This window comes from Numenius arquata, chromosome 11 (assembly GCF_964106895.1).
Source record: "Numenius arquata chromosome 11, bNumArq3.hap1.1, whole genome shotgun sequence".
In the NCBI taxonomy this organism is placed as follows: Eukaryota; Metazoa; Chordata; class Aves; order Charadriiformes; family Scolopacidae; genus Numenius; species Numenius arquata.
Genome location: NC_133586.1, coordinates 11,985,047 through 12,057,135, shown reverse-complemented (window position 1 = coordinate 12,057,135; position 72,089 = coordinate 11,985,047). Strand labels below are relative to the sequence as shown.

Below are 72,089 nucleotides of genomic sequence, written 5' to 3'. Positions count from 1 at the left end.
TGCCTACATCCACCTTCTCACACACATTGCAATTTTGCCCAGTACTGTGATGCGATATGATACAACTGAAACAGCAACCAAATCCAGCTGGGTACCTAACGTCCACATTTCAATATTCGTCCTTTTACTAGATGGAATTGGAAAGATTCTCACCCCACCCCACCCTCCCTCTTTTGCCCCATCTGCTCCATAAGAGAGGAAGGACACCCACAAGAGAACTTTTTCTCACATCCAGCTACACTCTGCTGGTTTCCTCAGCTCCCCTGGTTTCCTTGCTGTAGCTGGGATCTGCTGTACCCTCAGCTTTCTCCAGAGCAGTCAGTAATGCAGAAGACCCCTTCTTATCAGCATGGGACCCCCAGCTTCTAAATTAAATACATAAAAATCATCAGCTGCTCAAAGCTTTATCAGGACTAGGATCATTAATTACTTCATTCTGCACTGAAACCACTGAGCTTTTAAACACATGACATTTTTTAAAAGCTACAGAGAAATGACAGTAAGAGTTATGCATACAAACATCCATCAAGGCAACAAAGTGTACTGTAAAACATTACATTTTTGGAGAATTTTAAAAGTGGTTTGCACATTGGCACTGAGCCAATTAACATTTTGGGGAGCAACTACAGAGAAGCTCTCGAATCCACCTTGGATGAAGAATTACTTGGAAAAGTGTGTTTGGTCCACACCAATGAGAGGATCAGTCCTCAGATACTCTATCTGAATGGTATCAGGTATGCCCTACAGGACAGCTCCATGTTTACTTTTACAGATGCAGGCTTTCTTCATCTGGGGAAGGTTTCTGGACAAGCTCAAGGAATTAATTAATCTGATTAATTTTTTTAAAGCACTTGTTCAAGTACCTCTCACATGGGAATAAACGTGCTTTTTCACCTTGTGCAATTTGGGAAAATGTTTAAGCTAACCAAAAATAGCCACTCATCTTTGAAAAAAAAGCCTCCACGTGGGGCTTAGAGGACAAGTAGTAAAAAAAACTTTCCCCTGCAGACAAGGCCACAGCTATTTCCTCAGCTAAGAGCTCGGAATTTGGCCCTTGAACTTAACCGCTGCCCATGTTTGTTTAGGCACAAGCAGTCTCTCATGGCCTCAGTTTGCCCCCACTGACGATGACAAACCCCACCTTCACTAAAGAGGAAGCGGGGTTGGATTTATGGGCAACATTAAAGGCCACCAAGAAATTCAGAAGTCTCTCATTAGATTGCCTGAGAGTCTCAAGTCACAAACCAGTCCTGCGTACCAAGAGCTGTAATGCATTCTGCCTTGCCAGTTGGCCTGAAATATAAACAGGGAAGACGGTTTTGTAAGGGAAGTTAAACACATTTCTCTTCAGAATATTTCTGTTGATTCTTGCACTATTTTCCTTTTAAAACTGAAAAGATTCTCAGACTAGACTAGGCTGTTCAACTCTGAAAGACCAAATGAGCATCCTTACAGCAGTTAAACGTTGTTACATATGAAAGGCATATACATCATCTTTGAGAGAATATTCAGTCTTTTTTCTTCTTCTAATATCACATAGTAATAGCAAGCAAAACCTTTTTGTTTACTTTTTCTGTATTACTGTTGATGTGAATTGCTGGCCCATAACCATACCATTAATTGCAATTAGTATGATTTAATCACACCACCCGCAGCAAACCCCCTGTTTTCCTCACAGGATCACTAGAAATTAAATGCCATCCCAAGGAGAGCAAAACATCAAGATAAATTCCATAATTGCTTCAAAACATGAGCAGGTCTTTAAAGTAGAAGCTTTCTAAGCACCAAGAGGAACGTCACTACATCTTCAATTTACATTGATAACCAATGCTCTTTAAGGAATACCTGCAAAACATGGTTATTCTAATTCATACCTTTCTTCTGCCCAGTACAAACTATTTTTTGCTGTACCAAAGGGAAGATTATTATAACAAATTAAATTTTAACTAATTTAATGAAAAGATGCAAATATTTTTGCTTTTATTATGGGGATGTACACAGGGGCTTAAATGAGTCCTTCAAATGGGAAAGTCAGTTAAAATACTTCAAACAAATAAAACATCTCTCATTGAGCTCTGAGGGAATTTTCATAACCACTTAAAAAGATGACCACAAGTTACAGTAGCTTTTAGATAAAAATCGCACTGCAAGCGAAAGTTAATAAAAAAAATAGATACTATTTAATAAATTTGTATATAGTACACTATGAACAATTATGAAAGTGTTATTCCAAAGGTAAACAAAAGTCTGCATTAATATTTCAAGTAACTTTATGGAATTTCTTCATGTAACACTCAAATTGTGCAAAATGGATCGTGAAATGGACACAGTAGAATAGGTTTGCCCCAGTCCTCACACTTTTATTTAACTGTCAAGTCACCTTTTTTCCTTCAAACAAGGAATCGCAGGTATTGGTTCAAGTTAGAAAGTGGACTGCCAAACCCACTATCTTGCTGAAGAGACTGAGGATCCCACACCATTTTTTTCCAAGCATTTGTTGCAGCATTTTCCTACTTTTGAATCTGGTGATACATTGAGTTGTGTGACAGGAGAATTTGATTTCTCAGAGTTGAGGAATGAAGTATGCTCTGGGTTTGTTATCAGGTGGCCTCTACTGTAAACTTTAGTGCTGCTTTTTGTGCTGAGAATCTTGCCATTGTCATTAGGAAAATCTCTCCAAGAAGTAACATTTTCATTTGCAGGCGAAAATGACCTGATGTGAGGAACCTCTTCACAGGATGCAGTCTGTGCTTGGACATTAGTACTGGGTTTTTGTTCAGGATAAAAGACAGGCATATTGCTATGATCCAGATGCAGGCTTCCATTCACAGAACTCCATTCACTGCAGCTTCCGTCATCCCTTTCTGGAGTTTCTTGACAATCAAATTCCTGAGTTCTTTTGGATCTACTTTTCCATTTTCCACGTGACTGGACACGTTTATCCTCTTTCAAGACCATTCTTTCATTCTTGCTCTTAAGTATATGATGAGTTGGCCCAGAGATAATATGGCCATTTGTAAAATTGGGTGTATGCATATTTTCTAATGTTACTTGACAAGTAGATGGAGGAGCATTATGATGTCCTATATTACTACCAGCACACAGGAGTCCTTTGTCTACATTTACAGTGGGGCCATATTTTTCTCTTCTTCCATCTTCATTTGGATAAAACTCTGGCAGAGCATCTCTTGAAGCACCATCCAGATTTTTAGAATTGTTCCCGTTCTGAATATTTGAAGTCACTGTTTCATAAAGCGTATGTCGAGTTTCAGTCCGCACCGCATCAAACTGCTGTCTCAAGTCATGTGGTACACGTTTCTGAACAACTTTACCATTGGCTTTTTCGGTAATGCTTTCGCCACATAATTTGCTTTCCATATGGTTTGACCTAGTCTGAAGCATATGATCTCTTTTTGAGTACTCAACTCCAGGTGGTAGATCAGAATTTAATAGCAGAGCTAGGAGAGGAAGAAAATACATTAATTGAAGGAAATGTTAATGCTGGAAGAAAAACTATATTCTCCTGCTTGTTTGTTTTTTAACTAAAGAATTGCAGGCATTGTCAAAATATGCAGCTTACATTTACATTTCCATTAGCAAGCTTATAAATAAATAGTGCTTCACTTTCCATCTGCATTTTCATTACTACATGCATTAAATCAATATGATCAAGAAGAAAACAATTATAGAGTCCAACATACCTGAGCGGGTAGACTTGCTTTGGGGAATGTGTCGAAGAGGTGTTTCAAGTCCTTTAGCCATTGTAGCAAGCTTACTGGCAGCATACATTATTTTCTTTTCAGCTCTGCCAAGAATTGCAGAACATGAAAAAAAAAAATTTCAAGTTTAAGGGTAATTAATTCCTTTTCAATTCTGCACCTTACTTCAAGGTAATGTTAGCAAGAGTCAAAGAATACTGAGAAGACAGCACGGCAGGCTGCTGAGCAGTCACCTCATGCCAACCTGAGCAGACTAGCAGGACTTTAGGTCAGACACTGTTTCCTCCGAGGTGGGCAAACACCAGACCAACATGTACACACCTCTTTCAAAAGTAATTTCCAAACATACTTGAACTTACCCTTCATGTTTCCCATTATCAGTAAGTAGTTGTTGAAGGCATGTCAAATAGTATTTGCGCATTTTCCGTGCTGTCTCTTGGCGCTCTCTTAAAACCTCTGCTTTAATCATTTCAGCAGCTCGCTCCTTACTTTCACGGATATAACAAAGCATATCACCTACGAACAGGCTTCATTAGTACCAGTTTTCAACCAGAGGGGGAAAAAAACCACCATCACAAACTGGTATCATCTAGCAGTCCCGGAGCAAGTCAGCGAGTTTACCTGGATTTACCTGCCAACATTCCACCCAAATCCTGGTGCCAAGCATTGCCTACTGGATAAATGCCACTGAAGACCAGAGCAGGTCAATATGAAGCATGAAAGAGGAATTCAGTTGTCCAGTTCTGCATCTTCAGCAGCATTAGAAAACACTAGGTGCAGAGATTTGGGAGGAATGTTGGCTGGTAAAATGCAGGTCTAGGAATTCTTTGATGGCAGTACAGCTGGCATTTGGGGATCTGTTGCACCCAAATAAGACATGGTGCAACACTTAACCCTCTTTCCTCAGCCAGAAGGTTGCTTTTACCACTTTAAAAGACGTAATACAGTGCAACAAAGCAAGGATGGCATAACAAGGCTTCACCCGTCACAGTTTATCTTGTCCAAGATTATGGTGACAATTCCATTTCTCACATTCACTCTAGTAAGACGGAAAAGTGTACTGCTCATGCAATTTGGCTGTCAGATTTCTGTGCAAGTTGGCTGAAGGAGGAGGAAGCAACAAAGTAAATTATTTTGCCCTCCCCACTTTTTAGCTAAGGCTTTAGTACTTACACTTAATCTTGCTCACAGCTTTAATGTACTGAGCACGCATTTCTTCCAGCCCTTTCACAGAGTCACAGGATGTACAAGGTTTTGAGACGCCTCCCTTTGACAGTGACCTGAAATGCACATAATTCACACTGCACAAGAAAAGCAGCTTATATCTTACAAAAATAATTAGATTGTTTAGATGTTTTTAAATACCTTGGTGGTGTTCCTAGGTCTTTCAGTTTACTCTTCATCTCAGAGTTTTCTGCAATGAGAGCTTCTAGAACCTTCTCGTTTTCTATTTAAAAAACCAAACAAACCATAATTCGCTGCACTTCTCTAAATTCAAGTTAAGTTGCACAGAAGTTACTAGACAAACTGCTGTCTCTAGTATAAGAGCTCAATGCCACAAAGCATAATCAATAGACATACAGCTACATTTGTTGCAGTAACAAGCACACAGGAATCAATCACAACACACTTCAGCAAAGCCCAAATATAAAAGTAAACTCATACAGTAATTAAATAAGCTTAAAGCCTTCATATGTCATTCCTAACACTATGCTGGAGGCAAAACTTCAGATATATCAAGTGTACATGTAGAGAAAGGACAGGGGGAAAAAAAAATAACGAGGGTTGTTTTGACAAACATCGGGAAAGAATCATTAGTTTGTAGGTTAGTAATTGTGCCTTCTGTGAGGTGGAGAGATAAAGGATAGAACTTGGTTGGGTTTGGTTCGGTTTTGTTGTGGGTTTGTTTTGGTTTTTAATAACCAGAAGCCAGTATTACAGAGAAAGACTGGACTTCCATGCTGATCTCTGCTCAATGCTTCTAAGAAGGATACAAAAATTGCAATAAGCCACCACAGAGAATGAGAAGACAGTGGAGCTGAAAAAGCCCAAAGTGTAGGTCTTCAAGCTGATACTGAAGACTGTTGATTGTGGCATACAGACAGGCCACCTGCGGGTCACCTCCTCAATGTTAAAGAGCCTTAAAACCTATTTATTAGTTATCTAATCTAAGCAAATTATTATTTTAAAAAATGGGCAAGCAAGAGTATCTAGTCACTTGGTACAACCTACTACCTCACATTTGCTCTCTCCAAGCTGACCATTTACCAAGCCCGCCTACAGTGGTCACAGTGACCTTTCACTGAGGCATGCTCAAACAATTCTACAGAGTTACTGATCCTGAGGATGCAGTTTGAGACCTCTCCTGAACCAGGACGTTCAGGAAGTCCAATTCCTGCCATGCTCTAAGGAGAGCCTAAAAAAAAAAAAAATACCCTGAACACTACTGTGTACAGCTTCAACTGATTAAAACACTGCAGGGAGAATAATCCTTTTATTCAATCAGCAACATGCTTTCCTTCAGAGAAAACATAATTCTCTTTGTTCTGCTCCTTAAAACAAAGGCCTCTACTGACTTCAATACAGCTGACTGAGGGGATAGAGTTCCTCAGATACCAGCTCAATGGGAACTATGCTCCGTATGGTACAGTATGCTCAAGATGGAAAGAAAAAGCTCTTGAGCACAGGAATGAAGCAGAACAGGCATTCCTCCAACAAATTCTCTCAGAAATAAACCTAGACTAAAGGAATTCTTGTTGCTATCAGAGATAGAAGAATCAATAAGACTTTCTCTGAGGGGAAAGCTTACATAAAGGCCTCCCCATAAAGGGAGACCCAATAGGAGCAGTTACAGGTACGGCAAAGGGGTTTGATATGCCAAAAACACTTAACGCTCAATAGCCCAGATTTTACTGTGGCCAGAGACTTCTACCAAGTTAAACAAAGCAATAAAGGATGGAGTCTACTATCCTGAAAGGATGACAGATGTACATGATGCATTTATTGGGGATGCTGTTGCAGGCATCGATATCAAGTCAGATAGATAATTGACTAAATCGATGGCCAAGTCTCAGTGAAGTTTTACCACAAGGCACTATCAGTCTGTTCACAGAAGGTGATACGGATATTGAGAATGCCAAAAATAAGATGTCAGACAGCATAGAGAAGATAGTTACAACAAAACAACACTACCCCACAGCTAGTGGGCTTTGTATTAAACAGGAGTACTGGATACCACCACTAATTAATCAGAAGCAGTCTCCCAAAATAGAGGAATCTCAAGTAAGTTGCTTTGCACCATCTTTTTCCATCACAAGTAGCTTTACAAGAGTCTTATTTCCATACTGCAGGTAGAAGCTTTCCTTTCAGTGACTTTTCCAAAAACAGTGGATATTTCATGTCTATCATTGGTAGAGACAGCCATCATATAGGAAAAATATTTAAAGAACTGGAGACCTCTTCTCAGTCATCTATTCTGCATTTGTCATTTCAAAGTGACAAAAGAAAAAGAAAATCTTGATTTAAAAGGCAAAGGCAGTAAATACAACCTACTTCAAAGTTTACAAAAAAAAAAAAAGAAACAAAAACCACAGAATTACAGCTTCAAACTATTGTTAACTGCAGGAAGGTACAAGGAAACTGTGCTCAATGGCTTACTACTGCTGTGCCAAGAGGAACCAATTAACATTTGGGGGCACTCTGCTCATTACTCATCTGCTCATAGTGGGAATATATGTGCATAGTAGCAGTACAGCTCTAAAGAAGACAGCTAAAATCCTCGCCAGCTTATATGGATCTATAAGCATACGTGTGTCAGTACACAGGCATGCATTATCTGTATAACCTTCATGGGCAACAGTATCCCCATGTACACATATCCAAAGAACATCTGCCACATGTTCAGTTTTCCTCTACTCTTTTCCTGATACACACAAAGAGTACTAAAGCAGTAAGTATGTTTTAATCCAAAGGGCAAAAGGGGGGTTTCTTGGGCAAGACAGGTCAGTTTGTTGTGGGTTTTTTTGTTTGGTTGGTTTGTTTTATTTTTTTAAGGGGATTGTCTGTTTGTTTTTTTAAATATGTACACACATCCATTCCATCCACTGAGAACTAAATGATGCAACAGATGAAAGATTCATGCAGCCAGCAAGGCAGAGCAATTCCAAGTTGTCTTTAGGTGACTAACAAACCTAACCTTGGATTTGCTCTGACTTGGCTTCATGCTCCTTTACAGCAAGCTGAAGATGTCTGTGGGCTATCTCCAGCTCTTTTTTTTAAGTCCTGGCACACAGTGTCTCTTTTTTCAAGCTCCTGGCAGCAGCATTCACAACAAAAAACATCTTGAGACCCAAGGTTCCTTTTTGTACATTTCTGACCTGCAACAGTAATTGCTACAAGTTATCCATCAATCATGGGACCAAAAAAAGAACCAGGCCCAACCTCAGTATTTCCAGTGCTCTACTTAGTCTCTTACTGGAAAGCATATAACAAATTAGTCTAATTAAAATAATCACAAGAAGCTGGAACCCTGTTACAGAAGGTGCAGCAGGATCTATCAAGCTGTTGAGCCTCCACAGTCTCAATGCTCTTGCATCAATAATCATATAATCATCTAGGTTGGAAGAGACCCTTGGGATCATTGAGTCCAACCATCTACCCTACACTACAAAGTTCTCCCCTATACCATATCCCCCAACACCACATCTAAACGTCTCTTAAACACATCCAGGGATGGTGACTCAACCACCTCCCTGGGCAGCCTATTCCAATGCCCGACCACTCTTTCTGTGAAAAATTCTTTCCTAATGTTCAGTCTAAACCTACCCTGTTGGAGCTTGAAGCCATTCCCTCTCGTTCTGTCAAATAATGATTTATCAGTCACTGACACGAGACTTGTAGGTCAAATTTTATTTTTTTTGAAAGGGAAAAAAACTAACCACCAAGCACGGTCTTTTGGAGTGAGCTGAAGGAGCTTCTCCCAGCTGGGAAGCCTCACACGCGGCTGAGTCTAGTTAAGTTAAGAAATTCACAAAGACTGGGCTACTTCCAGGAGAGCAACGGCTGCTCCCTATGGCCAGGACAGGGAGCTCTAGAGACAGAAGAGCTGCACTGCTTGTATTGTTTTGTGTTTTATAGATGGTTTGTTATTTTGGTGTTAAAGGAATTTAAGCCACACTATAGGCACAAAGCCAAAGTCTCTCTTGGGTTTTCTTGCTTTATGTTTTTCAGTTGCATAAGAACTCAAACTAAACAGAAAGCCCCAGAGAGACTTCTGTGCCTCCCATGAAGTTTTTCCCCAGCTACACTGGCTCTAGCTTTGCCATAGTACACATGACAGCTTTAGGAAGAGCTAAAGTGCTAAAGTATATACAGGGGGCAGGAGGGAAGGAAGTGGGGGGGAGGGTGTGTGAAAAAGAGAGAAACATCACCCAGGGAGTTACATTTTTTCAACTGCGTTCTTGATCAAAAGAATCAGAAAAAAACTACTGTGCCAAGTAAAGTATAATTCCTGACACAACAATATCTTTTACATGAATGCAGAATTCCCTGTCTTGTCTAATGTCAAGAATACATAGTATAATTCAATCTTCAAAGCTTTGATTTAGTATTACCATTTACAAGACATAGTTTAGACCATAACCTGCTCATCATGATCAACACTGGCTTACTTAAGAGCTGTTAAACACCAGAGGTATTAGTGTTCATGTCCACAACCCCCAAAGAGTATTTACACCAACAGCAGATATGGCAGCTATTTCTTTACTCCTGAAGAATGGCTTTAAAAAGCTGAAAACTACTAGAATTTAATAAAATTAAACCTCAAAGTCTAGCATTAAATCAGTAAGCTGAAGACCAGTACCATCTGTTACATAGTTTGTGACTTCAATGTAGTACAAGATAATGCAACATTAAGCAACCTTACAGTCAGAACAACTGCGTCTTCCTCTGTCACCCGAATATCCACTAATTAACTAACTTTGCATTAGTCATCAATAAGACATTGACTATTAAAGACTGCTACTAACAAGCTTAATTGGATGATACACATTTTGCCAGATTAAAAACAAAACAATACCTTTGTCTGTTCCAGTTTCCTGCAAGGGTGGCTGTTGTCTTAGCCTCCTTTGTGCTTCTGCTTGGTGTCCGACATTGTACACAGGAGGTCTTGCCATGTCCCCAGTTTCTCCACCATGTTGCAGGCAAGAGTATGCTTCTTTATTTACATTACTCAGTAGCTCTTCATATTTCTGCAATTGAAAAACACTTCCTGAAAACCCAACACATGGCAAAAAAAAGTGTTCCACACTGTCCTAAAGTAGGTACATAATACGCTATGCATAAAACAAGTAATGCTGGCCACCAAGTAGCTTTAGTAATTGTAACGCAGGTGCTTTAAACCTCTAACAGAACTGTAGATTGCAGCTCAAATTGGGAGGAAAATGTGTTTTCTAGCATATAGAAGTTTTACTTGGTGCAATTCACTGCAACAGCAGCACCTGGCTATCTTGAACTTTATTTTGGAAACATCAGTAGCCCTTGACGTTGCAGAACTATGCATTGTCTTTGAACAGCTGAAGCTAACTTCTTTTTTTTAAAAAGGCATATACAGCAGAAAAAGGGATTGGACCCATTTAGAATTTCTGCACAAATATGGGGAGCAGAGGGACAGGAAAGTAATCTAGAAAAATGTAACTCCTTTGTTTATTGCTATTATTGTAGCACAAGAGAAGACATTACTAAGAAATTACTAAGACTTCACTGAATAAAGTGGTTCAAGCCAATCAACATTTTGAAGTTCAAAGGCATATTAAAAACAGTTTATCACGAGACATTCATATCTACTACAGAAGACCCATCAGGCATAGGGAAAAAAAACTTCCAATTCCCTTTACCATCATGAAATATCTCATGGAAAGTAAACTTTAAAGGATCACTTCCTGAACAGAAACATATTACCACTAAAAAACCTGGGCAACGTTGTCATGAGAAATCACTTCATTCAAATTTCCCCCTGTTGCCATCTTCTCTTGAAAAACAAGACAGTTTCTTTCTCTGTCTTATTCTTTGCTAATTCCCCAGCTGCTAAAGGCTGGGTGGCAGTGGCATTTCTGGTGGGATGCTCCCCATAATCAAAAACTTACTACAAGCATAAATACTGCAAAAAGAGCAATCTGCCAAAACAGAAGCAACAGAAGTTTTTGGACAGAGTTGTCCTTAGCCCCAAACTCCTCTAGAAGAGTGTAGGATGTCTTTCCTCATTTGGGTAGGCACATTGAAAAGGATTTCCTAATGCCACAATAAAGTTAAGACTATTATTCCCGAGATAGATCAGTTCGTTAATTACTCAGTTCTACTCCAGATAATTTGCAAAAAGGACTTACTGTTTTCATCTTTATTTGTATCAGAAGAGGTGGGTGGAGGGGAAAGAGTAACATGATCCAAGATCACTATCCAATCACTACTACAGACAGCTACATTTCTCAAAAAAAAAAAAAAAAAAAAAGCAGCAGCAAGCAGCTATGCAGAAATCTAAGGTGGGCCTTAATGACTGAACCCACCTAAGAGGTCACTTTCAACAGGTCAGGCTCCCACACTTAAGATGGTGGATTCATCTCCTTAATTTATGAATCCTGCCATTAAAGAGTAACACTCCTAACCTGACTTTCTCTTCTTTCAAGACTGAAAGTGTCAAAGCTACACCTATCCTTTCCCTTTTCACTTGCTAATGGTAGATTTAGCCCTCTTTTACAGTTTTAAAGGACTGTTGTTATCAATTAATTCAAATGTTGGATTCTCAGGATTACATAGATATTTTATATTGGGAGAAAACAGGTATGAATGACTTCTCAAAGCCCTTTTCTGGCTGGCAGTTATAGTTTACAGAAATATTACCTCTTTCCATTCTCGCTCTTTCTTTTCCAGAATTGTGTAAACTGTGGTTCTGTAGGCCTTTTGTAAGCAAACCTTCAGTTTGTCTTCACGCTTATGGCCTAATGGAACACGACCATCAAAACACTTATCCTTCCAAGAATGTTTACTATGTATGCATTTGACTAGCTCTTCATGAATTTCACTCAACAAGTACTCCAGCTCAACCAGAGTCTTCTCCTCATACCGGTTTATTTCATCTTGCAGTCTCTTTGTTTCCTGAGCCTCCCATTCTCGCTGCTTTTGGTCAAGTAACACCTTAATTTCTGCCTCTTTCTGAATGGAGAGATCACTCCTCTGCTTCGCAAGATCCTCCTTTGCTGTTGCAAGTACCTCTTTAATTCTGTTTCTATGATCATCTAAGAATGATCTGTAGTCTCTTTCATTTTGCTCTTGTATCTGCAGGATTTCTTCTTGCTTTTCTTTGTTCCACTGAACACGGGCTTTTGCTAGTTCTGCTTTGATAGTTGCAGGGATTTCTTCTTTCTTTAGGTCCAATTCCTTCTTGAGAGAAATCACCTTTTCTTCAAGTTCTTTCATTCTTGGTCCAGATTTTTCTGTATTCTCATATTCTTTCTTCCATTTCTCCTCAGCAGCTGAGAGAACTAGGGCTAACTGGTGAGTATATAACACAGTCATTATAAATATATACATACATTTATATCTACATAAAATACAACACTGGGTCATTATCAATCCATTGGAAAGGATTTTCAAGTTATTTAATAAAAATATAACCCTATATAGGCAAAAAAAAAAAATGGATCAGAACCAGAGTACACTAGAGACATCTTTCCTTAACGATTCCCCACCTATGGCTGCATTCATCCCAAATCCCATATATTACTGAGGAAAGACTGAACTGTTTATCAATACACACATACAAGTATTTTAGGCTACCTGCTTTGCTGCAGTCTCTTTGTGTTCTTTTTCCCATTTTTCTTGTTCTATCTTTAGATTTACTTTGTACTCTTTGAGGTCTGTTAATTCTTGCAGCCACCTGGCACGAGCTTGGGTTAAAGCTGCATCTACCTATAAGCAGATAAAAAAACCCCACCTATTTCAGTCACCACCACCAAACACATTTTTATTATTACCTTCATGTAGCAGTGAAAAAACAGACTTCAATTTGGATTGCCTATGTTTACAAAAATTAAAAGAATTAGACCAGCAGCATCTGATGCATTTTGTGATGCAAAATCCATACCAAAATGATGAGCATTAAATTTATTTTTCTTAACAAAATGGTATAAACTAAGTTAATTCTGCTCAGCTCTGTTCAAAACCCCTGCAAAACTTGTCCAACTGTGTGAAAAATTAACAACTAGAAAAAAAAAGCTACATACTACAGCTTCTTCAGAACTTTTTTTTTTAAATCTCTCTCTAATGTAGCAAATATCGACTACTGAGCTTGAGACAGTGAGTGGAAGAGAACACTAAGTTTCACAGACACCAGGCAGACAGAACAATTATTTGTTACCTGGCTGGCAAGATTTTTTTTTTTTTTTTTTTTTTTTTTTTTTACAGTATTTATTTTCTAGTTCTATTTCAAATTCTTTAAAGGCCTCTTCAGAGGCCATAATTTCTTTCAAAGCCTTCTGGATCTGTAGCCTCTGGTCTTCAACAACCCCTTCTAACTCTTTAGTTGAAGCTTCATCCACAACTGTTACTTGGTCAGTTTGGCTGCTGCAGTCACTACATTCAACTACAGTTCTTCTCATTTCTTCCAGCCTACTTTGCCATTCTTTTTCTTCTAGGAAAAGAGTATTTTTTAAGAATATCTCCCCCATGTCCAAATAACTGGAATTTCTTTGGTATTTACCAAACAAAACTCTTTTTACAGCAATAATCTTCCCTAACAGACGAAGATCAAAACCATGCTCACAGAGCAGAGAGAGTTTGGTAAAGAATGAGTTTGTTTTTCTTCCTCATCACAGCTTTCTTCTATGGGACAGGATAAAGGACTTTTATATGATAGCTGAATGAAACAATAGAAAGTGTAACCACTCACCCAGGTATCAGGGTGGAAGACTCCAGCATACTACCAGCTATGACATTCAGGCCATTCTGCATGTTACTTTACAAGGTCTAGGGTTTGTTTTTTTCCCCAAAATCTTAAGCATACGTAATACCTATTGACTTCTTCAGAGGCTCCCAAAAAGACACATCCTTAAAAGCCACTTCAAATGGCAGAACGATAGTGCATAAGTCTACCTACAAACAAGTTCTCCTTCTGAAAATAAACAACCAACAAAAAAAAAATTTTGAACTCTCTGGTTTAAGTTCCACACCTCTTTTTCTTCCTTCTCCCAGTGGGCTTTAGCTAATGCAACCTCCTCTTCAACCTGCTGTTCTTTTTCTTCTAGCCACTGCCTCTTTGCTGCCATCATAGAACTCCTGTGTTTCTCTTCAAGCTCAGTTCTCAGAAGGTTAAGAGAGTCTTCTTTTTCTTCTAGTAGCTGTTTTTTGAGCTAAAAAAAAAAAAAAAAGAAAATTTCAAAATAAAGTATTCTCCAAGGCACAGCAAACCGCTCTGGTACAAAGTGATGAGAATGCATGAGACACATGATTAACTGTCTAGAGCCTGTGCACTGATCTTACTGATGACACCTGGACAAGAGATTCAGCTCTCAAAAGGAGGTGTTTTAAGGCATGATATCAGAGGTTATTATAGGCTATGGCTCTAACATAAAAGTTTTCTTATCAAGGATCTTTAACCCAGGCATATTTTGAGCTGCACCTCTTTACTGTACTTGCTTATCAAGACAGTTGACCTACTTTAGTCATTTCACATCAATACCTTCAGAAAAGCAAAGCTTTAAATCAATATAGCAGTCTGAATTAATTATTACTTAAAAACCCCACAGTATTTTCAGATCAGTTTTATATAGGGAGAAGGATACTCGTCATTCCGGTTTTTGGAAAATGTCTCATGAATGTAAAACCTCTCACTACTGACTGAGCAGTCCTCAAGAATCAAAATTATTAAAGTTGACTATGTGAAAACTAATAGCTACTGGAAAGGGTTACTTTTGCAATACTTTAAACCCTAGGACAGAACAGCAGGTTAATTTAACAACCAAATAGGTCACATGTATTAGGTTTCTGATATAGCTCCATCTCTTCCAAGTATCTTCTGCAAACAATTACAAAGTTAAATATACTTATGGATATTACAACTTAGAAACGGTTCTGAAATTATATGGTTTATAGGTATTTCCATTAGTACCTTCTCTTCCTTCAGCTGCTGCTCTCGCTCAAATTTCTGCCTTAAAGTAGCTTCCAACGTGTCCTTCTCCCCACAGACACCAATGTAACATTCCTTCACTGAAGTCATCTCTCTATTCAGCTCCTCTATGTTCACCCTTCACAGGACAGATTATTATCAATTAGTCTTTACACTCACAGGACAGCAAGTCTGCTTTAAAAAAAAAAGTGTAACTAGCACCAAAGGCTAGACAGGAAATGTGAAAGTTATGGTAAAAGTGAAAAAAAAAAAAATGGTAAGTCTTACTTTAACTGCAAGATTGCCTCTTCGTAAGTTTGAATAAGCTGCTGCTTTTCTGCAGCATACCTCTCCATCAGGTCTTTTTCGAATCGTGCTTTTGTATCCTCATGATGTTGCTGATAAGTTCTTTCACACCTATGATTTCAAGAAAGAAAAAAAAAGACTGCTTAGGTTTCCCCCCCCGCCTTTTAAAATGCTGTTCAATTTTTCCTTATTAAGAAACTAGCTTTCTAATGCTGACCTGCCCTAGTGCCAGAGAGCTGGTTCACGATTATACACACAGGCTAAAAGTGGAAACTAAAGAGTTAACAGACTTACCTGTTAATGGCTTCTTGTTTATCCTGATCAAAGTCTTGAACCATTTTTCTCATCTGACAACAGAGATCTTGATTTAAGCTTTTCAGTTTTTCCTCATTTCCCTTCAGTTCTTCAATAGTCGAAGTATGGTTCTAGACAAACAAGGATCAAGTAATAGATGGGTTGTAAAGAACCATTTCTAATCGCAGGTTTTAGCACTGGGTTTTTTTTGTGGTGTTTTTTTTTGTAGTGATAAGCAGCATCTCTGTCTCACCTCAACTTCTTGCAGCAAAGTTTCATTAGCCTTTCTGAGTCTCAGAACTTCTTCCTTAAGATTATCAGAAACCGAAGGACTGGCTACCACAGTATCAGTCAGATTTTTGACAGGCTAAAAACAAACAAAATTAAGATATCTTTCAAGATGCATATGACTTAGAAGTTGATGCTTTAAAAAAAGTTCAAGCTCTCAAATAAAAATTTTACTTAGAAAAAATAAAAAAACCCAAAGGAAATTATTGCAGTGCAAGATATAACAGTATCACTGTTATTCTTGATGAATTCTTGAAACTCACAGCATCACTAAGGTTTAAAGAAGCACACACTCAACATTGCGTTTGCAAGCTGAATGACTACCACCATCCAACAGAGAACACACTTCTCAAGCATATTATATTTCTGTCCCACATACAGATCACAATGTATAGGTTACAAGAGCAGATGTTACAAGCCTGATCAATTTATAGAGGCAAGTTAATAACGGTGTGAAAAGAGATGCAATATCAAAGAGATTCCCTATTGTTCAAATTACACAGTGAAGGTCCTCTGAAGGCAGTCTGTTCAATGTTTCATTTGTATAACCTAATGATACTATCAGCTTTCTCAGAGAAATTAGGTCTTTTTGGCTAAAGAAAGCCTACTTTATCCAATGGAATTTACTTCTGAAAAAAGCAGAGTGGCCATTAAGTGCTAACAAGCAAGTAAGCCATCACATTAGAATTCACTAAATAAGGCCTATGCTGCCCAAGTTCTGCTATTCAGATTGTTTCCCTTTCACCAGATACAAAACAAGGTATCATCCAAATGACAATACTTTCCTTAAGAGCAAAAGACAGATTTACTTAGTTGCTATGAATATTTAACTGTAAATTCTTTGGTCCGTTTTCATAAGTTTAAACGTTGGTTTTGTTCACTAGAATCCAGTGCATCTTTACTTTTAAAAAAGCGTAAAAGAACAAACCTCTGACTCTTTTGATGCTTTTTCTGCTTTCAACAACTGCTTGTATTCCTCTAACGTCTTCTGGCAATCTTTAAGATCATTTTGTAATTGAGTAATCTGGTTTCTCTTCATTTTATTACTGCTCAATAAACGTTCCAGCTCAGCTTTTAATTCTACAATAATTTCATCTTTAGAGAGCTCTTTATCCGTGTCTCTGTTCTGTATTGCGCTATCAGGGAAGACATAACCAGTTCAGTATTTAAAAGACAAAAACCATTTATGTGAGAGGTAGTGGTAGCAAAGAGAAGAGCAACTAATGCTACCAGAAATACAGATGTCTAAGAGGTAATAGTAATAAGAATGAGAGAACATGAATACAGAAGTCATATGCTTTTTCATCAAGTTGCAATTAACATACAGAAAACTTGTTCATTGAGCTGTTTCCCCAAAAGATTAATTCTCACATGATGTGAGGTATTTTGAGACAACTCATTTGATTGCTTTAAAAGACAGCTTTAGCATTAAGTAACTATGTGGAATATTAGAGCAAAAAGGCATCCATGCATTTAATCCATACAATCCAAGGAACTGCAACATAGTCCCTATAAAATCTGAAGATGTGTTAAGCAGCAATTAGGCATCCAATTTATGATATTAGTCCAGTTTAGTGTTTCCCAGATTACCTGGCAATACAAGCAGTATTTCAAACACCTACCAAAAAAAACCTGTGTTGATCTAGTAAGAACTATCTTTTACACATCACTTTTATAATTCCATGAGGATTTTAGATTTTTCTTTAGAAAATAATTAAAAAAAAAATAATGTATCACTCAATACCTGTAGAACCTTGGTTTCTTTCCAGTGATTTTCTTAATTCCCAAATCTACATAGGAATCACCTGGGTTTGTATGCAGCTCTCCACCTGCATCATTCAAAAATACTCCAAGCTTGGCAGCAGATTCATACAAAGCTATTTCTTCCTTCAGTTCCATTAATTCTTCCTTAAAGGAAGAGACAGAAAAAAAAAATTACACTGTGCAGAGAAACACATCAGGGCCACGATAACTCTTTCAAAGAAAACAAATACATGAAGCTATTCTTTCTAAATAGAGTTGTATTTAGCTGTATTTACCCAAATCATCCAGCATTAGTTTTATTTTATTTATACTATCATTCTTGATACTTCTAGCAAAGCATATGTTAAAACTACAAATTAGTTAAAATACACTGAACAGTAGAGAATATTCCCTATTGTTCTTATTACAGTTCATACATGAAGTTAAGTATTATTTCTTTTGCTGTTACTTCCTCTTTCCTGCTGCCGTTGTATAGTAAAATGAATGACAGCAGAAAAGTACATCACTGGAAAAATAGCCTATTATGCTAGTACTTACTTGGATTTTTAAGTTTATTGACTTGGAAATTATGTCAAATATATGAAATTAACTGGAAACACAGACTTCCACTCATATTTTACAGAGGACCATCTAGCATTCCCTTTTGCTGTCAAAAGGCAAATTTCAGAACACAGTATCTCCAATTATCCCTATAGCCTAAATAAGTTACAAGATTACCAAGAAATAGAATTTACATTCTTCTTTTTCCATCATGTAAGATAAATGTATGATATCGGATTTGTGCCAATACATATGCCCTGCTGTGTTTCATTTAAGGGGAAAAAAAAAAAAAAAAAAAAAAAAAGGAGTCCAAGATGCAACACTGGGAGATGAAGTAGTGGGTAGTCCTTTACTGAAAGGAGACATGCTTGTTTCCCCAACAAATAAAGAATTTCAACTACCAACCTCTTAGCTATAATGCCCACCTCCCTAAAATCAAAATAGTAAAACATTTAATAAAATTAATTAACCTGCAAAGCCTTGTTCATGTTGCTGCTTATCATGTGTGCAGACTGAGCTTGTTGCAATTGAAACCGTAACTGATTTGTCTCCTGCATCGAGCCTATTGCAGGAAAGAAAAGGGAGAGAGAGCAAGTCACAAATATGCAAGAAAGACTATGTAATCTGAAAGAGATGACTGTTACAAATAGCAATGTTGATTTTGTTAATAGGCATTATTGTGTTTCTATTTCTTTGAGCTCACTAACAGAAAATACAAATAATGAAGTAAAGAGTATTTCTGCCTGAATTGAGCAGATGAAGGTTACTCCACGTCTCCAATTTAAATTTCAGTTTGTTTTAAAGTTTGGGAACTACAGTGGCTTTATTTTTTTTTTTTCAGAACTATTAATAGTAGCTTTAAAACAAATACCATGAGTAGCAAGATGTGCCAAATGTTTGCTTGCCGTGTAGTTCACCAGAAGCAAAAAAAGACATTGTGCAATTGTGCCAGAAGTTTAGCAGGAACAGGACCACCTTGGAAAACTGGCCACCTTCCCCTCCTTCCCAGGTGAAAAGTTTAGCTTTATCAGTTTCCCAATTTATTACTGCTTTAAGGCATTTGATCAATATAGCACAGAAAAATCATGGCGTTTTTTCAATTGGCAGTTGCAGTCTTTTAAAATATCCTATCACATTTATAATTACTTATTTACTACATAATACAGATCCAATAAGGTTTTTCTGCTTCTCTGTCCTGATACTTAGGCACTCTCTAGAGAGATTTTAGTTCCAAACTAACAGAGTTCTCAAACAGAACATGCCCTTAAATTTGCATCCAGGAAGACAGACATTTTGTTTAAGATGTTTGGATTCTATGAGAAGACTTACATTACTATTAAAAGACTTCAGTGCGTGAAGGTAGGCGCAAGTTGAATACACAAAGAGCAGAATATTTCACGTGTTATTCCTACAGACATAAGTTTCCAAGAACCAGCCTCCAGCCACAAAAACAATTTTTTTCTCATTGAGATTTGGATTTAGAATGGCAATTCAAGTCAAAGCCTAACATAAAAATAAGTAGTTTGCTCCCAAAGGCTGTTATGTAGTCCAAAACTAAGTTTACACATACGCAGCACAAGATGCATATAAAAATAGTTTTATATTGGGGGGCGTGTTTGGTTTTTATTTTTATACTTCAGTCTAGACTTCACTAAATTTAAATCTGATTAATGTACTGCATAGGAAATGGTCTAGTACACATTTAGCTTGATGCTGATTCCATTTCAATAGGAACACAGATGTGCAGTTTCATACTTCAAAAAAATGGAGCTATTTCTGCAAAGAAAGATAAGGTACGAGTAAAAGGCTGACCTGTTTGCAGTAAATTTGCACATTGCTTTTGGCTTTCTTCTAGGCTTCTTGTCAGTCGATTTATTATTTCGGTTTTTTCACATTTGGTTTCCTCCAGCATTTTTTCAAGCTGCTTAACATGCTCTCCTAGATTTTTGCAAAGCTCTTCCTAGAAAGAGAAACTATTTTTACTCATGTTAAAACACCTAACCATCTAGGACAGTTTTGGATATAGAAAGAGTCAATACATACAAGACACAGGAGAATAAGAATCAGTCAGATACCCACAGGGGCAGAGGCCAGCTAAATCAATCGCAGATCAAATGTTATTCTTGGTTATCAAGTCATCTCTTACAGCATCAAAGTTAAGTTTTCATTAGGAGACAGTAAGTATACTCATATGTAAACATACATGGATGTGCACCACTTCGTATTTCCTAGAGCAGTTAGTTTTCAGCATGTCAGATTATCCCTTTTAATTAATTACATATACTTAGTCTACTGCAGAAAAAGCAAGCAAGTAAACCATCATATTAGAACTCACTTAAGGCCTACGCTGCCCCAGTTCTGCTATTCAGATTGTTTCATGTTATTTATATTAAGCGTGAGCTTAGTTTAGTTTAACTGAGCTTAAGCCAAACTCCAAGTTCCAATGCTTTGTAAGAGAGGAACTGCAGGTTTTTTTCCTCATGATATACAAAGTAGACCTTCATATGGCACTATTTACAGTTATCTACACAGATCTGGGAGGCACAGTACCTCATCAATAAGCCTTTTGACTTTTCCATTTTCTCTCAAGAACAGGAGGCCTCTCTTTAAATACCTCAAACATACTACCATAAAAAAACCACCAAATTTTTTAGCAGTAGAGACAAAGTTGTATAAGCTTTGTTGTCTTTGCTGTGGTATTACGACAGAAATTTAGCAGTGCATTCTTGTTTACAAGCAAGTGTTAGTTACTTTTTCAAACATACAACCCATTTATTTTTATGCATGTTTATGTTGATACAAGAATTACAGACCTAGAATTAAAGATCTTTAATTCTATTTCCTTTATGTGAAAGAAAAGGACAATTTATTAAGGCCTGCCTACACTACATTGCTTGAATATTTCTAATAGTGTAATGGACTCTTACGAAGTGTCAGGTAGGATAATTTTAATAAGCTCAATAATTATGTGACACAATCCAGATCAAACTCCATCTTAAAGCCAGCCTCTCCCTCTGCCCCCTTTTAAATCTGTAGTTCTAAAATAAAGCGACTGTTCAGTGGTTAGTCATTCTGGATCATTTTGAGACTAAAGCTTGCAATAGACTGTTTTATTAAACAGTTTTTCTTGCAGCAAGAATATCACATAATTTCTTAATTAGTTCTTTTCTTTCCCAGATTTATTTGCCAGTACTCTTTCAAAGAGAGATTGTGCACAGAATGAAAGCTCAGGAGAGAAATTAAGACAATGAATTCTTCCCTCCTCTGCATCTATGTAAAAACTCACAATTTGAGTTCACAACTGCATGGAGTTGTTTATAAAAACGTACCACGTGGGATTCGTAATATTGAGACTTACACAGAATTTCCTTTCCATTTGCTTAGCAGCTTCCAGAAGTTATTAGAATGACAGGTCAAGAAGTACGGTTTAGGAAACATGGAAGATCTATATCCTCTCCAGTACTGTACTCAGTGCCCTAATATGATTTCTCACCTGCTCTTGGAGTGCAGATTTTGTAGTATCAAGTTTCTGCTCTAATGATAATACTTGCTTTTCATACTTCTGCTTGAGTGCTGAAATAACGGTCTCGTGTTGTTCTCTGGCTCTCTGAAGGGCATCTGATCGCTGAAGTTCTAACAGCTGCTTCTGCATGCTTTCCATGGCTACCTCTGTCACTTTGGATTGCTTCAATATCTGTAGGGACAGTATTAAGAGTAGCTTTCCATTACATACATTTTACTTTTGCTCCAATGTTCTGTATATCAGTTCAGGTTTTTTTGTGCAAGAGTTGCTAGAAGACCTCAGATAATGCCTGGATCTTAATACAAACTATTTTCCACCAACGCATCCTATTCATTCATCATATCTTCAGCTTCTGCAATGATCATGAAGAGTGTTTCAAGAGAGTAGCACTTACATTTGATGCAAATGCACCACAAATATAACTATAGAGATCTTCCACAATAAAGTTTAAAAATATTTATAGTACCTGCTCCTCATTAGTAGTAAGAGTCTGAATTTGAGTTTCAAGGGCCTTTATTTGACCTTCAAGATGCACTTCACGTTCCTTTCCATTCTGATAGAGTTTTTGAGACTCACGAAGACTAACAGCCAAACCATCCTTTTCATCTTAAGAGACAGACATAATAATTGCATGAGAAACATGGCCAGCCACCCAACAACTTCACGGAACACGGCTATTCAGTATCCCTGCTCTACAGAACCATTTGCTATGAGCCCTCCATCTCATACTGTGGGCAACGAGCAGAAGACAGAACAAAAACATTCAGTCAGTCTCCATCCAGTAACCATGTTCTCCCTCTGGTAGCACTCTGATATATTGTGTCTTCAGAGCCCTAGTGGAAACAAGCCCCATTCTGTCAGCACAAGGAACAAGCATCATCCCTTACACCATTTAAAGGGAGAAACAGTCATTCCCCTGGAGGAATGACCAAGACACAGCAAAATGGTTGACAGCTCCCTTTGCAATTCTAAAAATTATATTCTTAGTTCTCTAAGCTCACAACTCTTTTGGAAGAGCTACTCTCTACATACAGTCCAGGCAATGGCTTGTTAAACCAGACAGCACAAAAAAAAAAGCCTTTTCCATAGACATACACTTCTCCTATTAGGGTTTGGGATTTTTTTTTTTTTTGTACCTTTAACACTCTACTTTAGCAAACTTCTCACTTTTCTGTACATTTTTAATACCTCGCACATGAAGACTCCAGAGTTGTCTTGGTTTGGGACAGATTGACCACTGAAGTGAATGACAACAGTGTAGTAAAAGTTAAGATGGTTATGCAGTCAAGCACCAATCCTGAGAGTTTTCTTTAGAACAATGTTGGGGGTAGAGGGTTAGGTCCATATAATCCCAAATCAAGCATATAAGTACGATTAATACCTGCAAAGACACTACCTAATTCAAAGTTACAGAACACAAAAGTTGCTAGATATGAATAAAACCTAAGAGTCGGTACAAAACATTTTACCTGTGACCATTGAAAGCTGATGACTCAAATATCTAATCTGCTGTGCACTCTCTTCTAGCTTTTCATTAAGTTCTTCCAGTTGTCTTTCCCTTGCTTTATTTAGAACTTGAAGTTGAAGAATCTGCATATTTTCTGAAGAATCTGCCAAATTTCAAATAGCATGCAGACAAGTCAGCAGTCAACTAAGCAAGGACACCGTAAGTAATTCCTGCCCCACGATACACCTTTCATACAGTGCCAAATTCACTGTTGGTTCACAAAATTGCGTCATTTTTTAATCCATGTTTGATTCATATCACCTGAGTTGCTTTGGCAGTGATGGCTGAAGAACTGTAGGAACTACCAATGCAATTCAACCTAACAGAAAAACATTTATCTGGGTTATGTGCTGTGGATTCACAGCACGTAAACCTTTGTGGCAGCTATAAATTTTCAAGATGTCAAACAAGCAAAGTAGTTCTGTCATTTGAAGTGTACTTAACAGGAAAGCCCAACATGGCATCAAGCAAAGTATGTTTCCTAAGGTATAACAAGTCATTATTTTCCAATATTACAAACAAGATAACACGCCAGCAAGACTTGAGATCAAGCCATCAGAAATCATTTCGTTCACAGTCTCACCAGTCAAAGCTACATTTTTAGTAGCTTGAAACTCAAATACCCCGATCAAAGAGCTGCTTTCTAAATAAAGTGGGGAAAAAAAATAAATAGGGCTATTCAATGTAAGCTTAGAGCAAAATAAAAGATCATAGACATCAATACGCTTTTAGTTGTCCTCATACTAAAAATCTACTGGAATCAATGCATTTTCTGTTGCTGATTTCCAGTGGACTTTTCACAGAATTTTATTTCAAGTCTAAACAACAAACACTTACTTTCATCATTGCCCAAGAATTCATGTTGCAAATCTTCAAACACTTCATTTCTTTTAGTTCCTTCTTGGATTACTGGAATTTGTTGATGAATGCCATTTTGGTATGGTTTATAAGTCACTTTGTAAGACTCTGGCGATTGGCCACTGACAACATCAGATGCAAGAAATTGCTGTTTTGACAATATATACATAAGAGGAAATTAATTAGAACTACAGCTGTAGTCTTGCTTGATGGAAATATTTTTCCTTTTAGAAGCTGACATTAAGAAGAGCTCTAGTAGCTCCTAATTTTGAGGCTCCAATCCAGCACATGATTTAAGTGTGATAGAAATTTTCATGAAAGCTTCCACTTTCGGAGGGTGGTGAAGTGTCAACTTCATTACAGTAAGCACACACTTCACTGAATCACATTCATTCTACCCCATGGAATTCTACCTAGCCAACAAGAGCAAGAAAAAATATTAAAAAAAAATCATAATTGGATTTTCATATGTGCATGTTATTTAACATTTCATTGTTTTAAATAAACTACAGAAGCCTCCCATCACTGTTTAAATTGACAATAGCAGACTGAAAGCATTTAGATATTTTACAACCAATAGTTAAAAACCTGTGAAAATTTTCCAAAAGAGACTGAAAAATGCATCAGCTTCTGAAATACCTTAAGATTTTCCTTTGGAGCATCTGGAAATTTTATTATTTTACTTTGCTGATTGTTAAATTCTGGTTTACGGCCATTTGTATATGGCCTGAAGTTTTCAGGAAGATGATACACATTGTTCTGTTGGTAGCAACTTGGAGCATTAAACTCATCTCTACCAAGATACACATCATCAGTATCCTCTTGACTATTCTGGTCACAGTAATCTCCTTTAACATCATATATATGTTTATTCTCTTCATCATTATGTAGGCCATTCCAATTCTTTCCGAGTTTTTCAACATGATCGTTTTGCTGGTCACACAAGAATTGTTCAGGATACAGATTCTGTCCTTGTTCATAACCCTATGAATGGATAAGAGGTTTAGAATTGCTCTCTCAAACGACTTCCCCCCTCTCCTTTTTCTGGGTTTACCAGCCCTCAAGTTAGAGATACTTCAAATGAATAGCAAAACATGTCACCTACATAAGTATTTCTCTAATAAATTTAAATAATATTTAGCATGTTATTACGAACAACCAGTTCCTAATAATTACATCATTACTCATACAAGCTTACATTTTGAGGATCACTTATCAATGGATGATCGTTCCACCTTCCATCATGCTTCCCAGGCTCATGTGATCTGAAGAAAGACAAGCAGCTTAGTATGTACTCATAACTTCAGGAAAAAACAAAACAAACTCTTTTTTAAATTAAGTGGCATCTAGTTTGCTTCTCATGAAACACAAACCATACTGCAAACTGCACTGCAGCTTCCCTTTTACTTGGATTGCTTTTACACACCTCATCAGCTGAGATTTTGCTCTATTCTCAAAAGCACAACATAAATAAAAAAATGGAGCAAAATGCCTTACTGCCCATCAGTCTCATGAATGCTACAGTCTGAATAGCTGGAGAGCTGGTCTCCACTGTCCTCCAGCATATCATGGGGAAGGTCTGTCAGTAGTTGTTGCAACTGAAACAGAACAAACAACATTCATTATGTTTTTCGTAAGAATGCCTGCAAGTTCAGTGCAAAGAGGCAGAGACATGTAGAACAGGCCACTCGCACAAAAAACTGGGTTTCTTCCTCTATTGAAAAGTTCACAACTTTATAATTCAGAGACTTATACCACAGAAGACTTAAGTAGCAACCTAATGATTTTTCTGGTAAACTCTTGTTAAGAGAAGAGCTGCACCAAAAAGAGGTAAGGGAAACGCCACCAGATAGATGTGCCCCAGGACAGATCACTTTTGAAGAATGATTTGCAAACTAATCATGCCGAGGTTTCCCCTCCCTAAACCATGAGAGCATTCAAACATGCTCTGAGGAGTTTGGATCAAAATCCAGATATGAACTTGCCAGCCAGTGTTACTAGCTGCAAGAAGTCATCACTGCAATAATTAGTATTCTGCTCGTGTGCTCAGATGAAGTTACCAATCAACTGGATACAAACAGAGGAAAATACCACCACTTCTAATTTGGAAAATATAGTTGTGTAACAACAAAAAAAAGCCAAAAAGAAAACCCCCACAACTGAAACACTCCTGAGCTTACTTGCTGTAATGATTCCCATATAGAATGTACCTCTTCTTCCAATTTTCAGAGAGGCTTTGATATGGGGCCACATATTGGGCTTCCTGTAGATCTAAGTTATACACTCTCTTTTTATTAGGTGACTTGAGAACTACACAATATATTCTGAGTTATGTAGAGTTTCTGAACCCTAGCCTTGTTTTTCTCCAAACTCTCAAAGCATGTGTTAATAAGAGCAGAAACATTAGCTGTCCCGTGCTGAATACCTTAGTAGCTTTTCTCTGTTTAAAAAAAAAAAACACAAAAAAACACCACCCAAAACAAAACAACCCAAAACAAAGACTACCATCTACAAAAACTTTATCTTCAAGACATCATGTTTCCTCAGATGCTATTTTAGATACTCTCTAAGATCAAAGAATAGGCAAGAACTTATGGGCAACTTTTCTAAATGTCTACACAACAACAGAGCACCAAAAATTTGTTCCTAGAAATTCACTAGTGGCATGAAGAAGTTCCCCTATCATTAGGACACTCTCTAGATTTATTAGATCTCAGTTCCAAGAAGCAGGAAAGGCATGGCATCATCATTCACTAAAGATCCCCTTTCCTTTGCCCTACTTGCAACCAAAGACATCCTGAAGCACCATAGATTTTTCTGGTCTTGCACTGCTTTGGAGACTTAAAGTCAAGAGAGAGCAGAACATACACAGTTCACAAAACATCATCATGAGAGTTCATATTTAAACTGAGCTCAGCCTAGAACTAGCACAGGCCTCCAGATCTGGGTAAGGATTACCCAATTCTTAAGTTAGTACCAAAGTACTCTCCTACCATGTAGATCTCACATTTTCAAGAAAAAAACCCACCTGGTTTGCTGTGGCAGAAAACTTAAAACTAATGCAGAAAGTCTTGGATTACGCCTTGAGCAGGGAACACAGCAGAGTCTGTGTTTTAGCTGCCTTCTAGCAGGCTAGAAGTCACATCCCATTGAACTATCTGCAACATGTAGCTTTGTGAAGCTCACCTTGCCTCAGTTCAAACACACACGACCTACAAGGATTATTACTAACTTATTGCAAAGAGGCTGCTTTGTTTGTACCCATTGCCTCTTATCCTGTCACTGGAAACCACTAGAAAGAGCCTGGCTCCACTGTCTTTACATCCTCCCTTCTGGTGTTTATACACATTGATCTGATTCCCCCTGAACCTTCTCTTCTTTAGGCTAAACAGTCCCAACTCTCCCAGCCTCTCCTTATAGAAAAGATGTCCCCCTCAACACTCTGAACTTATAATCCTATTTATGCACTCTCTCACTCACTCAATGCTCAATGTAATAACCCTATGATTATTTCACTACTTGTTCTCCTGCACAAGCACAACAGACACCAGACTCCCTACAGTGTTTGCAATAGCATCTTTGCAAGCTGAACAACTATTGTTCTACTACACGGTTTTTTTGAACATTTATCTTTACATTACCTACAGTCTACACAGTGATCCCTGAAGTATCTATTAGGGAGGTTAGCTGACACGAATATGACCTACGACACTGTAAGAAACCACTGTGCACATTTATGTTAAACACACATTTTGCCAATTTTCTTTATGGAACAAGACGACCAGAAACATCCAAAGTATTTCCACTCAAAAAAAAACCCAAAATCCAAAACAGTTGAATATATTTTTCTACAATTAATATAATTTATAATCAGAATTTTAAAATTCTGATTCCTCGTTCTTTTCTAAGCTAACCAAATTTTCAAGTGAAAGACAGCTGTTGCTTTAAGTATTTGTAGTAAGTGAAAAAGCTGCAAAGAAATACAAAATGTGGGTGACAACCTCTTGAATCTGATCTACTGCATAGGCTAGGAGTAACAGTCTTCCAGCCACTCCATTTCAAGGCTCTTTAGATGCAGCATCTCAGTATCTCTTTACTTTTTATGCCACTCTTGCAAAGCACAGTCTGCACTGTTTTGTTCTTACCAGACACCATTAAACTTTTCTTGTTTTTAATCACTTAACAGAGCAAAATGGAAAGAAGCTAGATACACAAGCCTTCAGATTAAGTAATTTGTTCTTTTTCACCTCTTGTTCTCTTGCATAATCCTCTGGGTCATAGTCTTCATCTTCATGTTGAGTTTGCAGAGCTCCACTATCAAAGTCAAGGGACATTGTTTTCTAATAATGTTTTTGAGTATCCAGCAAAACCTATCGCAACACAAGAAAACATCACACATGAGTAAAAGTGTGGGGAGGAACCAAAAAGTAGCACTCTAACTTCCCGAATTAAGTAGCCAAACATACACAAAATATCTTTTTGAAACAAACATTGCACATTATCTATACCATTCACTTGAGCTTTTGTTTCTCAGTATATCCAATGCTACTAATTTCTAAGAATTTAGCATTTAAAACAGATTATTTGGGCTTTTCATATGCTAACATCATGAAATTGTTCACTTACAATCAGACATTATTTTCTTCAAGTTCTAACACTGTATGTTATACACATGCTGTGATATATGTTGATAGTTTTGTCATATTTTAAATCTTGCTTCATTTATTTCTGGAGAATAACTATATTTTGTACTAAATACTGAACGTATGCTGCTGCTTGCACATTTGGATAATCGCTTTGATAGGAAAATATGAACAGTATCACAGAAATAGGACACGCGTCATGTCAGTTCCAGATCCAACTACTTAATGAAGAGACTCAGACTCCCAAGGACTTGTCTACACCGAGCAGCGAGTTCGCAGTAAGGTACAGTGTGAGAGTGCTAGCCCACATGTGGTTGCAAGATACTCCCTGATGAAGATACTCCTGACAGGCAGTTACGAACTAGAAATGATTGATGAAGATTTTACAGAACGGCACATTCTCTGGGCTCACAGGCATAGCACATGCTGAAGTTCTCACTTGGTATAAAGTACACTTTACAAGAGCATTATTCCCAAGTTAAAAGACATAATGTGTCATTTACTTCCTTACGTTTATAGGACCTGATACTCAAGGAAGCTCTCTGATACAGTTAGCAAGAGTCCTAACAACACAAGTGGCTGTCTCTGTGCAAGCCTCAAATACGAGGGCCCACAGCGAGACCGCCTGCAAACACCTCTCACAGCTCAGCCATCTTCTCGCAAGCCCCCACGGGCTGTGCGCGGCCACCCGCCCTCCCGACACCGCCCCCTCCTCTTTCCTTAAAGCCCTCCCCAACCCCACCACCTGAGGCAACCACACGAAAGGATACAGCACCAGCTCACGGCCTCTTAAGAGCCGCCATCGGTCACGGTGCGGCGGGAAAGGGGGGGGAGCTTCTCAGCCGCCGCCTCAGTCCCCTCACGGCGGCCGGGGAAGCACCCTCCGCCGGGGTCTCCTTACCCGGCTTCACCCGGGCTTCTGCGGGGCAGGAGGCGACGGCAGAGCGCGACCCCGAGCACCGAGACTCACCTGAGGCGCCGCGGCCGCCCGCCTCCTCCGGGCACAACAAAGGCGCGCTCTTCCGCATGACAACCGAACTCCTTCGCCCGCCGCCCTGACTGACAGCCGCGGGCGCCAACCGCCACCCGCAGCATCCTCTAGCTGCGCAGGAAGGAGGGCGGGAAGGCGGGACACGCTCGCCCCACCTCAGTCGCGCTCGGTTGCGCTGCAAACCCTCCCCCGCTGACTGTTTGAAAGCCGGCGCGCATGGCAGCGGGAACGGGTCTGGCTAGCTGATTGGCTAAGCGGCCGACCAATAGCTGTGGCCGCTTTGCGGAGGGGCGTGGTCTCGTCGTGACGTCGCGGGCGCGCGCAGGGCGTTGGGCGGGGGCGGCCATCTCGCAGCGAGACGTGGCGGTTGCCTGGCAACGCGCGATGGCGCCGTCGTGAGGGGCGCCCGCGTGAGGTCACCGCCCGGCGGGGTGACGTCATGGGACGGGGGCCGCTCCTCACGAGAGCGCCACGATGAAAGACGTCAAGACGGCACGAGCGTCTCTCGCTGTAGAGGTGCTGCGTGGTTTGGCGGGGGGGGGTAGCTCCTCCCCCCTCCTCACAGCGGAGCCGCCCCTGAGGGAGCTGCCTTTCTCCGCGCCCTCGCACTGCGGCCTGGTCTGACAGAGCGACCATGGTGCACACAGGGGGCTTGGAACCGGGTGATCTTTAGGTCCCTTCCAACCTAAACCATTCTGTGATATGATTCTATGGGTTGACCTTCGCCCGGTGAGGCCACACAGGAACAGCCAAGCTGCACACGGACAGCCTCCCCTTGGCAGCCTTCCTCAGGGGGCCCAGTGCTCAGGGAGCTGCTCTGCTTCGAACTTTCATCTGCTTAAAAAATTAAAAGCGTCTCTGAACAAAAGAAATTATTCCTCAGAATTGCCTGGTTTTCGAACGAGTGTTTGTTCAGAGATGAGGAAGATATGTAATAGCTCCCTCTGGTGACACTTGCCGTGAGCAGTAACAATGCTGCCGGCCTGCCCTAGCAGCAGAAAATGGAAGCTGTAGTAGGAGGGAGTTGTTTGGGTAATTTGTTATACTGTATTTATTGATGGAAGCAAACACGGCATGTGTTAATGTGTGTGAGTGAAATTTATAGGAGCTTTGAAAAAGAACAAATGTGCTATGTCTTGTGAATGTGACATTATAGGCAAAATTAGCTATTTTTCCCTAGCCATTAGAAAAGAGATTAACCAATTCTCAGCATTTTCACAGACATGAAAGGATTTAAAAAAAAAAAAAAAAGTCTAAACGTGCCTGACAATTCATATTAACTTTATCGAGAACAGTATTTTGGGAAACTTTCCAAAATTCAGATATTTGTGGTTTTTTTTTTAGCATAGTTACTTCTTCTAAGACTTCCACACAGGAGCCAATAGTGTACTTTACACATGATGGCTGGTCCACAGAGCCTAAAAGCAGCATTAATAAATAAGTGAAGGCACATAAAGGTTAGAAACTGAGTTCCTAGTTCCGGCTCCGGAAGAATGAATATAATTTATTCTAGGAAAATATCTGATGTCTGTAATGCATGGATGTGTTATGTTCAAATTGTATCTGTAATTAACTGGATTCTTTGCTTTCTCTCGCATCGAAAGATTTTGAGATACTTGTTTATTGCACTAGCACCCAGTTATCTCCCTTTCTTTCCCTTTTTCCTTCACAGTTTTGCTTCACACACCTACAAAAGATACAGGAGCAACAAAACAAAGATTCTGGCCTTACTTGTGTTTAAGTTATTGATATTCAAAGAGGGAGACTTGGACTATGTCATACCGTGATCCAAACATCACGGACTGGCTCTGGATGTTTCTGTGCATTGGTAAAGCAAAAACTGGTGAAGTGAAAAAAGTCCCTAAATCAGCATCTTGACTGGCAAAGTCATACAACTTTGATCTCACGCTGTCACAACTCCAAACACTATTATTCTAGTCCCAAGTAGCTTTGATTTGTACTAAAAATAGAAATGGAGTTCTGCACATTTCCCTTCTATGACCTGTCAATCTCAGCTGTGATGCAAACATCTAAACCACCCGATGCAGGTCTGTCTCTTCCCTTGACATGCCACAGAAGTAGCTATTTTTGCTTCATTGTTTGCTCAATAAAGTCAGGACAAGGACATTATTCAGTAAGATGTGAGAATAGAAAGGATACTGTGCAGGGATTTAACATGCCAGTTACAGTTTCTTGCCAAGTATCCTTGCAGTGGCACAAAGCTTGAGAATGAACTCTTGCTGGAAGCCTTCTTCACAGGTGAGAACCTTGCATAAACAGGTATAAGCTTGAGCTAGACTAGAGTCTGAAGGTTTGAGGTATCAATAATGCCAGACTATTAGCAAGGAAATCAACTACTAATGTTTCAAACTTGAGTATTTTAATCATCTTATTATCAAGGAATGAAATATATTTTATGCCTATTAGCCGAGGATAAGAATAAAGATGTTTTGTAGTCAGCTCTAAGTGTGGCTCTTTACATCATATTTTCCCCTCCAAGAAAGCTTATGTCTTCAATAATTTTATTTGTATATGACCCCTCTTGTTTTCTAGAGGAAAGAGGTCTTACTATAGTGTCCCATTTCACATGAACACAGGCAAAAGAACAGAATGTATTTTTTTTTATAGCCAAGTCTTCCAGCAATTAGCGAACTCCGCAACAATTGTCTGCCTTATGGAACCGAGCTGGTGGGCTGGGAGACAGAGAGAATGTTCCCGCTCATGCCAGAAGACATTGCTTATCTTAAAGGCACAATTTTCTCAGGACATCACCCGAACTACCAGTTCATTCCCCAAATCCCCCCTGCCTTGCCCCAGTTACTTATTAAATCACTGTTTCTTCAACAGGAAGCCCAAGAAATCACAGTTCACTCTGCATATAGGATTGTTCGTATTTAGAGTATTTATTGTGGCAAAACAATTCATAGGTTTCCTTTAAAAGATTTTTTTTTTCCATGTTTAGGAACAAATGGACTCTACATGAAGAATGAGAAAACTGTATCTTGTTTTGGAAAGAACACTGAATAAGGGCACATGCAAAGTTCAAACAGTCTTTTAAATAGTTTTCTCTCAAAATGTATGATTAGTTTTGTTCAGCTTCTATAGTTTGTAAACAACTATGTAATCACTGAAAATATATTTAGCCTACCTTTAAAAAGAGATGTCTCCAGTATTAGTTGGTAATAATAATAAAATCATATGCAAGACAAAAATATTAGGAACTAGCATGCTTGTCCTTTACGAAGTTCTATTCCAAAATTATATTACATATATTAATTTCAACTTTGTAAATGTTGCATAATCTCAAATCTTTGAGTAGTCAGACAGTGATAAAAAATGACTAAGAAACCAGACAACCTTTCTGAATTGTGAATGCTATTCATTTCAAACATTACTTGCTAGTAAAGTGCTGTTACAAGCAAAATGAAATTGTTAGTGTCTATCGAAAGCAGATGGCATTTTAGTAATATTCAAATTGTATTTGTTTTGGCAAATAGTTAAAAGCTTAGACATGTTTGTTTATCCACCCAAAACTAATTCAGTATAAATAATATTGGTTTCCAATAATTCTATGCTAAAAGGCACATACTAATGTTCCAGCAGTTCGTTCAAGTGAGCTTTTGCATGTAGAGGTTTAATTGTGCTTTTAAATAGTTACTGATTCAGTATGACCTTGAAAGTGACATTTGTGCATGTCTAAAATACCTTCTCACAAATGAATCTCACACTCTGGAGGTGTAATTTCATTAAGATTACATATATCTATATAACTATGCTTGTTGATCTCTATAGATCTACATAGATATACACATATACATATATTCATACATACACACACAAAAGGGTATCTTCTGGAACAGCAGCAGAAAGTGCAGTCTGTACTTTTTTGAATTGTCTTCATAATAGAAAGTTCTCGGTACAGTTTTCAGATATGAATTGTCTTGGGATTTGTGAGATCCGAGGGATTATTTGTGATATTGCATGTGTCCCACATTACTCTCTTTCCTTACAGGCTGCTTCAAGCTCACCTCACTTCCAGAAGAGATGATTGGCAAATTATTTTCCATGTGATACTGAATAAGATGACCCACACTATCAAACACATGGTCTTTGGTTCTCACCTAGTGAAAGAAGCAAAAGAATATATATATGGTTAGACTGTGCTTATAATGGTTGGACGTGAGGCTAGCGCATTGAAGTCAAAAGGCATTTAAGCCACTGAAGTCAATGGAGCAGGATCACTAGGCTGTAGACAGCATCTGAGACCTATCCTTTGACCTATCGTTAGCTGACATGAAAAGCAGAGGACCAAGTTAAAGAGACTATGTAGAACTAGGCTGATTCTGCCCAGGGGAATGAAGTAAACGCTTTTTTTTTTTTTTTTTCCTCCATGGAAGAGAGGTATTTTTCCCTAAGTCCCACTGAGGATTACTTTCCTGATTTACTCTCTCCCCTGAGAATGGTCACTCAAGAGTGCTCTTCAAGCCCTGAGCAGAAGCAAGTAGAATTGAAGCGACAACAAGATAGCTTTACTTTTTCTATATCCAGAAAAAGATTTCTCTGTCTCTTCAGCAAGGGCAAGTCCTGCCTGACCAATCTAGTGGCCTTCTGTGATGGAGGGACTACGTCAGTGGACAAGGGAAGAGCTACAGATGTCATCTGTCTGGACTTCTGTAAGGCCTTTGACACAGTCCCCGGCAACATCCTCTCTAAATTGGAGAGGCGTGGATTTGATGGGGAGACTGTTCAGTGGATAAGGAATTGCTTGGATGGTCACATCCAAAGGGTAGTGGTCAACGGCTCAATGTCTAGATGAAGATTGGTGACAAGTGATGTCCCTCTGGGATCCGTATTGGGACTGGTGCTGTTTAATGTCTTCATCAATGATATAGACAGCAGTTCTGAGTGCAGCCTCAGCAATTTTGCCAAAAACACCAAGCTGAGTGGTACAGTTGACATGCCTGAGGGATAGGATGCCATCCAGAGGGACCTGGACAGGCTTGAGAAGTGGACCCGTGTGAACCTCATGAAGTTCAACAAGGTCAAGTGCAGGGTCCTGGACCTGGGTTGGGGCAACCCCGGTATCAATACACACTGGGGGATGAAGGGATTGAGAGCAGCCCTGCTGAGAAGGACTTGGGGGTACTGGTGGATGAAAAGCTGGACATGAGCCAGCAATGTACACTCGCAGCCCAGGCGGCCAACTGTATCCTGGGCTGCATCAAAAGAAGCGTGGTCAGCCCATCAAGGAAGGTGATTCTACTGTACTTTGGTGAGACCCCATCTAGAGTACTGCATCCAGCTCTGGAGCCCTCAACATAGGAAAAACACGGACCTGTTGGAGCAGGTCCAGGGGAGGGCCTCAAAAATGACCAGAGGAGTGGAACACCTCTCCTATGAGGACAGGCTGAGAGAGTTGGGGTTGTTGAGCCTGGAGAAGAGAAGGCTCGGGGGAGACCTGATTGTGGCCTTTCAGTACTTAAAGGGGGCTTATAAGAAAGATGGGGACAAACTTTTTAGCAGGGTGATAGGACAAGGGGTAATGGTTTTAAACTAAGAGAGGGTAGATTTAGGCTAGATATAAGGAAGAAATTTTACTCTGAGGGTGGTGAAACACTTGGAATAGGTTGCCCAAAGAGGTGGCAGATGCCCCATCCTTGGAAACATTCAAGGTCAGGTTGGACAAAGCTCTGAGCAATCCAATTTAGTTGAAGATATTCCTGCTTACAGCGGGGGGGTTGGACTAGATGGCCTTTAAAGGTCCCTTCCAACCCAGGCTATTCTATGATTCAGAAGTGTGTTACTAATCAAATCCATTATTTAATGTTAGGGTTATTTTTCTAGCAATATAATAACAACTCAAAGGATTCATTAAGTGTATACACTAATTACAATACTAACAACAATATTTAAGTACCTCACTTCTATTTCCATGGTACTTTGGTACTTATAAGTTCTTAAATTGAACTTCAAACCCACTGAAGTCACTGGCTAAATTTAAATTAACCTGGAGGGAATCAGATAAGTTCCACTTCCTGGAATGCACCCATGCATTTTGACTGAAATGTCTGAGCAGCCCTGAAATTTCAGTATATGAACTGTTCATACCTTGCCCTCAGGATCCACCAAGAGCAGATGCTTTGCTTGCCCTCCCTGAAGTCCACTGAGGACATACTGACCAGGTGACGTTGTGCTCTCTCGCACCAGAAAATCCCCATCGTTGACTAAGAGGCTCTCTGCTGCTTTCCTGTTTAATTTGCCATGGTAACAATCCTCATTCTTTAGCTGTTGCTTTATTTGTGGCAGAACACCGAGACCAGCTGTGTTGCTTGTGGCACTGTGCTGAACAGCTTCCGGTAACTCTAAAATTAAATGAAAGGGAATGTATTGGACACTTCACCTAGGACTTCATCCTAAAACGATGCAAGACAATATTTTTTTATAGCTTTTAAAACATTCAAAGGGTTCGGTCTTGAAGCTGTGATCAAGCCAACCTTACAGACTGTAATAATATGCACACATGAATGCTCACAACCCTCCAGTGCATTAGGTAAAATTATCACACCGTCTCCTCCCATACCTTAGATGGGAAAGCCTTGGGTCGCTAGGCAACAGGGACTGGAAACAGGAATTTTTCTGATGCTCTACTGTTTTAGGTTTGTATTTCTTTGGTTGTATTAAAAAGTCAAATCTTCCCTGTAAAAACAAGATTTTTGTTGGGTTTAAGCCACTTTTTTTTTTTTTTTTTTTTATTAAAAACAACCTCTGAAGAGATTGTCAGGGATCATTGGGAGAGTCCTGTTGAGTGGCTTCAGCTATGTGCAGGAATGTAAGACAACATGGCCAACGTAGCCAGAAGGGAAGGACTACAGCATGATGCATCTGCTGTGAAAAAACGAACAATTACTGAATGTACTAACAAAACTGGGTGGTTTGGGATATAGCCAGTCTAACTGCAAATGATTCACAGGCAGGATTTTTCTAAGGAAAATAAGAGGATACCACTTCTTCAATGGAATTGTGCAATCTAAGGCTCCTCAGGATATGGCCAGTTCCTTTTGGAGCATAATACAGCCCCGGGTTGGAAATGCCTCAATGGTCACAGATTTCCTTTACTGTAGTTCTGTCCAGTCCTTTGCCCACTTTCTTGTGTGGAGCCAACTCTGACAGAGAAAACACTCAGTGGGAAACCATAAAAGGCAAAGCTAATAAGTATTTTCAATAATGAGGACAATCAGTAGCAACTATATAGTCACTTAATGGATATCCACTACTCTGGGTCAGTAAATCAAGACTTAATTTGACATATATTTAATAGATACTACTGATCAAACAGTTTGATTTATAAATTATTGGATGAGATTCAATGGTCACTTATGCAAGAATCGAGAAAAGATGTTCATAACGATCCCATTTTGACCTTGCATGCTACTGCCTGTGAAGCAAAGCCATCTGAGGCTGCTTCCACCTCAGAGTGGTTAAGATCTTGAGCATAGAGGAGAACCCTCTTCCTTGAGGTATGGTGCAGTCCCAAGCTTTCATATCATCTTAAAGACTTGCTTACTGTTACCTGTGGGAGACATGACACTATTTATTGTCGTCATTCAACTACAAAAGATGAAAGGTTATTTTGCTTGCTTACCATCACTACTTTTAACCTTTAATCCTCTTTGCCTTGAATTTAACAAGCAAAAAAACCAACCAGGAAGAATTTCTTACCCCCTGTCTTTTCTATATTTCTTATGGGGAAACCAAAGTCTTTCTCCATGCACACAGCTGCCAAGACTCCCTCTTTTCAAAGCTTACAAAGACACAGTATTGCAATGGGAACCTACTGGCCTGACGCAGTGGGCTCCCGTGGGTCTGTGTTGGTGCTGTACCACGGGCTGTACAGACTGCGGACTGCAGGGTCTGTGTGTTGATGTAACACGGATCATCAAAAAGATCTGTTTTGTAGGCAGGCTTCAATAACGTGGCCTCTTTTTTTGTCTTCTGTGATCTTTCACCACAGTTACCTGCAATTAGTATATAGTATGCACAGATTTCCTTCTTTCTTTTTTTTTTTTTTAAACTCAAGTTAAAATAACTGTAAAAGCTGAAATAGGAACATTGTCATTCTTATATATCCCACTAAAGTCATTTAGAAGGAAAAGAAAAATTGGCAGATGAACTCAGTTTTCCTTGTGGCTAACTTCCCTCCAGGTACACTATCCAAAATGAGTTAGAATGAAGTTTTCAAAAATGTTCCACACTGGTTCAGTTCTGCTTCAATCAATGTCAGCAGTAAACCCCCCACTGATTGAAAAGAAATTAATACATATGACTCTACAGAGACACAAGCCATATATGTTGTTTGTTGCAAAACCCTTTCCTTCCCCTCTGCACCACAAAAAAAAGCTTGTGGGAAGCTGAACAATTCTCTCTCCCTATTCTGGTGGAGCGGGGAAGATGGAGGAGGTTGGCACTTTGTGGCTCTGCCTGGAGAGCCAAAGCCACATCTGTCAGGTTAGGATCCAAGCCTAGGAACAGGCTAACAGAAGATCCCCTGCAGGGTATGAAAATAATAGCACTTCAGCTAGCCAAGTAGCACACATATTTTTGCTCTTTAGCAAACATTTTATTCATAGATCTATTCATTCATTCTTTTATTTGTTCACCCTCTCTTTGTAGAAACCATTTGATTCTCCTTTCCTTAAATCAGAAATAATACAAGAACCTGAATTATCCCCTACAGACAGGGTAATGGATCGCTTTAGAGCGGTGCAGGTGGGAATTCAGAAAGGACCACATTGGGCAGTGACAGGGATGAGCTGAGGAAATGTGCTCAGGGCATCAGCTGCGGCAAGGGAAGTCCAGAAAGGGATGGAGGCTGGTGATCTGCTGGGGTCCCAGAGAGCAGGTTTTGCTAAAGGCGAATTGACCTTGGGCACAAAGGTGCCCGAGGCAGGGGAACGGCAAGTCACACTGAGTAGCCAGTGATTCTGGAATCAGGCTCTGTTGGAACAACCACTCGATGCTGATGGTTTGGGTCTCATCGAGCATTTTTGGGGGGAAGGGATATTTTGAGAGACTGATAAGCCACAAAGCATCTTCCTTTTTCAAAGGAAGGGTATGAAAGGGAATAAAACAACAAAGAGTATGAAAGAGAATAAAAAACAAAACAAAACACAAAGAGCTACTGTACAGTATCGTGACAAGTAAAATGGGTAAGTCTGCCAGCAACTGTGAAGATAGATTAGTGGCCTTTACAAAAGCTGTAAGGCTTTTTTGTCTGCCCTTCATCTAGGGAAATAGAAATGACCCACTAAGTAGAACAGTTTTCACCACTGTATCGAAAGCCAAGGGGCAGCTCTTCCAGACAGTCTGCCTTGGTTAATTCTGCATATGCATGAGAAGGAAAACAGAGTACATACCCACAGTTTTGTTTTCTTCTGGGCAATTTTCATATATATTGATGAATGTTGGGCTACCTGTCTGTAGAAAAATTGTAAAAACAGTCACGTAAACTAGTCCCTTAGAAACCTCAGGTAACTTTAAAACATCCATGCAGCAGTTAATTGGGATACAGGTGACTAACCATATCTTCTTCACCAAAAACTTCCTATCTCCTCAAGTAATATTATATGCTGATACTCTTTTTCTCTGGAGAGCTTTGAATGCAAGCTCAGGATATAGTCAAACACTTTTTTAGAGAACTGTTGGGGAGGTGGAGACAGCAGCAGAGATGTGGAGCATGGTTGAGGTCAATAAGGCAAAAAATGGATGGAGCGGTAGCACAGGAACACACAGAAACCCGGCAGCATTTGCCACCAGACAAAAATAACACTTGGAAGTAGCAACTTATTAGACAGCACCAACTGGATTCCAGTGTGCACGTCTGCCTGTGCCGCCTCCGAGCAAAGCCGTGGTGCCGACTTCCCTGAGTGGGAAAGTGCTGTTGTTTCCAAGAACTCACAACAGGCTTTGAAGACTGTGCTGTCTGAACTCAGCTGGTTTTACTCCCTAACTGATGGGGTTTTATTCCCCTCTGTCCCAGACAAGGGCCACAGATATGTGCATCTTTTGCTGCTGTGGCCAATTTAACAGAGCCTCTTGAAACACTTCAAGGGTAATTAATGTTGTATGTACATTGCGATCAGTTAGCGTTGTATGTATAGGTTGTAGAGCAAGATGGACAGGATGAAATATTTATCAGATCACAGAATCAGGAGCCAGGAGGTTCCAAATTTTGCAGATGTTCTCTCAGACAAGCCATTTGAATCTGCATCTATTTTCTCCTCACAGCTAACGAGTGAACAAGGGAATATTACTTGGTCTCCTAAAAGTACTCCAAGGACAAACCAGTTAATATTCAGAAAGTGCTTTGGGATTCAATTATGTACTAAGCATCATTAAATCTAGCCTAAAAACCCCTTTCCCAGGATAATCAGGACCTGGTTCTGCTGTTAATGCCGTGCTTTACACCACAGTAACACTTTATTATTCATTCCCATAATAGGCAGCAAATAATTATCCCAGAAGATGATGTACTTACCACACAATACTGCTTTTTGCACTGTATAAGACAGTTAGACCTTTGGTCTGTTTGCACTTTCATTCGCATGTCTAACACTCCGCCGGTGGGAGGCTCTTTCCCTGGAATTTCATTGTAATATTCATGATCCTCTCTCTCCTGTGAATTCCCAGCTGATCCATTAGCATTTGCTGCCTCGCTGAAAAAATATGGGGGGAAAAAAAAAAAAAAAGGCAACTGATGTAATCAACTGCTTTCTAGTGTAGGCAAACATCCCCAGTGTTTGCACATCGCACAATACACAGATTAGCCATATGGAGGCTGTAACGGGCTTTGGGCCTGAACTTTCAGAGCTGTTTATTTTTCCAGTTAACGTTTTCGTGAACTAACATGGAATCATCATAGTTTGGGGTCCAGGGAGGTACAGTCATTTTCTGAGCACCAGTCAGCCCAGATCCCTTTTCTTTGACTTGAAAAATGTAAGAGCCACCTACTGAAATTTTAAGAGAAGGGTGCCAGTGCATCGTTCATTAAGGTGTCCAAAATATACACCATAAAGCTAATTCCCCTGGCTTCTTGTCTCAACTGTATAAATCTAGAGATTGGTGGGGAGGGAGGGGGGTGTGATTTACGAAAGAAAATTAAAACCTCATGGCATTTAGTTAGAAAAGCCTACAACTGTTTTAGAAAATCAAATATTGCTACCAAAAAAAAAGAAAAAAATAGGTTTTGTGAGTGGAATGTACCCTGATTTTAATAACCATAATCAATATAACTGTTTCAGTTTGAAGAAAACACTGGCTGACGTGAAGGAGAGTGCCCAGTGTTTTCCTTGAGCTAAATCAGAATGATGATAGTTTAAATGTACAGCTGATACGCTGCAAAACAAGTAGGTGCTTCCTGTACTGTCTCCGGTCCCGAAATAAAAAGCTCATCTCAAATCTTACTTCTCTGTTTAACAAGAATATAATTGGATAAAAGGCCTCGAGCAGGAAAAAGATAAAGTTCAAGTAGTTGATTATGTGATATGCAGTGCAAGTATTTGATTATGTGATTCATAGTGGTTTGGAAGTGAGTGACTCATTCACACAGCAATATCCGACTTCCCTGCCCGAGGACCGTTCTCGGAGGCTGGCTGCGGGTGAGGCTCAGGGAGGGAATCTAATTAGCCCCTTCCATTTCTCCGTGCTCTGATTTACTTGTGGCATAACCCAGCACAGTTTCATAGGCTCTTCCTCTGGTTATTGTCCCCAGGGAAAACAGACCAGTATTAGCAGTGGCATGGCAAGAACCACTATATACAATGAAATAAATACAAACTGGAGCTGGGGCTGCTGTTGTTTCATAAAACCAGTTCTGTTGCATTGCATCAGACACTGCACCAGTGACACCACCCGCACAGCGACTCCCGGGGCTCGGGACGCAGCTAAGCAGCATTACGGATTTCCCTACTCCTGGGAGGTAGTAAATAATCAAATTTGGCATTACAGTAAAGAAAAGACTGAGAAAAATAGGCATGGCTAACCTGTGAAGATAGCCATAAATTAGAGCAAGAATTGTCCCCTCAGTGCAATGGAAAAAAAGCAATTGAAATTGAGAATTGCAGTCCAGAAATTAATCTAGGCCCTATATTTTGAGCAATTTGCAGAGGAAAGGGCTTCATACTTTAAAATGCCAAGTGGTAGCTGTGTTTATTTCAGTACACAAAGCTGAAGTAAGTCACACCAGGTGGAATCTGAGGCCACTGCCAGGAAAGGTGAATTACAATGGCTTTTTTCCTCACCACACACATTCCACAGCTGCAGCTTAAACTTGGCATGGGTCAGGACTGAGCTCAAAGTGTGTGTGTGCGCACGCAGTATTTATAGAGCTGAACTTACTTAGGCAGAGTAATTTGAACATTTATTCAACTTACTTGCATGACTTAAGGCTCTTTTAGCTAAGGAACAATACAGCTAAATTCTGTGTTATGCACCTCTACAAATGTCAGGGAAATCAATGGAGTTTACTGGAATAAGCTAATTTTAGTCTATTATACCCTGTACATACAGCATATATTACAATTAGCATATGTCCAGAAAGCATATCCAAAGCATCTTATTTACGGCTCACTCTTTGGAGTATACTGTTTTCCTGAAAAGTACTAAAGAGAAGGAAACCACCATTTAAGTGACTGAGAATGTGCTGACCTTTCATTAGCCGTAACCAGGCTGGATGGGTTCTTCAGGTACTGTTTAAACCGGAGCTCAAAAGCCTGCCCTATGGTGTTTATCACCTCCTGCGCCATCCCATTGGGACATTCCAGTATGTGGCATGCTGCAAAGAGACACCTTACTTTAATAAGGAAATGCACTTTATAGCAAAAGATAGAGACACGAGCTATATTGCTTACAGCAGAAAAGCTGGGCATGAAATCATGCATCTAGATAGCTTTAGGTCATTATACAGCCTGAGATTTTTGATGTGTTAAGGAAATTGCTTTAGGTATTTTTTAATCATAGTATCAACTTATTCCTCAATAAAAGAAACTCTCCATTTATGCTTCCTGCCTGGGGTGCTCCTGTACCTCCTTTTCTCTCCCTGCCTGGCAGTAAGCAGAAGCAGGGGAGAGAACCAGCCCTGCCAGCGTGCAGTTTTCATGTGAAATAGCATGGAAACACAAGTCCAGGTGGCTCTGGAAGCCTGAGGCAGGGCTGCCTCAGGGCAATCCATGCTCCTGCCACTAGTCCTTGTTCTCACACACAACTTCTAGAAACTCACGCTGGTGGCAAGTGCCCTGTGCCCAGGCCCAACTCTCCCCTCTACAGAGCCACCAGGAGACAGCACTGAGGGATGGTGCTGGGCCAGCTGCCAGCAGGCATAGGAGTTCTGCACATCCCAGCATCAATACGGGACTTCCTGGTGAACTCGCAGGGCACCCTAAGTTAATCAAAATAGTGGTGATGGAGCTACAGAGGGGTGGCAGGCCAGACTGTAAGGCTCCACCCCAGCTTCTCCAGAAAGCATCCTGATCTTCTGAGCCATCCATGGCCCCTTAGAGTGAGCTCTCCTGTGAACTGCCACTGCCAACCTCATAGCCATCGGCAGTGTTGCTCTGAGAACTCTCTGGCAGGAAAGAAGCAGCCAAAGGCCAGTCTGTCTTGTACTGCAGGCAAATAATGAGAGTGATGGAAAGGACTTTTACCCCCGGGTTAGCCTCCAGAGAAGACCTTCTCCCCTACACCTGAGTATATACCCCACCCAGCCTTCCAGCAACATACCCAGAGGGCTGGGTTAAATGAGGAGGCGCATTCACTGCCCTTCCCTCATCTGGAAGTTGTCCCAGAGCAGGGCAGCTGCCCACCTTGTTGGGCTCTGCCCTTCCTCCGCAGGCAAGGCCAGCTTAGGAAGGCTCCTGCCCCTGCAGCTCCATGTACAGCTTTAGTCTGACCTGCAGATTCTTGCTTTGCTGCATAAGGAATATGACATTTAAAGCCGCAGCCTGCATACCATCACCCAGATCCGTACAGGGAAGTCAAAAATCGTACAGAGTATTGAGCTGTTCAGTAGCTTTCTTATTTTAAAACTCAAACAATTCCTTGGTACAGATAAAGCAATCATATAAACATGTATAACAATATGAAAATTGTTTCCATACCTCTCTGATTAACAGGATCTTTGGCTACATATGCAACGTAGTCTGTTGTATCCTATAGGAAAGACAACAACAAACGTCTTTAAAATTATAAGTATGAACAACCCTACCACCACAGCAAAGCAACTGAGTATAATGAGATCTATTTAGCTTTAACAAGTGTGCTTCTTTCAGGGAAAACAACTGGAGGTACTAGGAAAGTGGGCTAAGGAAAAATCAGTGACATACTGGCGGGTAGCGACACAGTATTTGTCCTGAAATCTTCTTCTTGTAATAAAGGCACTAGACCATTTGGCATTTTTTGGGTCTTCAGTAAACTGTGTTTTCAATTCTAAGCTCTGCAACAGGAGTAGAAACACAACTTGTGCCTCATCAGCAGGCAATGCTGCTCTCTTCCGCTGCTCCCATGGAGCTCGAAGCCTCTCCTGTGTAACGCTTCAGGGCTGTGTGGCTGCCAGTCACCGCTGTTAGCTGGGAACATCCTTATCACTAGCAGTGGAAGATAAAATAGTGCTAATATAATGCAACAGACAGGTGAGAATATTCCCAATTTGTAGCATGAAGATTGAGTTTTGAAGGCATCTTAAAAAAAAGTTGATCTTTAAAATATTGCATAATACAATCGGTATCTGATCTCAATTGCTGCTGCCTGATTTTAGGCTGGCTACGATCAGGTTAAATTACTCTGGATCTCAAGGCTGCTGCTAAGATCAGGCAACCTCAATACAATCAGTTGTCTGTTTCATATTCTCTTTCCAGCCAACATTGAAATAATCCTCACTTTTTCTAGTCAAACCGAAAAGGGAACTGGAATAGAAAAATTAACATTTCTAGTCATACTGCAAAAGCAAAGAGTCACTTGATAATTCAGTGTTATAGTAAAAATGGTGAGGTAATGAATAACATTCTTTTAATTATTAAAGATGCATTTTGTTATTTTGAATCTTTAAGGCGGGATGGGGAAAATGCAATTCGCAGCTTAAAGGCATGGCTCTCTTGAGGGAAGATGCAATCAGCTGGCAGGAAACAAGGCCCCCATTTGCAATATGCACAAGAACCATCATTTAATAATTCACAATGAACGACAGGAGAGGCAGGTCTCAGGGCCAGCAGAACTTGTCCTAGATAATTTTTTTTAAATCTCCAAAGTTAATACCGTTAAAAGAAAGCAAGCTAAATATTTCTTATGCATTCAGCGAACTCAATTTCCTTCCTTTTCCTTTCAGGTTTTTCGTAAAGTTCATAAATATTTTAGGATACTTTTAAAATAAATTAGATCTAGAGAGAAACCAGAAACTGAAATAACTGGAGCAGTACCTGCTATTTTTATACCTTTGTAATGTTTATGTACATGCATGGATGACTTTGCTTTAAAATAAAGCCAAAATAGGCTTTATTCTCGAGCAGAATATTGCTACTTCTTAACACTGAACTGTGCTTAGACCCTGAACATGGGAGCAGGTGAAGAGACATGGCCTGTGGAAACTATCACCCATTTTAAACGTAATGGGGATTTTGGAAAAATTACCTGAACAAGCTGCCAAAATTGCCCCTTATGTGAAGTACCACTAGATTTATAATTACCACTACTGAGCAAGACCTCCATTATACATATTCTCCCAGTAAGAAAAGTGTCACCAGCTGCGCCACCAAGCCCATTTCCTGCAGCACATCTGTGTGCAAGCACGTCTCTTGGGGGTCCTTGCCACTAAGCACTGACCAAACCCAGCCCTGTGTAGCCTCTGAGATCTGATGGGATCACTGTACAAGACCAATGCAGGTTAATAACATAAAAAAACCTAGAAAAGGTAAATAAACCCTGGAAAGTTACTCATCCAACCCGCTGAGCAGAGGTCTGAAAACACATCCCTGAATTTTCCAAACTGGAAATGCTACATAAAGGCAAACTAGAGAGCCAGCATCTAGCACATGGTACGTACTTCAAAAACAAGTCAGCTTAAGGACATATTTAAATTAAATCAAGAAAACCGGAATTTGGATACAAAGCATTGTGATGCCTAATGCACCAGCACTTGGAGCTACCTGGAAATCCGCATCAGGAAAGGTCTGCAAAGCCCAAGGACAGTATTGTACAGTGCAGTGTATTAGGATAGCGCAGGCATCTAGAGGTGAAATTTGAACTTCTTAGATTCTCAAAATGCCTTAATCACTACATGGGATCTTTAAGGATGTAGTACTTCGGCAACAGGACTGACAGCCGGGAACCTGCACACGGGCTTCCTCCCCACTTCCCACCCCAGCTCCAGAAAGCTCCTGCTCTCAGGCAGCTTGGGCAGCATCCCTCTGAGCAGAGCAGAGCAGCTGGGCTCCTGACATCCCCCACGTGGCCCTCCAGAGAAGATGCGTCAGCCACACAGGGCTAGTTCCCAGCTATTTTCCCTTGCCTGCTCCCAAATCCAAAGAGGCAGATCTGTCATTTTCCAGTCAAAGCTGGATCTGGTTTCCACCCCAGTGCTATCAAGAGCATGACCCAGAGCCTTCGCTTTTCTCTGTTTACTAACACAAGAACAGGGAGACATTTAATAAAATTGAAGGGCAGAAAATTCAAAACTGATTAAAAAAATACTGGTTTTATATCACATAGAGCGTGAAATTCTGAACACTGGCAGGGCTGGGCTTGCTTAGATTCAAAGAGGGAATCAGGCATGTTTATGGGTAACAAATTCCCAGCTTACAACCATTGCATTGCAGTGAAGAGTTTGGTAGAGGATAGAAAACCTCCTGCTTGAAAACATCAATGACTTCATGACTATGATTCTAGGAGAAAAACCCATATCTGCAGGAAGAAGGTGGTTATGCCACATCTGTCTCATAGGAGCTGTTTGTTTTACTAAAACTTTGTCTAAAAATGTAGAGGTTCCAGTGCTGACCATTTTTGTGACAGGTATTGGATTACAGGGACCACAGAACCGATGCAATTTCTATGATTGTGTGTTCTTATTTTTAGATCCCCAAGTGTGAGGGCTTTTGAATGAACTGAGGCTCACTGATGGGCAACAGGAAAGTTAACTATATTTATCTGTCAAAGATCCACTCAGTCTCTATTCCACATCTCCTTTCCAGTCCCAGTTCCTCAGTTTTCTTGTATTACTGGTCATGATCCAGAAGTGCAGCATACCCTATTAGTGCTTGTGGATAGGAAGGGATGAAGCAAAGTATTTGCAGGTACTTTTATTCTCATAATAATTTCATTATACTTGCGGAAGTATATCTTATAAATCAATACTTACTGGGTCACCTCCAGAAGCAAATGAGATGGACTGCATGTGATGGTTGGCAATAATCTGAAAAGCATGACAAACTAGTTAAACGTGCTCATGTGCCACACATTTAGAAAACAGCACAGCATATATCTTCATAGAGCAAGCAATTAAGTTCATGACAACCCAATCCATTAATACATGCACAAATCATTTGTGAAGGAAAGAGACAAGAACATGAATGTTTTTGAGACTACCCATCCATGTTTAGTAATGTCTACATCCCTGAGTAATCTTCCTTAAAGGGTTTTCAGAATGTATTCAACCGCCAACTTCTAGCCTGGTCAGTATGAAGCTAAATGAGACTTTGAGAGGGGAATAACTAGAGACACTGGATTACAAAGTCTTGAGAAATTAATTAATTTTAGTTTACTTAAATGCATGGCATAGACAATGGTAGCATTTTTACAAACAGGCCCCACTGATACTCTGATTATATTCTCTCTCAGCACTACTACCAAACCGTTACCTGGTAGAGATTTCACTAGCCAAATCAACCATCAATTATTCATGGTTTCAAACATGACCTCCTCTGGAGACAAACTGTTCTTTATTATAAAATCAAGTACAATAGATTATGCAGGTAGGAACACAATGAAACATGGTGGCAGTGCAAGAATAGAATAAATGGCATTTCCCCTTAGCAAAGGTCTAGTAATGAAAGACATAGAAAGAACTTCAAGACAGTCCCCTGCATGCCCACATGTGCAGTGACAGGGCACATCAGTGCATCTGGAAGGAGATCTCTCAGCTGGCTTTTAGTCCTGTTACAAACAGGAACAGGTTAAAACAACCATATTTCACCTGCCAACCCCCAGAGCTTCGCCTGGTGTAGGGAAGCCCTTTGCTGCTGTACCTGAAAGGAAGGGAAAACTGGTGCCATAGACTCTTCCTAGCAAGGGTTCAAGGGAGAGGAGACCTTTGTGCTCTGGTGAAACCCCAAGAGCTGCCTGACACTCAGCACAGCATTAGCTCCTCAGAGCCAGTGAGCCAAAACTACCTCCGTGGTGTTCCCCTGCTTCAGCTCAGAGCAAAACCCACTGCTGGCCCCCAGCGAGATCGTGCCAGGAGCTGAAGCCAACAGCTGACAGAGGAATTCAGTGGGCAGGATGATGCTCCTCATCACATATGCCAAGAAGGGAGCACACCCCAGTTCCAGGGCAGATCCAGGCTCTCAGAAACATATCTTGACGGAGCCCAGAGACTTTGCATAGTGTAACTGATTATGCACATATATTACCCAGCTGTAAAATAGCTTTGAACGACACCAAAGCCAAGCTCTGACTCATTATTTATATTGATTTTTTTTTTTTCCCCTAGGACTTGTCAGAAACTCTAGTGAGGACTAGTGCCTTGTTTATCAGGCACTGTACAGGCAGAGACACACAGAGAAACAGTTTGCCAAGTGCTTAAGGATCCCTCCCCATAGAAGACAGCATAATAAACCAAAAGGGCACATGCTACATGTTCAATTCCTCCAAAGTACTCTCATTTTTAAATTCAGAGACATCATATAATTCAGCTTTACCAAGGCATGCACAAGAAGACTAAAAGGTGCTGCTTTCCCTTCAAAGTGTCCAGCCTTTCCTTCAGAAGCCACAAAACGAGGTGAATACAGTAGCATGGAGAAAAGGACACTGATTTATATGTATCCTACCTGCTGCGTGTCAACATTAATCAAAGTCAGGCTGCTTGTTGAAATGGTCAGCTTTATATTCATGCCAGAAAACTGAAGGTTACTTTTGCCAAGTACAGAAGACAGAAACTTCACTGGAGGCTTTGAACAAAGAAACAAAAGCAAGTGGCTGTCAGCCGAGTCTGTCAGGGGCAGAAACGTATCAAAGTCAAGTAGATTTTATGATATCTTATTGAGAATTTCAATGGAACAGGGATAATGGCTTCATCAAATGCAAACAGAACTTCTGACAAATATCAGCTTTGTGTATACTAGTTGTAGGCATGGTTTTTATGTCAATAATGGGAAAAAAGTTTTAAAGTAAAATCCCAGTGAGCTAAATGTTATAGCTGGCTCAGTCGTTCAGAACATGTAATTTTTCTGCTGAACTCTGCTTCGTTTCCTAGGGACGAAGTGTTTCTGAGTAAATCAAGACATTCTCTCATGCATTCATTTTTCAGGAGCACGTTCATTCCTCCTGAGCCCCACAGTTACAGAAGGAAATCAGTAACTTCCACTGAACACAACCCAACAGCAGCCACTGATGTTGCCCCTCACTGCATCCCAGTTATTAAATAAATGACTGACCCATTAAACACTGCCATTTTAGTTGTGTTTCATTTTTTTTTATATAAATAACAACCAGGTTAACCCTCCAGTAAACAAGCTCCCTTTTGCAACTAAAAAGGCCTCCTACATTTTACCAGCCACAAGCTAAAACTTGCAAAGCACTAAGCACTGCAAAGGCTGGTAGGAGCAGGAACTTTGGGCAAAGCATTAATCCTGAAGAAAATAAGGTATGGCACAGCCTTGGCCCCAAACCGAGCAGGCTAAACACCCTGCTACAAGCACTCTGTCACGTTATACTGAGTTTAGGTGGATTAATGTGCACTAACTCCAGCATGGACTGAAACCTGTTAGGAAATCACATATCCAGCTTATCAAAAGTACATATAGGAAATTAATCATTCAGCTAAAATAGCATTTACCTTCCGCTTTTTTATAGCTCCATTTGTACCTGATACAGCTTCACACAGTCGGCTTATTGCTTCCCTGCAAATAGAAAAATACAGCACAAACTGTTGGATCATTTCACATGCATCATCTGTAACAGGGCCAGCAACCCTGCGATTTATTGTTATCATCCCACTTATAAACGCTTAAATCTTCTGGAAGATCTTTCACAGTTGTTTTTCTTTCTTCTTTCCTCCCACTGTTGAAAAAAAGAACCTATTTCACAAAATACAATGATTCAGCAGCCTGGTTTGGGTTGATTCTTTTTCTTCGTAAAACCCATCAGTTTCACCTAATGAAACTTTGGGTTTTTTTAAAAAAACACGTCGAGTAACCACAAAAGCTCAAGCAACCTAATGCCTTTAAATCCTTTTTTTCAGTACAGTTGATAGGTCTCTTGCTTGGCAGGGAGGGGATCCTCCCCACCTTAATCCTTCTTATTTCGAGCAGCTGGGGCATGCTGAGGGAGCCCAGGCAATCAGGGCACCCAGCCTTCTGGTGTTTGGGGTTTCTCTCTTTTAAACAAACAGTCAAGGGGGAATAAGGAGGTGTGATCAGCTGCTTCCATTCTTTTTCAAGTCTAAGGTCTCAGTTCATATCTTTCCTTCTCTGGCAGGTATTTTGCAAATTAGACATCCTTTCCAGCCACCCACTATTCTCTACAAGCGCCTCTTAGGGGAGCAGAAGGGGAAGGTATAAAGCACTCACAGTGTTTATTGGTCTATATCACAGACAGCTAAATTACACATTTAATATAACATAGTGGCATGCTGCGCCTATTTTCCACACTTGAACAAAGAAAATTCTGATATATGCTCCAGCAGGTGACTGGATTGCATGTATGGCAGAGCACTCGACTGCCCTGATCAGGGTTAGCACAGCCGCTAGAAAAAACCCTCTTGCCGTCAGTCACAGGCTTTTTCTGACTGATACTTACTGAAGTCAATGGGAAAATGGTGACTTTCTGGGCTGGGATGTGCTCAGCACATTTCCTTAACCTTGCCTGGCCATCCTGGTCTGAGCCACCGCCCCCAGCATCCCCGGCTGCTGGGCTGAGCTCGGCTGCTGGGGCGAGCTGCGCCGACAGCCCCCATCACCCTCGCAGGGGTGATTTTATTTTGAGGCTGTAGCCTCAGACTTTCTCTCCTGGCTGAATGCAGACTTGGGCTTTCAAGGGTTGGGCTTCTGTTTTGTTCTTAAGGGGAAGGGAATTAGTTTGTTTAATTATTTGTTTATGTTATTGGATTATTATCCAAAGACCTAATTAGGAAACAAGCTAGTTAGGAAAGTTTGTTTTCAGATCCTGGCATGTACGTGGGAGGAACACGCCAGTGGGCTTCATTTCCTGAGAAAGTTTTGGTTCAGAAAGGCTGAAAAATACCAGGGGACCACACAACGGCCAGAGGCTCCAGCCAGCTATGTTCCACAAAGCAGAGGTGCCGTGGTAAGGAGCGCAGTCCCCCCAGGAGCCTGCATCGTGCCTAGGTAGCAGATCAGACCGCAAGTAAAGCCAGGAGAGTGACGGTGAACGGCAGCATCGCTGCTGGCCCCTCTGCTCAGTGCCCCATGGACATTGCTACGCTGACAGGCTACGTGGTTAAAGCGCTGAAGATCAGTGATGCTACATCGAGCATTCCTGCCAGAGAACATCCTGAGAAATTCAACCTGGAGACTCTCAAATGAATGGAGATCTCACCCGTGGCAAAATAATAAAATGTAATTCATATGTTGAGTGAGAACAGCAGGGAAGAGGAGGAGCATCAAGGGCCACACAACATGGGTCAGAAACACAGCCTTTTAAACATTGCCTTTTTTTAGCCTTCTAAAGCACTTCCCCCTGCACAGCTGAAAATATGCTTTTGAAGCAATTTCCTGATATCCTTCATGTTTAGCTCCTGTTTTATTTGGGTGTTACCACGAGAAAAGCCAAAACTAAAAAAAAAACCATAAATGGGAAAGGCATCCTGCAGGATGATCTTGCAGATTCCAATAATCAGCTTGGAAAATGAGAGCTCATCTTCTCATTCAATATTAAAGGAAATTAAAATGAGAGCCAAGACATTAAGGCTACTGGGAGCCTTCAAGTCTAGCTCTACCTAGAAAGAAAACCAGATACAGAACAAATTGGAAAAACAGGGAACTCATCTATTTTGGTGACAAATGAGTTCAGGCAGTCCATGTGGAATGAGGACTTAAAGGCAAAGCTGCCAACAATGGACCCTGCTCTTGTACAAGCCAGTGTGGTCACTGCCCACTTCACCACGCTCTGAAGCACTTGTTCAGCAAACGGGAACAAAAAGTAGGCAAATCGTTTCTACTTAATAGTTTATATTACCTCTCTTTAGTAGATGAAATCATCTTCTCACAGACATTTCTTGCTGCATACCTCTGGGTGGTTTTCCAGATGATCTAACAAACCTTCTCTAATATTATTTCAAAGATGTGAAAAGCAGCAGTTTGGTAACACTTTGCTGCTACAACTGGAACACTTCTAACCTTCAGTCTTTTCCATGGGGCAAGCAGAAAATAAATTCTGGTTATGTCCATGATAAACTGAAATAGGATTTACTGTATGTGTGTTTTCTTCCTGGAAATATGCTATTAATTCATTCTTACAGCCACTCATTTTCAAGCACTTGCTTGGGGAAGTCTCTGCTTTTAGATCTGCCGGATGGCATATACCTGTGCATAGGTCATGTAGTTAATCAGCTTGAATCTAGACGAATGTGCAACCTTACGGGTTCTGGCATTTGCTTGTCCATTTGATATCTTCCAAATCTGAGGCAGTAGCAGAAAATGTGGCCTTGTTATTCCAGTCATGTTGCTGCTTTTTCTTTCTCTCCTTCTTGTCATTCATCCAAAAGCAAACCCCAAAACAAACTTTGGGGTTTGTTATTTCTTTCTTTTAAATCACCCTGAATGAGATAACTTCACTTGTGTACTCTGCAGCAGCTCTTCTCAACCCTGGGAGCCACAGACTGAAATCGGGAGAGCTGTGAGGAATTTAAATTGTTCTTGTAGTTAAGGCAAAGAAAATCTTGCTCCTCAACTCCTCGGGCATCTTCTGCCATTTGAAGTGGAATCACTGTCTGTCAGTCCTGCAGTGCCCACACAATTACATGAACTGGTCATTGTTTCATTGACACAGTTTTCACTTTCCATAGTGAATGGAAGAGATTTGGGTCAGCTCTTCTTGCCATCCTGAAAAATATTACTCTAAGCCCTTTGGTCCCCTGGGCTGTCACCAGCAGCAGACCTACCACAGAGCCAGAGGTCCTGCTCATGGCCCCAGCAGATTCCCATCCATTGCAGGGGGAGTTTACTGGGGTTATTCTGCTGGGCAGCAACTCAGTGAGGATCAAGGCTGGCACAGTTCCCTGGGGGCAGTTCTGTGGGATCTGGGAGGTAAGACAGGGATGGAGAAGGAGGACCATTCCTCCTTGACTGGGACACAGAGGCTCCTGCTGTAGGCAGCTCCCTACCACCTGGGCTGAGACACACTGAACTGGGAATGTTCCACAGCCCCCACGTGGCTGGGTGCTGTGGGAGCCGGCAGCACCAGGAATGTTTGCTTGCTCCCCAAAAAGCCCAGTGCAGCCCCCCAGGGCACTGCTGCCTCTGCCCGGTGGGTTAGCAGCCAGCCGCCCAGCCGAGTTGCACCCACTCAGCAAGGGCTCAGCAAGTACTAGGGCAGGAGGGGGTGACAAGGACAGCCCCATTTTTGGCATCCATAAGCCCTTAGCTCAGCTCAGCTGTACAGTCTACAGGTTTTCTCCATGTCTGCAACTCTGGAGCTAAACCCATGGCAGATGCTCCTCTGAGAGCATGCAGGAGAGCGGCGCGCTGGCAGCAACAGTGAGCTGCTTTGTTTATTGTTCCCCCAAATGAGAGTAAAAGACGAGAGATGGGCTGATGTAAGCAAGTAAGTATGCTGTTGAAGATTTGCTTTTAAGCATCTAGGGCTCTGCCTACACTATCTAACAGAAAGGGATTGTGTGTCTCAACAAAGTTGAAATTAATCTTTCAAACAAAGTCAGCCTTCTTCCCCCAGCCCTCCCCAGCAGCTCATTTCAGATGCCCTTCACTGCCCGACCAATTTCAAGTCTGCAAGTTAATGCCCCAATCTGGGATACAAAATCCCTTTTCCCATAAATGCCCAAACATAATGACTAATAATCAGCTTGATTTAACAGAAGTGGGAGACATGTAAGAGGGAAAGAGCTGAAGGGCTGGACAAGGGAGTGCACATCAGGGTCCAGCCACAGAACTGGGGCAACAACTTGAACACATCAGTTACTGAGAACAGCAAGCACAGCGTGTTTATGGGTGACCATTCAAAAAATCCAAAGCCCCTCAAGCAGAGGAACCTGTTACTCTCCTTGCTATTTCTTGGTATTACTCGTCATCTACAGGGAATCTGGGATCACAAATTTCTGCAAAATGGGAGGGATGTCCTAAGAGCACATGAATTGGGTCACAGGCAGGCATGGCAGAGACCTGGAAAACTGCTGCAGCCAAATCTCCTCTGCCAGTCTCCTCACCACACAACTGCCGAGGCTGGAGAGCATCTCAGTGCCTGGCCCTTCTCTTGCTGCGCTGCTGCCATTCAGCATCTCTGCACCCCATGGGCATTCATAGCGCTGGAGAGGCAATGGTCTGCCTTCCCCAGCCCTGTGCCTGCTAAGTGACTCTGAAAATGCAAGTCCAGCAAGAAACTAGAAAATAAATCCTCCACGCTCATCTCTTTTGGCTCCTCAAGGCACTTTGGCAAACACAAGTTTGTTGATCTTTCCTACATTCAGGTGAGGTAGGTAAATAATATCTTTAATTTTAGAGATCAGGAGACTAAGAATGCAAATATACATATAGCAAGACCGGGAGCAGACATAATTTACAACACTCTAAATCAGAAGATGCCTCTTTGTTTAGTGAAATGCCATCAGAGTAAAAAAATTTTTTACCCCCAGTACAAATAACAGAGATGATTAAAATAGGAGCATTTCCAATAACTCCTTGGTTGGTGCATTGTGCATGCTGTCTCTAAACTTACTCCCCTGGGAGAACAATAGGGGAATAATCAATGTTATCTTCGCTCCAGTCAGCTCGTAATCAATCGAACTTTAAAGTTTGCATGCATGAGCTCAGCACTTCAGCATTCAGTTTGCAAACAGTTTAAGTTTTGAATTTCTCGTGCACAAAAGAGCCCGTTAAGGTCAGCAGTGGCATTTCTTTTTTAGGTGATGGAAATATTTCCATTGTTAAGTTTTCACATAGCTCCGGTTAACAAAACCGTACTATCTGGGCCAAATTTAAGTTGGCAAGCTCTTGTCCCACAGCAATTCATATTCATTATTTTCCAGACAAACCATCCAAAGCTCTGTTTTGTAAGTGTAGCAGCGAATATACTCCGTGTCTTGCAAACAGGAGATAACCTGGCTCTCTGGCTGAGGCTGTTGAAGAATACAGTGGCTTGGTCTGAACACTCATTGCTTTGGGCTAAGTGTACTACGTGGCTCTTTCTGATCGGTAAACAACTAGGCTGAGGGAAGTGTATTTGTATCTCCAGCACTTCTTCATATCCACATGCAGGAACTGGGTGAGTGCGTGCTTATGCTGATTGTAAATGTCAACAACCACTGATTATGAATATAAAACAAATCGGGCAGCTTTCAAGTGCGGTATATAGGCATTTAAGGACTCAAGTTTTTCAGATTCTTCCTTTTAGTTGATAAGTCTGGGAGCCAATAGGTAAAAATGTAACACTTATCTCTTCACGTTCCTTTCCTTTCTCCAGGATTTCTTTGATATGAACACTTGAGGAAGCAAAAGAGCATCTGTAAATCACCCACCAGCAGGAAGGAAGAGTTGGGCAGGCGCAGGAAGCCTCAGCCACACTCCTGGCATCCTCAGTATGAACCATGCCAGGAGAATAGCTGAGGGGAGGAGGGAACAGGCCTAAGGCCGGACCAAAATACTCTGCACCCACCCACCTCTCCAAAAAGCCTGTGGAGGTGCCAGGATGCTGGGTGGCTGCTGGGGCTGCCCAGCAGAGCGTTAGTCCTGGCTGCTGGACCGTGAGCACATCCCAGCAGCACACAGCACTCTGAGCTGGAACAAGGGTGCTTCTTTCGAAAACTCAAACACTCCCACGCTGATAAGAATAAACGTAAAAATAAAACTGGGCTTTTCTGTTCCTGACAGGACATTTCAACAACCCCACAGGTGCGTATATGAATAATCTACATCCAGCAACTGGCAGCAGTCTGCAACACAAGTTGCAAATTTCTCAAAAGACCACAAAATATTTCACATTTAAACGACATTCAGTCGTATCTGAGAGCAAAATATTCATCTTTTTCTGATTTGCAGCCTGGAGACTTAGGCCTGCAGTACAGTGGAAATGGTTGTATTTCAACATGCTTTCCTTGTGACGCCGCTTCCAGCTGAGCCTGGCCTTGGTGCAGACGGGGCCAAGCAATGTCATACATCTGATAAAAATTCATTAGATGACCTTGCTAGATTGAGGGACTGATGGCACCTTCTGCGCCGGGTGGGAAGCGGCGCAGCAGAGAGGCCAGTGAGCATCCAGGCTCGCCACCTTGGCCACTCGCAGCCACAGCAGCACCAGCAGATCGAGCCGGTGCCCTGGAGAAGCTGTGCTGGCAGCGCTGAGCCCCAGCACAGCCTGGCTGCTGCCCGGACCCGGCTAGCTGGGGATGTCTGCACCGTGCTGTGACTGCAGGGGGAGGCTCTCTGCATCCGGAACAAAAACTGGGAGAAAAATTAGTTCTGTGGCTGAAACAGTTCATTTTCCAATGCAAATAGCCTATTGTAATGATCAAATAATTCAAATCATCGCTTGGGAAAAAACAAAACAAAACATGCAAACTCCTATTCAAAATTGTCTCAGAGCTTGGCATGCACCCTTGGCTTTATGCAGAAATTAGCACTCCACATTTTCATTCTTGGGCTGAATTTCAGTTTGATACCACCTACCTGGTGACTTGCGTTCGCGTGCTGAAGTCCAGGGACCTCATTGACTGCAGCACTTCAATACAGCCCATGTACTAGGGAAAAGAGAGAGACAGAGGGAAAGAACTATGTTAATATCTAGCACACAGAGGAGGTAAGAGGAGGATCACAGAAGGAAACAAATGTGATTTCAGTCCACTAAGTATATGCAGAACCACAGTCTAAATGGAAAAATCAAATCAGCCATCCTAAAGCTTCTTCCTAAATAGATCTTGTTTTACTGGAAAGTGTAGAGAAGAGCAATAAAGATACCAGTGGCTTCAACAACATAGCACAAAAAAAAAAAGGTAAAGCATTCTGGGGACACAAAATCCAGTCATTCCTTTTTTCCAATTCTGCTTACTCTCACTGATCAGCCTGTGGCACTGAGCTGGGAGGAACAGATGAATGTTGGAGGGAAACTGCACCAGAGCAGAGGGGCTCTGGAAGCCTTACGGGACTAATGCACACAAAGCCTCCATGCAGAAGAACTGAACGTCCCTTCAGAGCAGCAGGAGGCATTATTAGGCATGAGGAAAACCACTGGCTCCATGCTGCTGCGCGTCTGATGACAAATAAGCTCTGTAGAAGATGAAGGAGGCAGAGCTGCAATTCCAGCTCATAGCAACAGCTCTTAAGAGCCTGTACTATAAACTGACCTGCTTTAAATTAGAGGCTGACTCCCACACTTCTGTTTTATGGGGCAGAGCTGGGGGCTTTCTCTATACTCGTTTGGGATTTGCATAGGACTAATTTTCAGAAACATCAAGACATGGACTGCGTGTCAGTCCTTTGATGTTATGTACAAACCTATGGAACATTTTCATCTCAATGAAGTGTGCTAGGCTAAGTCTATCCACTGAGTTTACCTCTCCCAAAGAATATCTTACTAATTCTTTCAGCATTGCTGTTATATCCATCTCTCTGCTGTTGAAGTGCTCCAACATCTCCATTTCACAAGGCTGGCATAGGTCTGGGTCTCTCAGTTTGCATCCTCTCTTCCACAATGAATTTTCCCAGAGGAAGAAGGGCTTTGGGGAGCATCCCGCAGTGCTCACACAGTGCCCATGGGCTGCAGTGACAGCCTGTCTGTGCAGACCTCTTCTGCAGAAAGGCAAAGCCTCTGTGAGCCTGGCAGTCCCAGGCAGGGACATGCATGCTCTGTCCTCTTGTTCTGAATGGATGGAGGAAGCACTCTCTGTCCAGAGAAACGTACTGTATTTATCGATTTTTCTGCTGGGCCATTCAGAGGAGGTTGGATTTAGGTCTCTGATTCAGATCTTTTAGAGATGAATGTGTGTGTTAAAAAGAGAACGTATGTGTGCAGTCAAGCGGGGATTCCACAACAATTGTATTATCCCTATTTTGGTTTCTTTCCAGATAGCAATGTAACCCTTGGGAGAACTCCAGAATTAGGTCAGAGCCCTGGAAGGACATCAATAAGAATCTGAAGGGTTAGCAGAACTGCTTCCCTAATGAACATTTAATGACTTTGTAAAGGACTCTGAGAGCTATCTTACTTGTTAAAGATATTCCTGCTTAATGGGAACAAAGCAAACATGGAAAATATGTCCAGAGCCTCAGCTTGTAGCACAGCGGAGACCTCTGATCCTACAGTGTAAGGTCAAGCATCCTGTGAGCTGGTTGGCTGCTCCTCCATCCTTGAGAAAAGAAAGATTTAGAGGAGTAGGTGAGTCATATGCTGATAAGTGAGTCCCCATTGCATCCTGAACAGATGCGTGGGAAGCTACTCTAAGCAAAAATGAAAAATCAATATTAGGTTTTTGCATAAGTGACCCTGAGTGAAGCTGAACTTATCAATGATTCACAAAAGACCTTTTTTTTTTTTTCTTTAAAAGCCCGAGTAGGGAAGTGCATTAACATGGCACCTCACTGCATCCCTCATTTATTTTAGCTGCTGTTGGTTATCTAAACCAGCACAGTTAGTAATGGCTGAACCTTCACATCTCAGTAGGAGGGTAGAGAGAACCAGCAGAGCCCTGGGCTGGGGGACGCTGCGGGACTGGGACTGAGGAAGTTGGGGTCACAGAGCTGGGGAGAAGCCCATGGAGCACATAAAAGGACAATGGGATACCAGAAGCCTATTCAAGAAAACAAAAGACACTCTCTGAGGAAGAAAAAATAATTAACAAATAAACAAGAAAAAGATTAACCCCTCCGTAGCTGAGTCCAATGAGCAGCACAAGCAGTGTACCAGAGAAAGGGGATGGCAGGAGACAAAGGCAACGCCTGTCTCAGAGACTTCTCCTGCACCCAGACTCCAGTTCAGGCTCCCCATCCTGTATAGCCCAAACAGCAGCTCCCACAAAAAGCTGGGGGCTCATCTGGGAATGCACGGTTGAGGCCAGCTCCAGCTTTCCTGCTGCAGGAAGGGTGAAGCTGAAGCATTGGCAGGGCAGCAGCCACAGGTGCCCTCCTGCAGCACCTGAGAGAGGCAGCCATAGCAGCGTGCAAACCTGCCCCCAGCATGGCCACGGTGTGCCAAGACCCACCTGCCCTGCAAGGAACCCAGGCTATCCATTAGCTGTTTTTGGAACATGGCCATAGTGATGTGTAGGGTTCAAAGGTGGTGACCAAGGAATGGGGTTCATCTTCCAAAGCCCTGTGAAGAGGAGCCTGGCTTGGCTTCACTGAGCTGCTAAGGGGAAGCTGGGGTAGGCTGGACACAGGCACAAGGGTGCTGTAACCAGCCCAGGGCAACAAGGACAGGTATAACTGCAAAATTCAACTACTTACAGAAAAATAAAATGCCAATACTGAAACAAGCCAAGCACTAAAGCCTTGACATCACCAATAAAAGCAGATGCTGAACCCACTGATCTGTCGGCAGCAGGGGGAGAGGGAGAGGGCTCACTGGCTCCTGCTGGAAAGAGAATGGCTCCTCTAACAGTGATGTGAGAAAAACTGTCCCCTGTCTCCCTGCAAAGGGCTTTGGGGAGCGTCAGCACTGGGGGAGCTTCATCTTTTGGGCTTAGAATGTGGAGGGTGATCTGGGGCTGGCTGCCCTTTCCCCACGCCGCTGGGATGGTGGGGAGGTGGAGGTAGAAAAGGGCAGTTACTGAAGATGCACACGTCTTTTCTCATCTGTTTACAAGAGATGATGGAGAGTGACTGTGAACAGGATGAGGGACTGTGTGGGAGGAGATGTGAAGGCGCTAGGCAGGGCCCGTGTGAATAAGCTTTTCAGGCACCCTCTAATCCAGACCCACGTCTCATTTCATTCCCTGCCATAATGCAGTTAGTGGCTCCAGCTCCAGCGTGAATGACAGCCAGTGATTCACCCGCAGGAATGATACGGGGAGCAGCACATAGAGCTCCTAACTAAACAACACAGCTGCAGCCTTGCAATTTTACCTATTAGTTAACAGGCATTAATTCATGCGTAATGCCAAGAGCAGCTCCTACAGATCCCATGGCCAACTAACAATGAATCCAAGGGACGGGATTTGCTCGCAGAGGCAGTCAGGTAACATGCTGCTGCAAAACCGCCTCTGCCCAAACATATGTGAGACTAGGTTCAAATTTCCTAAAAACATAACACAGCTGCCTGAGCAGTACTGGGCTCACATGAGCACAGCGGGGAGCTGACTCCCATACAAGCATTCCTTTTCCCAGCCCTGCTTTAACAAGGTGCTTTCAAAGTGAGGGCAAACCCCTTTCTGAGCTTCCCACCACCCTCCTCCCTTGCAGGCAAGGACTGCCGGGGGGGGGGCATAGCTCTCTGCCACACAGGGCAGGCGGCTGCAGAGCAGAAGGAGAGTTTCACTTTGATTTGCTTGAGTAACTACCCTCTAGCTTGCGGTGGATCTGGCCGGAAGGGAGACTGGGCAGAAGCGAGCAGCAGCCGCTGGAATGCGGCAGGACAATAGCACTGGAGTTATAGGGAGATAGGCCTTTGCCTTTTACATCAAGGAAAAATGACTTTTGCCTGTAACAGCCACGGCCCTGCCCTCCCTGTGCCTGGCTGCCAGGCTCAGGGTCACACTCTCATGTGTTGCAACCCCTGATTTGAGATGCCCCGCGCTTTCACCCTGGCAGGAAGGTGAAGCACTGGCCTCCCTCCACAGACAGCACTGGGAGCCAGCCAGGGATGCAGGGAAGGAGCGATGCACAGGTCACTGTAGTTTTGGTGGGGAATTTTTCTCAGGCCTTCCTTAGAGGCTGCCTGTGGTGGCTTTGGAGCGGAAAAGCCCCTTGTCCACTGGGAAGCAGAGACTGCCACAGCTACTCTGGCAGCGACACTGTGTTCCTGTCAGCTCACAGATTGTGCCACGCTGCCGACCAGCTCGGCTGCTCATCCTGAAACACACAGGCACATTTTACTGGGCTGAGGTTGGTGCTACATAACTCCACTAGCAGCTATCAGTGAGGCTGCTAATGAAGAGCTTTGGCCCACGTTTGCACCCTGCAGGAGATCTGACCGGCTCATTCCTCCACGTGAACCATGCTGGCTTCCTCCAGCAAACACCAACCCCTTTAGAGCCAAAAGCAAAGCTGGCAGAGTCTGCTCTCCCATCCCTCCCAAGGGGAGGCAAAGGCAGCCCATAGCAAAAGCCACACACCACCACAGGCGTGGGTACCCCCACGGAACCTGCAAGAGAGCACAAAACCCGGGCAGAACAGGCTGGAAAACAGTCTGGACACCTTCACAGAATAAAAAAGCCCACTGAAGACCATTAAGCACACACACAAAAAAAACCCACTATTTTTTCCAGTGCTAGCCTAAGCCCCTGAGCTGCTATTTTCTGGGGATGGCAAGTGCCAGAAGACCTCATCTCACATGCTTGCCCTGGTCTCATCCTCCTCCCAGTAGCAGCAGTGGTGTAGATAGAAAGGCCCTTGGTCTGTCCCGCTCCTCCTGCCCAAACAGCACAGCCTCTTCCCTGAGGTGTAGCAAGATGTGGCTTTTGCTAAATGGAAATTTTCCTGAGAAAGTCTGACCCTTTCATTCATGAGTTTTCAATTTTTAAATAAATTTTGAGAAAAACTCAGAGAAAAGTTTGTAATTTTTTATATATGTATATACACACAGGTACACACCTGTGTGTAAAGATATATATACATGCATTTGCTTGTCTTTTTAGTTTTGTGCTGAAAAGCCATTTTCCGCAGCACCGTACTCAGGCCAGGGCTCCAAAAGAATTGGTTCAAACTGCCCTGTCCCCATGCTCCCAGCTGTGACAAAGAAAATGGCCTAAAAATGTGTCCAGCGGAGCAAGCACTTCCCCAGCACCCCACAGGCCCAAGCCCCCAGCTCACAATTCACAGCTGCGGCTCTGAAGCCGTGACCCACTACAGCCCATCTCCTTCCTGCGAGAGCCCCAGCTGCGCCTACACATGTAGTTAGTTATTTACAACGGGCGATGCAGGGTGCTGAGGGGGCTGAGGCCAGAGCAGCTCTCCGGCTGCAGTGTCGGGGTGGCGCACACCAGGGAAGAGGCTGCAGCTGAAACAATTGCAGTATTTCCCTGCCCTGAGCACGAGAGGGATCCTGGCAGCTTCTGGGCACCAGGCAAGGGAGCAGGTTCCCCAGCCTGACCTGTCGCAGTCTCCATGGACTGCTCAGGGGACAGGTGCCCACATGCACTCTTTTAGGACGTGCTTTACATCATTCTGAACCCCTCCATTAGTAGCAGTCAAGCTCCTTTTACTCTAGAGACTAACAATTGATTAAATATATATACATGTCCCAATCTGTCCAGGCTTCTATTAAAATATTAATATTTGGGCTCTTTGTTATTTGCACAAGCATCTCGGGGGAACAGGGGCTGTTACGGGTCTCAGCTTCCTCACCAGAGCCCAGGTGACACCCGGCCATGACACAGGTGACCTGTCACTGCCAGCCATGCACAGCTGTGGCTGCCTCCCAGGGAGGTGCAATGAGCCCAGCATCACCTCTTCTTAAACCAACCCAAGAAAGAAAATGTCTGCCTCACTCCACAGGGGACAGCTTCTGCCCTAAGGCATTTCATTACTTCACTATGTTATTGCCTCTCTAAAATAACTGTGGATCCTCTCCACGGAAGTGCCAAATCCTCTTCAGACTCCAATTAAGCTTTTAAGGCCAAAGATTTCCGGCAGCAGCAATCCCAGTAACATAGATCTGGCTTTCCTCCTCAGATGGTCTCTGGGGAGATCTCAGCAATCCCTAACAGGGTGTAAGAAGCTGCGTGGGGACAGTGGGTGTCTTCAAAAGCCACAGGAAGAAAAGCCAGGACCAGGATGAGGGGGAAGGTACTGGAGAAAGGACTGGGCAAAGGACTGGGAGCAGCTCCTGCAGCTGCCCGGCCCCTCAGCCCCGCTTTGCCTGCGGACGAGACCATCCCACCACACCACACTCCCTCCGCACTGCAGCCTTGAGCCCCAGCTGCTTCCCAGCCCAGCTGAGGCTTCATCACCAGCTCCCAGAGTAGCCTCGTGGTCCCCAGGGAAACAAGCTCCTTGCCCATGCTCTGATGCTGAGGCCCCAAAACCCCCAGGCTGCTTATTTACTGACCTGCTTGTTATTAAAGGGGCTGGTTAAAAAAAACAGCAAGAGTTTGGGCAGGACACATTTTGGTCCACGTTAGCAGCACTCTTGCAGCTCTCCTGGGGCTGGCTTCTGCAGGTCCACGCCATGGGAGCAACAGGAGTGGGGAGATGCAGGAGAGATGCAGGGAAACAATGTTTCCCCATTGCACTGGGAGGCTCCTGCGAGCAACCCCCCCTTCAGAGAGACTCCCCATGAAACAGGGTGACTTCCAGAAAGACTAGCAGAAAACCATACAACCTGGGGAGCAACAGGAAGGGATGAGCCCTTCCCCACTTCACATGACTTTCCCATCAAGTCCTTCTCTTTTTTTGCTCTTTCTTCTGCCTTCCTTGCTCATGTGTTCCCCAGTGTGTGACACCTCAGTGCCTCTGCTCTCAGCCCTCGGCCACAACAGAAACCCAGGAAATTCCCCCTGCCCTTCATCCTCTCCTCCCCATGCCAGAAACTGAATTATTTAAGTGTGCCTCTGGCATTAGCATTTCAGTATTTGAGTCTCCATAGGTACCTCAAAGCCTTCATCACAAGCTCCACTGCTGCACCCCAGGTGAATGTCCTGAGGCCTCCTGCGGCTCTGCTCACAGTGGCCCGTACTGTGCTGGGACATCATCATCTTTCAGCCAATGTTCCATAAAACCAGCCATGCCACCACTGCTGGATGCTAGGCAGGCACCTCATCCTGCTTGGGGAAAGGTGAACGTGGCTATTTCCCCATGTTGCTCTTCCCTCTAATCTGCCTGCTCTCCTGCTGCATTTGGAAAGGGATTGATTTATTTTTCTTGGCCTTGCACATTTCTTTATTCTCTCCTGCTTGCAAATCATCACATGGGAGGCACAAATTTTGCATTGCTTATGGCTTTTTTACTCCTTCTGGCACATTTACATACCTCCTGTACGCCAACCTGAGAGCTTACACACACACACACTCTTAGCACCCTGCCTGCAGCCCACTTGGAGGAGTAGATTCTGATTAATAACCCCTCAGACAGCTTGCTCCTGTGGTCCCCCTTATATGTCAGGGACAGGCACGAGGGCTGTGAGAACTACAGGATCCCTTGGCCAGCCCGGCCATTACATGAGTATTTCTGAAGCAGGTTTACACTGCTTTCTCTGCCATTTCCCCGTGGTCTGCACTGGCTCCCTCCATGCAAGCAACGGGCAGTTTTAGCCAGGGAGTGCTTTTGACAGGTGAAGCATAAGCACTAAAATGTGCAGGGTCAGACCGTAGACAAGGAAGCAACGGCTAGCAAGCAGCAAGCTCTGGCCACAGAATAGATAAAGTCCAGAGAGGAAAAGAAAATTAGAAAGCTCCCAAATGTGGCAGGATTGGAGATGGTAAAAGCACCGAGGCCAGGAGGCATGGTCTCCTCTTGGCCACTGACAGCTAATTAGAACACACCAACCCCAGTCTACAACATGAAAAATACCCAGAAAGGCTATTTCAGGGTGTCTTCTGAAGAAACGTGCAATGTTTTCTGTATATCAGTATTACCAAGAACATCAGACACAGCACCAAGCGAGGAGGGTGGCTTTTGCATCCTGCCCACTAACCTCCCAGGGCAGAGGTGCTCTGGGCAGCAGCAGCAGTCCCAGCAGCAGCTCTCCCACAATCTCTATGACAAATACATCAGTGGTGTGGGCCAGCGTGCACCTAGTGCCTGTGAGCTGCTCCGCGAGGGATGGGAAACCATTTTTGTGGGCCTCCTGCTCCCTCCAACATGCATTTCAGGTCAGAGCAACCCCTGTTTGAATTGCAGCTGAGCTGCACTCCTCAGAGAGTCTAAAGATAGTCTTTTGGAAATGGATGTTGTGTTACCTCTGGGAACAGCTGCGGTCCTTTCAACTCTCTCAGTTTGCCACCACAGCCCTATGTATGTCAGGAGACAGGAAATACACAGGAAGTCAGTGGTTTGGGGCCCTGGCTCCAGGAGTGGGAACACAGAGGTCACCCTGCAGCCACCTGCGCGGTTTGCTTTGTCAGTGAATGGAAACCTTGTGAGAAGTACTCACCCGCACGCCGTAGGTTGTTCCTGGCTCCCCCACACTTTCACTGCTCTGGGCAACGCTCCTGTCCTGACTGCCCGCAGGAGCGGCCTCCTCAGCTCCCCGCACGGCACAGTCACCTGCTGGCTTTGGGGTTAGGGGCAGCTTGTCCAGGTCAGGCTGTGGATAAGATGCCGAGAGGCAGCTGATTTCGGGGGAGGTTGGGCTGCTCGGGATGGTAACGCACTCCGTGAGTTTAATTCTTGGCACCTCTTTCGTTCCCAGACAGAAGCTTTTCAGGCCTGGCAGATTTGACGGGTTGGCGAGTTTAATGTTAGCCATCCGGGGGATCAGCGTGCACAGGGTGGTGCAGGTGTCCTGTGGCCCCAAGGAGACATCTTCCGTCAGTAAATTAGGCGTTGAAGAATGGGAAGAGGAGGAAGAACCTTTGATGTTAAAAGATGTATTTTGTGTACCTTCGTCTAGGGATGTTACTGAATCATTCCTGAATCGGCTGTACTTAGCTCTGTGCAGCATTCCTGGATGTCTGAATAACCCTACATACAGGACGTGTCCACCGAGGCTCTGCTGGCTGCGTTCTCTCATAGCCTTGGCAGTTCTGTAACTGGATACTCTTGCATAAATTGGCTCTTGTTGATAAATTATATGGAAATCAAGCAAATCAAACAATTTTAAAAACAGAAACCTATCGGATATTTTCGCTGACTGCCTCTCGAGTGGCTTATTTTCCTCAATGGACAAGGCTTAAAACTGCATGGACATCTGGTATTTTGTAAGCAGTAATAAGAGCAGCATATGGGAAAGCACATCAGGGGTACAGCAGCTTGAGCTGAAGAGCGGCTATCCAAACCTGCCTCAAGCCAGGCACTAAATCCCACCTAGCTCTGAAGACTCACAGTTGTAGCATCGTTAACCGCGGAGTCCTGGCTGCAGCGAAAGCTCAAGCATATTCCACACAAAGCCGAGCAAAAGAGCTACAAGCTCAAACACATTTTCAGACCGGCAGGAACCCCGTAAGGTGCCCAGCTCTCTGCATTTCCATCGTCGGCTGCCCCAGACGCGAAGAGCATCCCTGCGCGGCGACGCTCCCGCCCCGCCGTCAGGCACAAACCCAGGATTTTAAGGAAAATACAGAAGAGCGCCGGCAGCTCTCGGCGTCAGTCTCGCTAATTCTTGCTGGAAAGTCCTTCAGCACCATAATCCAGAAACAACTGAGTATTCCTGCGCCTCCGGCGCTGTTTCCCGCATTGCCGCGGGGCAGCAGCTCCGCAGCGGCCGAGCCGCCCCCACCGCGCCGGGCCCCGCCGCAGCCCCGGCCGCCGCCGGCTTTTATGAATGAAGTTTTTTTGTGAATGAGGCTCGGCGCGTGCAGGCGGGCAGCGCCGTGAATGGCGCTCGGCAGGCGGCCGCGGCCCGGCGGCCCCCGGGGTGCGCCTGGCAGCCAATCGCCGCCCGCCGCCGGCTCACGCGCCCTCAGCGCGCGGGGAGCGGGGAGCGGGGGGCGGGAGGGGGGAAGAGGGGGCGCGGAGGCGGACAGGACCCTCCGGGCGGTGCCGAAAATCCCCTAAAAGCCCCTTTTTGCGGCAGCGCCCGGCCCTTCCCCCTCCTACTCCGTCTCCGCCGGGGGCACGGGCAGAGGCGAGGGCCGGGGTTCCGCTGGGGCCGCGGTGCCCCCGGGCTACCCACCCGGCACCGATGGACGGCCAGGCCTTGTCCCAGCGGCCTCCCCACAGCCCGGCTCCGGTAGGGAAAGCCCTTCTTCTCCGTTGCATGTACCTCAGGCAGCGAGAGAAGCACAGCCAGGTTTATTTTACTTACTGAAAATATCTGGACCCGCAGCGTGAGTTAACCTCGGGTCCGTGTGGGGTTTCGACGCCTCGGACAGCGTGGCGGGAAGAGAAATACAGGGTGCAGGCCAGGAGGCCTCGGTTCTCCCCATTAGCCAAAAAACCTCGTGAGAGAAAAGACCTCAATCTTGAGTTCACTTTCCTCATGCTCTCACAGTGATCCTGGGCTCATTCTCTCCTCACATTCGGGTGGTGGATGAGGAGAGGCCCTACTGCCCTGCCTGTGCCAGGAGAAAATCACAGGCAGAGCTGGAGAGACAAAGCTCAACACAGCCATTGCAGGTTTTTTTCTCTTCTCTGAAAGCTGGTATTAATCCTAAAAGATGCAATGGTTGCTACAATAAAGTAGGGAAAAGCCCCAGTCCAGACTCCGCTAGTGAAATATGGCTCAAAGAGGAAGCGGCTGCTTTTGAATCAACGCTTTTTGGGGAGGATGAATCAAACCCAAAGCTCAGAAAATCAAACCCAAAGGCAAAACCTGGACCAGCCGCAAGTTACAAAGAGTGACTAATTTCTCATGAAGCTTTAATGATGGCTTTGAGCACAAAAGGATAGAAAATGTTCAGAAGCGATTAGCAGCACTATTGATTGTACATAAACCACAGAAACTCTCTTAGCATGAACATTTTTCTTTCTTAACTCTTTCATTTCATCACCACACTGGAACACAACATCAACACCAGGAAAAAAACACCAGGATGGAGAGGCTGCAGTGCCCTCACTGGCAAGGAGGAGGGACCAGAGTGAGCTGGGCTTACCACAGAGGGGACAACGAGGACCTGTGTTCATGTGGATGCCCCAGGCTCCTGTCTTGGGAGACCTCCCAGATTTCTCTTTTTACTGCCATGAAAAACATGCAACCAGACAAACCGAATTCCCTCTTCTTGCAAGATCAGCTTTACCATCCTTCCCACCTTTTCTCTGAGCACGTAGCAAGGGTCTTCCTGCCTTACAGCAGCCCCTTGGTGTAGATGACAGCACCAGGAAAGCATGGCTTGGTGGTCAGGATGATCTCCCATGCCTTGGCTTAGGTAGAGACTAGTTCATAGAATCAAAGAATAGAATTGGTATCATTTTGGTTGGAAGAGACCTTTAAGATCATCAAGTCCAACTGTTAACCTAGCACTGCCAAGTTACTTCTAAACTTTGTCCCTCAGCACTACATCTCCGTGTCTTTTAAATACCTTCAGGGATGGCAACTCAACCACTTCCCTGGGCAGCCTGTTCCAATGCTTGACAACCCTTTCAGTGAAGAATTTTTTTCCTAATAGCCGGTCTAAACCTTACCTGACACAGCTTGAGTCCGTTTCTTGTCCTGTTGCCTGTTACTTGGGAGAAGATATAGATCCCCCCCACCTCACGACACTCTCCTTTCAGGTAGTTGTGGAGAGCAATAACGTCTCCCCCTCAACCTGCTTTTCTGCAGGCTAAACAACTGCAGTTCCCTCAGCCGCTCCTCACAAGACTTGTGCTCTAGGCCCCCACCACCAGCTTTGTTGCCCTTCTCTGGACACGCTCCAGCACCTCAATGTCTTTCTTATAGTGAGGGGCCCAAAACTGAACACAGTACTTAAGATGCACCCTCACCAGTGCCGAGTACAGAGGCACAAGGCTATGGGCTGCCTCTGGCCAATGCTGGTCCTCATCTGAGCCCTTCTGCCAGCTGCTCCTTCCTCAGGAGACAATTTGAGCCTTCCTTATCAGTGTGAGAAAATGGGTGGGCAGGGTCCCTGCTGACCTTGCAGGAGATGCAGTGCCCACTGTGTCCTACTGCAGCTAACAGAGCTAGCAGATGAAAAGGGTTAACTGGACTGGCTTTAAACCTGTGTGGTGAAAGGAGACATTTTCAAGAAAAAGAAACAATAATGCAACAGCCTGTCCTTCACTAATCACCCAAGAGTTGTGTCTGGAGCCTTGCGTGCCACCAGCACCTGCTGCCCCATGGCTGAAGCGTTGTTGCCTTCCCTGGGTGGCTGGGGGGCTCTAGTGGGCTTCCCCAGAGAGGAAGGGGAGGCCAGTACATTAACCAGCACTTCTCAGCTCACAGGCACCAGTGAGTGTGATTACGGTGTGGGAGGTGAAGAATAGCTGGTGTTTTACAGCAAGTTCCAGAGAAAAATGCAATTGTGACAAGCTCTGTTTTCAGCAGCGATCAAGAAATACAAGCTCGAGAGCGGAACCCAGTAAAGAGCAGCATTGTCCAAGGAGTAGTAGCCATTGCAGGGAGGGGGAGGAGGGAAAAAGAAAAATGCCATGCCTTTGTAAATTAAAAAGCTTTTTTCTCAAGGCTAAAAAACAAGATTTCTGTTGAAGATACTGGGAAATCAGCCTCTAACCAGCACAGAGAACAAAGCTCCTTTAAGCACTGGCGAAACTGAGCCTACAGCCTTGTATGTGGCCTAAAAGGAGCCTGTGTTTCTCATTTATGGCTCGAGTTCCCAATTGCCCACAGTGCTCAGGGCCTGGGGAGCTGCCCCAGCTCTCTGCTCACCCACCCACCGCTGCCCTGCACAGCCCAGGGAAGACACAGGAAAAGGGCATTTTGCTCCTTGCTTGGCTGCTGGCATGGGAAAGTGTGTGCTACCAACAGCCCGTGTCGTGCATGGGTTCTCAGGCTACATGGGAACGCCCTTCTGGGGCGCAGCTATGAGTGAAATGTCTCTCCGTCACTATGTTACCAGCCCCATCACACAGAAACCCTCCATCACAACCTGCTTACAGCCCCAAACAATCATGCAGCATATTTGCTGCATGAAAAACTGATGCGAGCAGCCCCCAGCCACATATTGTCACAGGAGACAGGAGCTGTGGCAGGTGTAACCACATTGGCAGGACAGTACCATGACATAGGAGCAGGAGCAAGCAGCTAACCAGCTACAGCCACCTCTAACACCCCTCTAAGAGAGCTGCAGAGAAGGAGGCGAGCTCGCAGCAGCCACGATTCCAGCATCACCGCAGAGTCTTTGCGGCAGGAAGGAGCAGTGCCAGCCCAGGAGCCCCCAGACACCGTTGGGAGCGACACCGTTTCAGAAGTGGGACTGCTCTAGCAGGCAGTTAACGCTGCCATGCCACCCTCCCCTTGCAGTGCAGGGGCCAGGAAAGGCAGATGCTGGGACACAGGCACACGGTGCTCGATAGTGACAGGAGAGCTCAAGGCGAATTGGGCACCAATTTAGAAGAGAGCAGGCAGCTCAGCAGTCTCGCACCGGGAGGGTGTGTGGGCAGCGTGGGGACCAAAGCCGTCACCCACCCGCAGAGTACACCAGAAATGCAGTTGCGCTCTTGCAGGAGCCTGGAGGAAGCTGTTATGTGCTTCTTGCAACCAGCACGACAGAGCTCAGCCTTTCTGGTAGAAAATGGTGTAAACAGGGGATTTTTTTTCCCCCCTGTATAAATAGCAACAGCAGAGCTAATTCATGCTAAGGTGCACTGCGCCGATCTGCCTTCCTTCCTCACTGACATGCCTGGCTGACGCTAGCAGAGATCAGCAAAGTGTTACAGAACAGCAGGAAAGCCCCTTACCAGAAATGTGACGGCAGGTACTTCTGGAAAGCCCTGGAGCATGCTTATTTGCACTAGCACTGCCACTGGTTCATTTCAATTGAGAAAAAATTATTTTCCCACATATTGAATCCCTCTCATTTTTCTCTCTTATGGATACCTTTCCCGTGTTCTGAACGAGTTAGAACCAGGCATGTTTGGCAACTGCAGCCCACCTCCTACTTGTGAGGAGGGTCAGAGGGGGTTTGCAGGGGCTGAAGACACAGAGCTGAAAGCTGATGGATTTGAGGAGGACAGAGGCACAGCTGCTACCATGTCCCTGGACACAGAAGTCAGAGATTAGCCTGTCACTGCTTTTCTCCTGTTCTAGCTCTGAAGGATCCAACAGCGCTAATCCCAGAAAACGCATCCTAGGGTGACTTACAGACAAGTTGCAATTTTCCTTCCTGGGCACCACGCTGTGTTTTGCTCAGCCCAGTTTAACCATTCACCACAACATTGCTTTGTTCAAAACCGCAGCTAGAAGACAGAAGAACGGTGCCAGGATAAGACAGCAGAAGGCAGGGCTGCTCCTCCTGGGCAAAGGGTGCACCTTGCAGCTGAGCAACGTGAGTGGAAGGACCCAGCACAACATATAACAGGGCTTTAGCTGAACATGCTTATTCCCTTCCTTTTCACCTCCTCTTTGCCTGGCAACACCACCATCTCCCCCTTCAAAGACTGCTGGGCTTCGCCTTTTCTGCCAGGACAGCCCCATAGCACAGCAATGAGCTGGAGACTCCTGTACAAGGAGCCAAAATTCAGAGCCTGAAGGTTGTTCAACAGCCAGCACAAAGCTGGTCCTTGCAGCTCAGAGCGAAAGCAATCATCAAAGATAAACCCCACCTGCCCAAGGCTATCAACAGGGCTTGCAAGGAGAGCAGAGCATGGGGGACCTGTGCCACAGCTGTCCCTTCTGCCAGGGGGATGATGCCAGCCTCTGCAGGCTTGACAAGGGCATACAAAACACATCAGAAGAGCTACAGTACGAGCCACTGCAAGCCATCAGAGAACAACATACTGTACTAACCACTGCTTTCTGAAAGGAGATTTGCATCCCAAGAGCCCAAAGATACATTCAGTAGTGATTGCTGGCCTGCCTCAGCACTGCTTGCAAGGAGGACAAGTGGCCACAAGCAAAAACCAGCATTCTCTGATGTCTGTTGTCCCACCAAGTGCTGAAAGCAACAACAGATCAAGCATCTAGTGCCTGGGTCTGGCTGCGAGCACAGCCCCGCAGCAGGAGGGATTCAAAGACAAATTTCAGCCTAAAGTAGCCTAAAGCTTCATCTCATGAATACCCCACCACATTAAACACGTTGCAGCAACAGCACCACAAAACTACAGTCAGCTGGAAAGGAAGGTGGAAGCAGTCATGCTTTAGTGGCATCACAGGGCTTGGTACCCACACCATAGCAGGCAGGGAACATCC

General features: G+C 43.0%; 2 protein-coding genes across 2 annotated transcripts; both read right to left on the bottom strand.

Annotated features, from left to right (window-relative positions):
- Positions 1-2,165: 2,165 nt before the first annotated feature.
- Positions 2,166-28,288, bottom strand: CEP152 (centrosomal protein 152). Its single transcript, XM_074155646.1, is given in 29 exon segments — positions 2,166-3,458; positions 3,702-3,805; positions 4,079-4,235; positions 4,893-4,999; positions 5,085-5,166; positions 7,915-7,993; positions 7,995-8,095; positions 9,796-9,967; positions 11,613-12,263; positions 12,549-12,680; positions 13,129-13,170; positions 13,172-13,398; positions 13,897-14,119; positions 14,878-15,013; positions 15,163-15,291; positions 15,475-15,605; positions 15,728-15,841; positions 16,691-16,898; positions 17,507-17,670; positions 18,537-18,628; positions 19,879-20,026; positions 21,560-21,760; positions 22,056-22,195; positions 23,059-23,199; positions 23,934-24,102; positions 24,594-24,938; positions 25,153-25,219; positions 25,452-25,552; positions 28,202-28,288. Coding segments are annotated over 29 exon segments (5,463 nt in total). The 3' UTR covers positions 2,166-2,445.
- Positions 28,289-32,469: 4,181 nt separating this feature from the next.
- Positions 32,470-66,624, bottom strand: SHC4 (SHC adaptor protein 4). The gene is made up of 12 exons (XM_074155758.1): positions 65,277-66,624; positions 56,702-56,772; positions 49,681-49,744; positions 48,674-48,793; positions 46,987-47,040; positions 43,739-43,790; positions 42,291-42,417; positions 40,123-40,300; positions 39,002-39,062; positions 37,424-37,603; positions 35,697-35,950; positions 32,470-33,709 (listed from the first exon to the last, which is right to left on the bottom strand). The coding sequence occupies exons 1-12, from the start codon at positions 65,853-65,855 to the stop codon at positions 33,554-33,556; spliced, it is 1,896 nt and encodes a 631-aa protein (XP_074011859.1). The 5' UTR covers positions 65,856-66,624; the 3' UTR covers positions 32,470-33,553.
- Positions 66,625-72,089: the final 5,465 nt, after the last annotated feature.

What these genes read in the sequence shown, in the direction of transcription:
- SHC4 (XM_074155758.1), bottom strand. Translation starts at nt 65,855, where the DNA reads ATGAGAGAACGCAGCCAGCAGAGCCTCGGTGGACACGTCCTGTATGTA. An exon ending in GAGCCCACTGCGTCAGGCCA is followed by an intron (nt 35,951 to 37,423) that starts GTAGGTTCCCAT and finishes ATTTAATTTTAG; the next exon opens with AGTTACCGGAAGCTGTTCAG. An exon ending in TGGTGGATCCTGAGGGCAAG is followed by an intron (nt 33,710 to 35,696) that starts GTATGAACAGTT and finishes TTCTTTCACTAG; the next exon opens with GTGAGAACCAAAGACCATGT.